General features: G+C 39.4%; 1 protein-coding gene across 6 annotated transcripts; it reads right to left on the reverse strand.

Annotated features, from left to right (window-relative positions):
• Nucleotides 1–22098: 22098 nt before the first annotated feature.
• Nucleotides 22099–60718, reverse strand: SS18 (SS18 subunit of BAF chromatin remodeling complex). Of its 6 annotated transcripts, XM_035563990.2 has the most exons (12): nt 60575–60700; nt 58702–58778; nt 57414–57498; nt 44502–44655; nt 39049–39270; nt 32469–32636; nt 31655–31759; nt 29415–29507; nt 28575–28697; nt 25914–26047; nt 24295–24388; nt 22099–23772 (listed from the first exon to the last, which is right to left on the reverse strand). In XM_035563990.2, exons 1-12 carry the CDS (start codon nt 60641–60643, stop codon nt 23711–23713), a joined length of 1386 nt encoding a protein of 461 aa, XP_035419883.1. In that variant the 5' UTR covers nt 60644–60700; the 3' UTR covers nt 22099–23710. The 6 variants fall into 6 exon arrangements, with proteins under 6 accessions (XP_035419883.1, XP_035419885.1, XP_035419884.1 ...); XM_035563992.1 differs by lacking the exon at nt 24295–24388 and having other exon boundaries at nt 60575–60718; XM_035563991.2 differs by lacking the exon at nt 29415–29507.
• Nucleotides 60719–60948: the final 230 nt, after the last annotated feature.

The following is a 60948-nucleotide window of genomic DNA, read 5'->3' on the forward strand; positions in this document are numbered from 1 at the left end:
TTACTGTATTAGTTTTTAATGGGCAACAGAAATGTGCTGATTTGGAGGCTTTCCAGGGGTTTGGCAGTATTCCACTGCGTCAGCACTGAGTAAAAAAGATGTTATTCCTCCTTCTTGTTACAATAAGAACCGGATAAAGGTAATGTCACTTCTCTGAGTCGCCCTGGCAAAACTCCATCTACAGAGAGGCAACCACGGTATAGATGTGGAAATGATACGTGATAGGACATGAACTCCCAGTAACCTGTTTGGGACAATGATACTGACACTGCTTATACAAATCGGATTCAGCAGCAGATAACCCAGCGGGGTCAGGAGTGTCATATCTAATGGAGAAAACGACTGTCTCCCAGACAACACCGAATGATTAGATCTTGGATAATCCACGGTCACAAGAGCCTGACATCAGAGGACCTGCTAGCCCGTATGGAGATTTACAAAGAAGAGGAAAGCTTTTCTGATTGTTTTCTTCAAGGCTGATTTTAAGATGCACAAGGTAGCCCTTCTTCATAAAGCTCTGTTTGGGCACTCCCTTCTGCTTGCTACCAGCAGTTCCACATCTCTGGTAGAGGAACATCATCTCAGTTATTCACTACCTGTATTCGACAGCCTCCATACAACTTCTCAGTTGGGTCTTTGACTTTGCAGCTGTGACCGTCCCCCAAAGAACCGCAGCATTTACCTTAAGCGCCAGAAAGTCTTTGTAGACCCCAGCATGTCAAAAGTCCTTTCCGGGTGATGTGCTTTTACTCAGCTGCATATAGGAGCACCAGCAAGATACTGATGTACGTTTTCAATTTAGTTCTTGGACTGATCTTTCTGCACTTAAATTGCCACTTCAACAAATTGCTCTTCTCACTGGTCTTGACATATGTCTCCCCTGATCTTGCACTGGACTACAGTTTGGCAGCTTCTGTAGATGCAGCTATCTATTCTTCTGGTTTCCAGGTCCACAGACACTCTTCTTTCCTCTCTAACTACCTGCCTTGACCGAACAGGATTTACATAAAGGGGAAGCTATCCATTTGTCAGTGTATACAAGTAAATAAATATGTCTAATTTTTAGTCACAATGCCTTTCTTCATGCTCACAAGGCCACTCATGAATAAGCCAAAAGAAGTTAACAATGTGCCACCTCCCTGCCACACCACTCTTGAAGTAAGATTTCAAGATTGGCCTTTCTAGAGTAATCTACCTCACTCTGCAGTGGTTGAACCCACAAACATTCAGAGTAACCAGTCACTCTATGCTTATTCTGCCCTGTTTTTCCTCAGTGGGAAGTGGCACTGTAATTTTGATGTGTTACACTGGCATATCAGCACACTCAGTCATACAATCATGTCACTTTTGTAGTTGGAAAAGTAAGGCAAAGCGTCAGAGGTGGAAGGTGAAGGCCTGAACCTATCTCCAACTGGTAGTCCTATGGGCTGTCCAGCCCTCTCTTCCTAGAAGGATCATTCATTTCTCCAGAAGAAAACACGTCTTTGTGGGTTATACATAGTGTACGGCGGGACACAAAATACTCTGTTATTTGGCAAAGTCAAATTAATCACACCAGTTATGGGGATGCCAGGCACTGCTCAAAGAGTTTTGAAAGGCGAGAATCTGCTTTGTCTCATACAAAGTCTCTGCATAATGGGGGAAAAAATCCTGTTTGTCAGCTGCTTCCTTGATTATGTTCAATAAGAGTACACAGGGCTGGTTTTATTTTCACTTGGCAATTTCAGTGTTGCTATGACTTCACTAATCTCCAGTCCATAAATCATTTGAGTAAACAATACACCAGCAAGCTCAAATCCAGAGGAAATTTCTCCAAGGCAAGTTTTTCATCTTTCTGTTTTTCAAGAGAGAACTCAGGAGACTCCTCCTACATGGGATGTCACCATGAGGAAAAACTCCTGACATTCCTGAGGTTTAGCTTTAAATCATATCATTAGGCATAGGTATTAAAGTGAATAGAGAATAGCACAGTATGGTCAGCTGAATTTTTTTTTCTCTCAGAGTTCTTCTCCCTCTTGACCCTTACATGAGGATCCTTCCGTTGACTAGAGGGTCTCTGTTTCTCTTCCCACTTCAAAACCCTTCCTCCTAGCAACAGAAAAATTATCGATGTGTGGAGGCTTTCAAGGCAGCCCATAGCTGTGCTCCCTTGAATGTCAAAAGGGGTTGGTCTCACAGCTACAAATCAAATGTCATTTTACTTAATAATGTATTTCGTAGCAGTCTATATCTCGTCCGAGTTGTTTAGTTGCACATCTATCCTTTGAGTTTTCTCTTCAGCTGCAATCCAGTGCAAATAACCCTGGGATAGGGGAAATGTGCATCAGCTTTATAACACAACCTAAAAAATAATCCCACTGGGAAAAACACTTTATAGGAATCAGAGGCAGAAAAAGCAACATGCAGAGATGCACGTACATGAACAGGTACTCAGTTGGTCTAAGTCTCTATTGCCTTGTATTCTGCCTGTAACACAGTGCAGAATGCATGCAAAACACACAGAAAACCATGAAAGATCCAGAAAGGAGCATTCACACCATTGCCCACTTTGTGCAAATGTCAGTAACTACACCATATGAAAAGCAGAAACAAACGGTGAAACCAATTATTTTGTTCATGAGGGGGCTACAAAACAAGGTAACTCTGGGATATAGTCAGAATTTTTAAAATCTCTTTTGCAGGCTGGGAATGCAGCTTTTATGTGCCAGCCTTTGGGAACTCCTCACCTGGATGCACCAATGGTGCAATGGGCTGATTAAAGAAGCCTGACGTGGGAGCCTTGCAATTGTCTTCTGCTGGATTGTGTATTTTTCTTTACAATCAAAGTACTTTCTTAATAGCTGACATGCAAATTGACAAGGGAAAGACCTGATGTGTAGGGATCCATGCTTAGGTATGACTTGGGTATATTGTGTGATGACAGCCAGAAACTTAATTCCCTTAGCATTTAGTTTACCCATCTGTAAAATGGTGCTCTTATTTGCCTCATAGTCAGTAGTGAAGAAGCCTAAGGAGCTCTTGACACATTTCCTTTCTGCTAACAGAGACTAAATAGCTTTTATTTCTAGAGTAAGCACTTTGTCCTTCACTTTTTTTACTCAGTCCTTTCAGCAGAAAAAATATCTTAGGGTTATCATCATGTCAGGATCAGTGTTTTCTTTCAGACTACTGGCTTTCCTAATTCTCTTCCATTAAAGGGTCTACCCTGATTTTTCCTGGCTGCGTGTTGCCTTGTCAGTGCAGCAGGAGACCGATGCTGAGGCAGTATATGAGAGGTTTTGTTTTCTCCTCATCTGCCTGCATGCATGGCTCGATTTCCTTCATTCTCGGCTCTTGGCTCTCTTCATCATTGCTCCAGGCTCACCACTCACAGGAGCCAGAGAGGCTTTCTGGCCTGTCAGTTTTTGCGAGAGTTTGCTCAGACGTATCCTTGGGAGAGTCTTCACTTCCTTCTAATAACAGTAAGAAATCCCCAGTACGGAGCAATTTAAAGGATGGTAAGAGGGTGGAGACCCGCAACACAGAAGTCCTCGTGCAGAAAAGGAAGCCCCAAGACACAAATCTCTGTTAGGCGTATTTCCCTTTTGCTTCTACTTTCCTTCTTTCACATGAGATGATCTGCCAGAAAATATTTCTTCAACTATCTTCAAATGTTCATCTTCTTTTTGACTACCCCAAGGGCAAAGTCAGTCCTTGTTTTATTATCACCTTTTTTTCCGCAGAGGCAATGTAGAGCAATCTCCAAATAAAAGCCCCATTGTTTCATCCCCAATTGTCAAAGAAGTGTTTTACAAAGGTGAATGGGCCACGAGGGTCCCATCGTGGAGCTAGGCTAAGTGACCTGCCTGAGGCCACACAACAGGCTGTAGCAGAGCTCACACTCACCCTGTGACTCCTCGTCTGCCATGCTGGGAAGTGCTATTCAGTCTGTACATTCAGCAAGCACAAACAAGCAGGAAGGTGGCACTCACCAGGCCACCTTCAGTAATTCCCCTACGAAAGTACCCAATGGGTCTTCAGGAAAAATTCCCTATAACCAATGTGAAACTGTCCAGAACGAGCTGCTTGTTCTGATTTTTAGAAAGAGATTATACTGATATTTTTGTCCCTTGATGCCATCATCTTGTTTCTCTGAAGACATCACCTGTTTTCCATATGGGGTGGTTTTTGTTGTGGAAACCTGATGCAGCTAGGCTTAAATGGGTGCTGTGCACAGCCTCTCTCAGGGAGTCAAGGGATGTTTGCAGGATGGTGATACTTGGACCTTATGAGCACCAGACAAGCTAAAGGAGAAATGAAGTTTTCAATAAAAATGTTGAATGTTATCATTTCCTTCTGGTATTATCTCCCCTTCTCTTTGAAATGTTTCCCTGCAGACTCCTAGTCTTCTTTTCACCTGCCTCCCTCAATCCTCTGGCTCCCTTCCTTCGAAACAAACCATCAAAAAACAGTTTAAAAGCAAATGAAAATTTATCGAGTACAAAAAAAAACAAAAAGTCAGACATATGAAAATATTTATTTCTATAATTAAAGTAGGATGTGATTCTTCTTCCCTAAAAGCCTTCTACTGGATGGAATTTTATTGCTTGAATATTTGGGGGGCATCACAAGAACCATTCATTCTTAAAACATACCCACCTGTTGGGGTGACATATTTTTAAGTTAAAATATGGAGGAGAGGGTGTCTTAACAAACAAACAAACAAAACCAACCAAACAAAAAAACACATTATTTTTAATAATTACTTTCTAATTGGAAACTATGGTAAACTGAAACTTGTTTAAAGATGATTTTAAAGCAAAAGTTTGCAAAATTTGAAACAAAATGAAACGAAACAAAACACTTGTAAAGATCTTCCTTAAAAATAAATCTTTCTGGTTAATCAGTATGACTGACAACAGTGTGTACAAGTGAAAGGGTTGTTACATGTTTGGTACAATTGAGTCTTAGACATATTGCTGCTCACCATTTATAATGCCACTTGTAGTTTGTGTTCCTCTTGTCTACAGCTGTTTGGAGCATGCAAGGATTTATTACACTCAAGATGTTCTCAAGAAGACACCTGGTCTGAGTAGCTCAAGAACTGAGACCCAGAACCTTCCACTACCAAAAAGCTACACCTACTAGCAGCTGTAGTCGCTCCTACAATGATGAGTACTTGCATGGAAATCAGCAAAGCTGCACAGAATAATCAGCTGTGGAGGGAGCGGTGGCCTCCTACAAGGGTGGTGGTGGTGGTCACCCCAGAGTGACCGACAGCCACCACCCCTGCTGTTTGCCAGGGCCAAGGATCCCATCCCATCCCATCCCATCCCGTACCAGTGAGCAGGTCCCAGGGCAGCAAGGGAAGAAAATAACAGAAACTAAGGAAGGAAATGTTGTATTGGACAATTAAGCACCAGTTTTTAAAGCAAAGCAAATGTCGTATAATCACCAGCTAATTTCGATATTTGTGCAGTTGATTGAAAATATGCAAAGAAAGCAGCATTATTTAAAATTATTTTTAAATGTTTGGAATTTATTAGTTGTCTATGGAAAAAAGATAATTAAGGATTCTAAATATAATTAATGTGCTGAGTTATAAAAAGCCCTGCTTAGGTTAGGGGTTTTCCAGCAGTTAGCAAGATGGTTGACACTGTAATGACAATTTTACATTTAAAGATGTTTGCAGATCACATAAATATGTATTGAAAAATAATTTCACAGTGGGTGCATAAGGAATATACCTCAGTCTTCATTTTAGAACTGTTGTACATGAACAAGTAAGTATAGGGAAGAAATGAGGCCATGGTAGAGAAGAAAGTACAGACTGTAACGTGACGTGGACTTCCCTTGTCTTTGGCACATGCAGAATACCTGCTGGAGCAAGCAAGGTGACACGTCTATTTCTGGATGTCTTAAATGTTGATTTTTCAACTAAAAGTTGGCATACAAACAGTGCAAAGGAAGGAGAGAAGGGTTTAAAACAAAGGGGGGGGGGAACGTTTGTTTTTTTTTTAATAAATAAATAAACACAATTTCAATTATTTTTTTTTTTAAGTATAATATAATGGCTACTGGGATAGTCTTTTCACTTTGATTCTCTGGAGAGAATCTAACTCAGGATTTTTGATCACTCAGGGTTTACAGCCCTAGAGGCAGGGAGGCATCTTCTAACAACAGGGTGTCCAATTTAGCAGCAGGTCCAAGCAAACTGGCAGAAGACTTCCTGCAAAAGGTGACTTCTGTTTGGTCCCACATATATCCTGTACTATCCATCACAATAAATGTGTGGTTTGCAGACTCTCTGCAAAGTTTACCTGTGTGTTCAAACCCAAGAGGAAACATGATGGGGAGGAGGTGGTGCTCTGTGAGGGTCCCAGCACCCAGGGAATCTGCCCGAGGAGCGGTCTGGGCACCCAGACACAGTCTGTTAAATGTTCAGAGGGGAAAGTCAGCCCAGACTCCATAATGGACAGCATCAAAACACCATACCATCCAGGCACCAGGCATCATGGACCTTCTGGAAGGCTCTGAAGTTCAACTGAAGGACCACTATGATCTAAAAGGCTTTAGGTAGGTCTTCTAAATCATCTGCTGGCAAAAAATAACACTTAGAAGACAATCTTTAAAAAGCCAAATGAATCAGAAGCCTGAAAACTGAATGGAAGGGTCAAACTTCTCTGGCTAGGAGCCTAAGATTAAGCGTAAAGGGACTTCAACACTCACTGATTTCCAGCAGGTTATAGCCACCTTAGTCTGTGCCACATTGTAAACTGACATTTAACATTTAAACTATCAAAACATAGAGTTTGCAATCAGGTACAGTGACACATAATACTTCACCCATCAGGAGGACTAGGCTTGCCAGATTTTCCCTGCGCTGTGTTGCTTGGCCTTTGTTTGAATAGGATGATCATTGGTCCTCAGGAAAAATAAATTCAGACTGTACAAGAGAAAGCAAAGTGCAGATAGCAAACTGAAGGCTGTAGAAGGAAATTCATTCTTCTCTAAAGGTATAAATGATAGTATTGTAAATAATGCTTCTCTATATCAGGTCAGGTAGATTAAAAAAAAATAAAAAATCTGGGTGGACCAGAACTGTTGCATTTTGTTTTAGTTTTTGTCATTTTTGTCTTAGGATCCTTACTGTATCCTTGCAGCTGCCTGGCTCGATGCTGTACCTGGAGAGACTCCCTTACACTTAAGATAACCACTTAGCCTCCTGGAGAACAAGAGCAGTCAGGGCGAGACTTGTGTAACCCCAACAAACTGAAATCAATCCCTCCAGTAATGGCTTTCCCAACTCTTTGCTTTTGATTTTCTCCAAGCCAAGGAGCTTGTCTGAAGCCAAAGAAACAGGATATGATCCACAGTTCCACTCCATGGGCATTTCATTGCTCTCTCTGAAACTAAAAATTTGTCTAGAATTCATAGTTGCTTTTTGAAAGTCAGTTTTCCTTTTTTTTTTTTTTTTTTTTTTTTTGTGCTTTAAAAATGAATTTGAGGCTGTGACTTTACTTAGGCTTTAAACAAACTTCAGACTCCTTGATGCTCTGTGTTCAGTTTGAATGAACACACTCTAAAGTAATGAGGACAGAAAGTTCTTTGATGTTTTCCACAGACCTCTGAGACAAACAATGCCACAGACTGTTTATAGCACAGACCTCCATTGATTATGGCAGCGTTCAGTGCCTACGATCTGCTGTCAAGTACTGTTACTCCACTCCCTGTTGTAGGGTATCTTGACCTTGCATGGGATAAGGACAGAAGAACATCTGACCTCCCAAAATGAGGTGAATGTTGTGGGCATTTATCACTCAGCCTATGCAAATGGCCTCACGATCCCAGAGGGAAAAACAGGCTGAGGTGTAAGCAAACACAGAGCTGATGCTGGAGAGCTCACTGCCACCTTCCTTCTCAAGGAGCCATTTTCCCCTCATTACAAGCAGGCTCTTTCATGAAGACCATGCTTACCTGCCTCTCTGAATATTAGGATAATCACAACATGACAGCACATCCCTGGAATATTACTACTTGTAGTGGAAGATCACTCTGTGGAAAGAAGGAAGATAAAACTCCCAGACATATGTTGCCTGGTTTTAGGGTATTAATGGGAAAGAAGAGACCTGCTGAGGGATTTGTGCTACTCAGCCTATCCTCCAGCTGCAGTCTCACTTTAACGTAGGGTCTCTGCATTCGGCAGAGAATATTATTTTTCCAGAGAGCTTCTCTCCCACTAGAATCTCCTAAGATTCTGGTTTGGGGAGATTCAAGGGATGGCCACGTATCTCAGGAGGCCAGCACTGCCATGCCCCTGAGGAAGGCCTCAGCTGCCCAGGGGAGCATCAGGCGGACAAACAGCCAGGGCACAGCAAGCAGCTGCTGGCTCTGACAAGGGTCTCCTCTCCCCTGGCATGTCCCCATCGCCTAGGAAGGCCCAAACGTTCCACGAGCAGAATATGGCTGTCCCGCCTTGCTCTTCAGGTGGGGATTACGTGGTGAGATGCCATCACCAGCAGAGCAAGCCCAGCCGCCCTGCTCAGGGGAGGGACAGGAGCTGTGAATGCATTCCTCAATCTGGATGTGCCTTCTTTCCCACAAGAGCCAGAGGACCGTGTGTGCCGAGGAGAGCGCAAATGGGCACAGACAGGACCCTGCCAGTCCCCCTTCCGCATATGTACACACTTGGCTGCTTTGCTTTTCCTGAGCTGGTGTTGCCACAAGCTTTCTTACTGCAAGGGAGATCTGAGCGTACTCAGTTTTTCCATACTCCTCTGGCTTGGCTCTCCCTCTTATCTCAGCTACAGCGCTGTTTCCTCTCCTAGGTCTGATCAGACTAAAAATAACTCATAGAAAAATCACAACTCCAATCAGAAACAAAACAAATTATTTTAACTTTTCAGAGCAGCTGTTCTGCTCTGCCTGTAAACCCAAACGATAGGAGAAACATGATGCACTGAGCTGAAACAAAAACCTTGGGAAGTAGGGAGGGAAACTCTGTACTGCCAAGGAAAGGATGGCAGACACACCTCCACCATGGCTAGGGGCTGGGACACCTGTGTTTTGACACCGTACTGTATTGGGTTTACGTGGCGAGGGTTTGGTAGCAGAGGGGCTGCGGGGGTGGCCTCTGTGAGCAGAGCCCAGCAGCTGCCCCATGTCAGATCAGAACCAGCTCCAGACAGCTCCAAAAGGGACCTGCTGCTGGTCAGGGCCAAGACAGTGAGTGAGGCTGGTTGGGCCTCTGGGAGAGCAGATTGAAAAAAAAAAAAAAAAGAAAAAAACTGCTGGACAACAGCAGCTGGGAGAGAGGAGCGAGAACCAGCTCTGCAGTGCAGCAGGAGGTGCTCCAGGCAGGCAGCAGCAGTTCCCCTGCAGCCTGTGGAGAGGCCCCTGGTGGAGCAGGCTGTCCCCCTGCAGCCCATGGGTCCCACACGGAGCAGATCTCCATGCTGCAGCCCGTGGAGGAGCCCCCGGCGGAGCAGGTGGATGTGGCCTTGAGGAGGCTGCGGCCCATGGAGAGCCCCCGCAGGAGCAGGCCCCGGGCCGGAGCTGCAGCCCATGGAGAGGAGCCCACGCAGGAGCATGGGGTCTGGGGGGAGCTGCCGCCCATGGGGGACCCGTGCTGGAGCAGTTTGCTCCTGGGGGATGGATGGACCCCGTGGTACGGAGCCATGTGGGAGCAGTTCCTGAAGAGCTGCTGCCTGTGGGCAGCCTCCTCAGGCTCAGTTCGGGAAGAACGGCATCCCGTGGGAGGGACCCCACGGGGAGCAGGGGCAGAGAGTGACTGTGAGGGAGCTGTGGAGACGAAGTGTCAGGGACTGACCACAGCCCCCAGTCCCTGTTTCCCTGTGCCGCTTGGGGGGAGGAGGTGGAAGAAGATGGATGGGGGAAGGTGTTTTTAGTTTGCTTGTAGTTTCTCACTGCTCTGGTGTGCTCATGACAGGCAATAAATTATATTAATCTCCCTATGCTGAGCCTGTTTTGCCCGTAACAATATCTCAACCCTTGAGCCCTTTCCATCGTATTTTCTCCCCCATTTCCTTTGGGGAGGGGGAGCGAGAGAGAGTTGTGGTGGAGTTCAGCTGCCCAGCTGGGTAAAACCACCACAGGTACATAACTCCTGGGCTTCGAGATCTGTCTAGATCCACCCCAGACAGGGGTCGGACGCCTCCGGATGGAGAGGGAAGCCATGAATAAGGCAGAGGCCAACTCCTGGAAGGAGCTTCCCTCTTCTGCGCTTGTTTCGTCAAAAGGGAATGATTAAGATGACTATAAATGATATTAATGTTGTCCTCAAGAAGTCACAAGGAACTCTGCTCCGAGCCAGACTGCTGTTCCCCTGGAATGCAGAAACGTGCCTGTTTGTTTCCCAAACAGTAATTTACCACAGACAAACACAGAGCAAAAGGAAACATACAAACACAGAGCAAAAGGAAACATGCGGTGCTGGATGGTGTTTGAGGGAGCACAAGAGCTGGGATGTGTGACCAAAGCAGCAGGCCCTCAGACAGCCTCACTTCCCAAGCTGCGTTTGCTAGGCGGCAGTGTGCAACCCGGGGCGTTTGTCATCATTACAGGGGTGGTGAGGTTCAGGAGAGTCACAACAAAATACTGAGTTTAGAAACGATTTTGTTCCCATATCAGATTAGCCGTATTTCCCTTCTGTCATTGCCGTTTACAAGGATATTGACATATAAACCAATGTTTGTTTGGTTGAGCTCATTTTCTCTTCCTACCTATTTCCCCTCTGAAATCACCAGGTGAACTATTTGCAGAAACAATATTATTTGATAAATATTCTCCTTTTTCCTTTTCACAAATTATCTGAGAACAGATAATTGATTTTTTATTACTTCGTTCATTATCTAAAGTATTTGTCAAATTGTTTACAATAATATTCCAAACCGTGCATTGCTACCAAGTGGCCTGTCACAGCTATCGTTAACAATTTTGACATAGTGATTTACTTTCTGGAGCTGAATCTTGAATAATTCTTCATGTCATTTCTAAATCCCTAAGACACTGTTAATTTACTTTGCAGAAGCATCTTCTGTTCCCTGCCATGCATCAGGATGTCACTGTGCTAGGTGCTGCACAAACACAGCTCAGAAAAAAACTTATTCCAATACACAGTCTAAGTCTAGGAACCAAGAGGTATCAGCAGAAATGCCTGAGCACAGAAAGAGGCATATGGGTATGACAGACACCAGTTTAGCAGGCAAGCAGTCAAAAAGTTGTCAAGTATTTTGTAGGCAGCACAGCAAAGAAGAGTTCTAAGCAGAGACCAGTAAAACAATGAGGTATTTTCCATAAAAAAATTAACTTTTGGTTTGTCCATTTATCTGATAATAAAGGTCCCCTATATTACTTAGTATTGCTTGTGTTCTTTCCAGACCTCTCAGGTTAGCTGCATGAACAACTTTGGTATTAAAACATCTAGAAGAACAGTACTGGGACAGGTATTTATGACCTCCACTACCACTTTTTCTAATTACATTTTCAGAGTAAAAGAGATCCCAAGAAGAATCACAGCAAATATGAGAAAATCTACTTTATCAACCTTTACTTTAAAAGAGAGTTTTTTAAGTTCGACAGGAAACATTCCCATTTTTAAGACTGTAATATCAAGGCACTTCCTGTCCAAAGAGGAAACAGTCTGAATAAAGGAACAGGGAAAGTCTCCACGTATGAAGAATTTTCCCCATAATTTTCCACGAGGAGCTCACGTCTCTTTAAAACCCGTAATCACTATTTCAATATATAAAATTGAGCTTCAACAGAACCAGGCCAGGGCATACCATATGTGACTGCTGGGATTATATAATGGGAAAATTCTCATTGATTTTTATAAAGCATCAGATCCCAGAGATTTTAAAATTAGGCACTGAGGTTGACCCAGTTTGGGTGGAAAAAGCTCGCCGAATCCCAGGGAAGAACACAGCCCAGGGAGAAGTCTCAGGAGGTACAGTTATTTTTAACCTTTCAGACCTGCACGACAAAGAATGAATTCTGAAAACTCTGAGTAGAAAAGAGGTATTTAGTCTCAAAATTTTAGAATTCTCTCCCCTCCTCCCCCAGATCTTGACCCCAGCAGAAAACTTGCATGACAAACTTTTTTTTTGGATTAAGAACAAATTTTGGAGTAGACTGAAGCTGCCATTTCACTCTTCCTTCCACAGGTGTGCAAGACGAAAATAAAATAAATTTTCAGGACATGATTCAACCAAAAATTAGAATTTTGAAGGCCAGAATACCAAGACCGAAAGTGTTTTCATTTTGGCTGGAATCAAGAAAGTTAAACTTGTAACCAACCTAAAGCATGGCATACATGAAGTGTTTAAACAAAGTGGTGCATTATGCTCACTGCTAGCATTTGAAAACTGGTCTAAGAAACGCTGCAGTTTTCCAGTGATTAAGTATGCCTCATTAGATGATTCAAACAAAATTTGATCTGGACAAGTATTCTGTTGAAATTGTAATTGAGTTTTCTTTCAACCTAGTGCAGGTTTCAACCCTTCTTATAAATGTGACAGGACCATTAGCTGAATACGTTTTATTGTATGTGCTGGACAGCATTTCAGATACAAATTTGTTTATTTCTAGCGGAGTAATATTAAACAGGCATTTGTTTCAAATCAGGTGGGGATGAGATGCTTGTATTGGTATCTGATCTTATCATGCAAGTGCGTATATTTTTAGCTGCTCTGAAATAGGAAGAGGGCCGAGCACACATTAGGTAGACAATCTAGTTACGTAGTTCTTGCCATTTATGGATTACAATCCTCACTGCTGCTCCAGCTTCATTACACCATGTAAAAGGGCTAGACTAGGGCTCCAGCACTCTCCCTCCTTTCCTTGATCGGTAAGAATGGAAAGATGGAAAAAGCAAGGAATAGGAGAGGCGGAACATCTTGAAGCTCGTTTCTGAAGACCCCTTTAAGACCCCAGGGACACACAGGATGGGTCCTTGCTTAAAAGAAAAATGAAATAAAATCCAAACCAAATTTTATTTTCCTGTTAAAGCCAGGTTAAATTCCTGATTGTGTTCAAGTCTTGGCACAAACAGGAAGGCAGCGTGCACTGTGGTACTGGCAGTAGGTGGTAATGCCTTAAGCTGGCATCGCCAGTGAGGACATGGGCAGTTTCTCAGATGGAAATCATCAGCCTCACAGCCATATTTTGTTAACAGAGTTGAACATTTCTCATTCATTGCAAGCTGGTTCTATTTGAGTTCTCCTTCTCTTTTGTAGTGGAAGAAAAATTATTCTTAAATCAGTGCCATAGATCTTTTTTTTTCATAATAACCTTCCCTAGCTCTTACAAATGTTTCCATTTTTACCTACAAATTTTAGTGATGTCACATTTGCCCAAAAGCGCGAGGTGCAAACCTGTCCTGTTGATCCTCAGTCATCTGCCATTAGAGAGAGGAAACAAAGCGCACGACCACAGAGAGGAGCTAGGGCAAACTTCATTCTAAGGCAAGAAAGAGTCAGGTTTCATTGATCTACAACTTGACATTCAGTTCCTGCAACCGAATAGAAAAAAGGCATTTATAACCTATTAAAAACCCAAGGATGATTTTAGTCTTTTTTTTTTTTCCCTCATGTTGGAGAAATCAGGCTTTCAGAATAGCCTGGGAGTTGTGAATAAAGAAGAACTTTGCTATGTTTATTTAGAGAACCTAAGCCCTCGGAGCCAGCATTTTCACTAATGCATTTTACATTAGCGGGCTGCATCAGGAAATCCTGACTTTTGGTGCCAGGGGGGTAATTAATATCAGATCATGTTTGCAAAATGGTTGTGTTTATGTGGGAATGAGGACTGAGCTCTAACTGTCAGGGTTTGAAGTACTCAACTTTCCTATGGAGCTTCAACTACTTGCTGGAGAGTGGGATGCTGAAATTAAAGTACGAGGTCTCGATGGCATAGTAGAGCTGCCGCTGCTGAAAGGAATCATGGGCTTTAGGTTTAGGAACAGAATCCTACAAGGAGTGGCTGAAATGGTCTTCTTAAAAACTTCAGGAGGGTGTAGATAATGTAGAAATGGTTCTTTGATCCTGGCTTTGGATGTTTGAGGGAGTTCCAAAATATGTGTAACATAGCCAAGCCAGGGACCATTTCCAAGTCCCTGCGCTCAGGCAAGATTCACCTGTGGTGCAAAGTTACTTTTTCAGCACACCTCGGAAGATGTGCTCGCTTTTGTGTATGCACCAGTTAGCAAGGCCAAGGCCAGGTAAGTAACTCTGAAAGCCAGCTCCTGCTCAGGTGCCATGGAGGGACTGCTGTGCCACCCCCAGCACAGGCACTGCCTGCAGCTCCAGCCGAGAGGGCTCCTGCTCAGCTGAAGGTGGTGGATGGATATCCTGAACATTCAGTCATCTTCATTGGGGTCTCAGTACCAAAAAGAGAAACAAGCCTTAGGAGATGGTGGTGCTTAAGAACAGCCCATTAAGTAGAGAATTTGGATTCTCATCTCCCCCAAAGCTACAGTTTCTCAACACCAATTGGGAACTTTACACTGGTGCTTCATGAGGTCAAAAAACACTCAGGAGTACGGGCCCCATGGAATCATAAAATCCTAAATTTGTGTAGGCAAAGTTTGAAAACAAAACAATGTTTTCTGAAGTTAAAAATAGATAATAGTAGAGCTGAATAGCAGCAGCTACTAATGTTCCAAATGAACTTCACCTACAGGTTTCCCAGGCTCTAAAAGCATCCATTTCAGTGGGCTGTGGCAGCTGGCAGATCCTCTGTAAGACCCTGTATTTACTCCCTTCCCATCAGACCCTTTGCTGGAAGTTCGTGGCTCCCTTGGCAGTAGTGGGGATTAAAAGTAAAGGTGTAATCTATGTTAGAGCTGATATATGTTTGGTACTGTAATGAGCCAATATACTATTATGGATCTTGTGGTCAGCTCACTGCATTTGATAAATATAATCGATGAAAGTTATTCCCCACTGACATCCACCCATCATCACCTCTTCCCCCTCACCCCTTGCCAGCAGTCTTTCGGGAATAATTATCCCCACCAAGAGCCTATTTCTAATGTGCCCACTGCCTTTCCTCCTGCCATGAATTGGTCTGGTACAGGCACTAAGATAACAAATCTGGACTGTACCGTTATTATCGCTGTTATTTTACTAGTTCTTTGATCCTAAAATAGGGTTACCAATCTAATCGTGTGCCGTAACTATAGGAAAATGTATGTACCTAATGCATTGTTCCTTGTCAGATATTTGCATAACTGATTATACCAAAGTCTGGGAGTAACGTCCTCAGCTTGAATATTCCTCAGCAACATTACTTACAGCTTTTGTTTTCTGTGAAGTAATGGACCACCTCTTCCTTTTCTTCTTCTACCATTATCTCTGGATACTTATATTTCTTTTTGTTGCTTACCTTGAGTTTATTTCAATGTTTTAGCATCCTTTTAAGCTTAATCCTTATAATTAAACCTTTCAGTTCACTTCCTCTTTTGTTTGGAGGCACTGATAAACATTTGAACCTCCACACTGATAATTTGTACTTCTACCTGTAGTAGAATTGCTTTAAGGACTTGCAAATTCTCCTGTACTCTCTCTTTCTGCAGACCTTTTTTTCCCCATGCCATGTCTCCTCTTCATCCTCTGAGACCACAGAATTTGTCTTTGTGGAAATTTGCTGTTTGTTAGGCTTCCTGAGGAAAAGTGAACTTCCATAAATTTCAACCTAATTTGACAAATTTGACATAAGTTTCAACCTAATTTGACAAATTTCACCAAATTCTGAGAGGGTCATTTCAAGACATTACATTTCTACACAGATCATGAAACAACCCTACTATGACAGATTTGATAAATACTTCAATCCAAGAAAGGATGAATTGAAACTGAATTCCATTTTGAAATGGAAAAAAAAGTTAGAGCTCAATACTTGTTAGGCATCAGAGAATCCAACGATAAATTTACTGACACTACTATGCAAAAAGTGAGCAACATTGGCTCTGCTGTTCAAAAAATTACTTGCTTCTCTCTTTCCTTTTTTAAGAGTGGACTCTTATCACCTCATGATCTCTTACTCAAGAGATGATTCCTCTTCACTTGTGAGAATGAACACAGAAGACCTTCTCCATTTGGCTGCTTTCCCCATACCTCCCATACCAAAACTCTCCTAAGAACCCACCTGTACATTGCTGCATTCACTTCCCAAGAGACGCTTGCATAGATACAATTCCTCATTACCATCAACACCTGCATTTCAGATTATTCAGCCTGGTTAGTCGCAGAGTGCCCCAGTGCACCTCAAGCAGATCTAATCTGAAGTCTAGAGCAAACTCTTGCCACAATGACAGCATTTGCTCTCTTCCCATTTATTACTGCCACAGATTCACAATTGGTCTATTTTCTGCATACCTCAGGGAAGATGTACTGGCTAATTCACTGACATGCTTGTCCTTCCTGAAGAAGTTCTGCATATATTAATATTCAAGCCTTATAAATAAATATAAGCATCTTTCTGTAAAAACAGTTGTAATTTTGATCATATGCTAAGCATCCTTCTGTATATCTCTCTATTTATTGCATGTACACACAGACATCTGGAATTTTAAGCAGAGCCTTCCCATACCAGTAGAGAAGGTGGTCCCAAACACATACCAAAGGAGGAACTACAGATGATCTTATCAACGGGGGCAGCTCGCTCCGCAAAGAACTGTTATCATCACAGGCATCTTCCAGCAACTCCACCAGCAATTATACCTTTGCATCCATGCCAAGTTTCAAGGTGAGTCTTGCCTGCTGCTCTTCAAGAAGATGAGCATGGCCAAAAATTGAGACATCATGGCTTACAAAAAAAAAAAAAAAAAAAAAACCAGGAAAGACAACCGATGTGGTTCCATGATGAGAGAGAGCAACAGCAACAAAGGAAAGTGCTTCTTATTGTTCACCTAAATATACAATTTGTATGCACGACTAATAACATAATATTGGGTAGTCTACGTTTACTGTTATTTGACCCACATGCTGCAAAGATGCCAATACATGGCCAGCTTGACACATACAGCAGCATTCAGCAACAACTCAGTGGAAACATAGGCAGCACAACAAAAGGTGCTTCACCCCACCAACTCACTTCAAAAACTGCTACAAAGTAGTAGTGCAGATGTACTGCCAATTGCTCATTCAATGGTGACCAGCTGCCAATGTCATTAAAATAATTATAATAGGGGAGATTATCAAGAAAACTTAGTTGCCAGGTCACTATCATCATGCTTGGCCCATGGACCTCAGGTCTACCATGTCTTAAACTGATGAAGCAGCTGAATTCATTCACCTCCGTGTTCCTTACTCGCTCCTCAGCAGAGTGGGTCTCTCATACGATGCCGGCTTTCTGCCTTCCTGCCCAGAGAGCAGGAAAACACAAAATAATGCAGAATAGAAGGGCAAAGAATACAAGCAGAACCAAGTTTCTGCAGTAATAAAATATCAGTGCTGCCTTTATAGCAACAGCATAGCAACAATCATAACAAGCACCAGTGAACACCAGGCTCCATTAGAGATGTTAGCCTGCACGCAAGGTATTTGTAGTGGTTACAGATTTCCTAGTACCCACCAGGCATCCATTCATTTGCAGTCCTAAAACCAAACACTTGCCATCAGCAAAAACTTTTGGGGATACAACAGAAACCCACACAGTTACAACAGTTTTGCTATGTTCTTCTCTTCGCTGTCTATATGAATACCAAAGCAAATGCTACATATGAAACCAGCATCAAGTCAGTGAAAAATTTGGCATATTCAGATGTGTGCTCTCATTGGGCTTAAGAAATTAAAAACTCTGGCATTTATTAGCAGAGCTGTTTCCCCAACAGTATGTTTTAAGTAAGATGTTTCATGGTAGAAGGCAAACATTGTATTGTATCCAAGCTGGAAACAGCCTTGGGAGCAACCGTATAGATGTAGTTATGTAGGTGCTCATATAAAAAAGCTAGCTCTTGAACGATCTCTACCATTGCTGGGGAAACAAAGATAAAAAAAGGATACACAGATCATTAACCTTTGAGACTGACACCAGATCAGCTTGACAAGAAGCTACCTTAACAAGTAAGGCCATTAACAAATATTTAGACAGAAACTCTAAGAAGGATGGCACTTGTTTATATTGTAGCCCTGTGGAGAACAAGTCTAAAGGCTCCAGGGTGAGAAGCGCTGTTACTGGAAACTAAAAATTCTTCACTTGACCTGAAGTTTGCTGAAAAAGTTAGGAAATAGAACTGATGTAACAATTTCATGAAAACAAAATGTGTATTACTACCAAACCTGCCCTAGCAAATGGCATTTTTCTAAAAATGCATCTGTAATGGAGCTGTGTCAAGATGCCAGCACACTTCTGGCAACACCAACTGCAGTAGGTGATTAGAATTTATGCTGTGTAAAATTAACTTTTAGACGCAATGAAAATTATGAACCAAAATGCAAAAGCATTTATATGGCAATTCACCTATGCCATTTGTTTAAAAAGTGTCAAGTGAATATAATGCTGTGTTCTGAACAATTCAGACTAAGAGAACTGATGTTCTAGCAGCTTTCTTTCCATCCCCAGCTTTCCCACCTGAAACCTGATGTGGGAACGTACAAAGCCACCTACACACTGAACTGCCTTCATTTCTTAAGACCAAGTGAAGAATGGTAAAGGAAAATTAGAAAATGTTATCTATAGAAAAATGAAGACATCTCTTGTAAAATAATCAGGTCTAGGCATGGAAAATCATACATTCTGCTAAATTAAGTCAAGAACTTGAAAAACTGTCGTAGAAAGCTTATGAGAATTGAGTGAAAGCATCCAGCAAGTTTGAAATGGAAGTATGTCAGTGTTCACGTAAGTTGTGCTATATTCCACCATACTGTAGTTTAACCTGGCCAGCAGCTAAGCACCACACAGCCTTTCACTCACTCCCCATCCCATTGGAAATGGAGAACAGAAAAAGGTAAAACGTGAGAGAACACAGCAGTTAATATAAGGACAGTTGAAAAAATTAAATGAAAAAAAAGGAAAACAAAAAAAACCACAAGTGATGCACAATGCAATTGCTCGCCAGCAGCTAACTGATGCCCCCAGCCAGTCCCCGAGCAGCAGCCGCCCCCCGACCATCTCCCCCCGTTTTATTGTTCACACAGCACCATATGGTATGGGATATCCCTTTGGCCAGTTGGGGTCAGCTCCCCTCCCAGCTCCTTGCACACCCCCAGCCTCCTCCTGGCAGGGCAGTGAGGAGCTGAAAAGTCCTTGACTTAGTGTAAGCACCACTCTGCAGCAACTAAAACATCGCTGTGTTATCAGCATTATTCTCACCCTCAATCCAAAACACAGAACCTTTCCAGCTACTAGGAAGAAAATTAACTGTATCCCAGCAGTTACATATTGGAACTGCAAAAAAAAAATAATCATTCTCTGAACAGAACAATGCACCTCCAGTTCAGATGCACAGTTCACTTTAGCTCTGCAACCTAATCCAACAGCCTGGTTCTTGGTGCTAATGATGCCCATTACCTGCTTTTGCAGAGTAAGATTCTGAAAATTCAGACTAAACAAAATCTCAGTATACACACAATACTGACTGTCAAGAAGGAACCAGCGGAAATTTCTTCCAAACTCTAGCGTGCTGCTTGTTGCATAAAGCTGCGAAGCACAAGTTTTTATATTATTTCAAAAGAAACCATTTAATCTGATCTAATGCAACTGTACATATTTGTATACATAATTTCCTTTTTATAAATCCTACATCCCTAACCTTAATAATACACTGTGGATTGAGTTTGCAGTTGTGCATGTTGTAAAAAGTGCTTCCTATTACGGATTTAAAGGTGTTGCCTTCCATTTTCATCATATGGTCTGCACCCTTGCAAAACCTACTGTTTATTACATACAATTGTTTTACACATACTGATTTCTGAAATAAAGAAACCCAACACCTACTGAACAGAAGTTTACTGAACTAGCCACAGAACTTCTCCTGACACTTAATTAACTCTGTATGATTGAGTTGGTATTATCCCACTCAGTACCTACTATGTTGTATTTGTACACATACCCATTTAGTAAGTTCTACTGTGGTCAGCTGCATTTCCTCAAAGTTTTCAGTGCTGAACAATCTAAGTAGTACTATTTCCACCTCACTGTAATACCTGAACATATATTCTTTTCTCCACTTCATTTAGTAAGTGTTAATCAGTGGTCCCAACAGAGCTCTGGCATAATTTATTATCAATCTTCCTCATTTTTGATATTTAACATTTATTCCTACTCTCCTCCCCTCTCGTTTCATCTGGTTTTCAGTGCTTCAGAGTCAACCTTGCTGGATATTCCATCTTGACGGAAGCTTCTCAGAGAATTTCAAGATTTGAGAATGTAAAAATCAAGCACAATTCCACTGGATTTTATTACAAATCTCTTAAAGTAATTCTAATCAATTAAGATAGTTTTGTTATACTGTTTTTATTTATCATCGCATATACTATTTAATATAGTACTATATATACTTTCATATAAGTACTATAATAGTTGACAGATGTTTAAATCTACACCTTTTTTTTTTAAAACTTACTACTTTATCCAGTTATCTTTTTTACTTTAGAAGGTGCATTTGGGTTCATTTCACAGGATTTCACAGTTATTTTATAGTACAGCAAATTTACCTATTTTATGGTACAGGAACTGTTGCCTGCATAGAAATATCAGGTACTTTTTAAATTTCTTCAGGGCTTCTGGCTGAATTCCACCTGGACTTGCTGATGTAACAATTTCTCTTCATTTTTATAAATTTAAGTATTGCCACCTTTTTGGAATCTAAGATACTTTTTATTTTTCAAAAAAACATGAAAGTATGTTCCAGCATTCTCTGTGGTAAGAACTGTAGAAGTACAATATTTTTGCCCTGAAGTCTCTGCCCATCTTTATCAGGAGTATTTTTTTTAAGATGCAATTACTTTAAGCATTTAAAACTAATTTTAGGAAAATAAAAGAGGGTCTATTTGCAGAAAGATACACTTATTCTGCTTTATAAAACAGCATTTTTGCTTACAGATATTAGAACATGGTGAAGTCAATTTAATTCCAAACAAACAGCTCACCATTTTTTGCCTATTCTGACTCCTTACTAGAGCAGAAAGGAAGACAAAACTATCTGGAAAGAAAGAGCAAAATATGATGGCAAAAGTCACAGCACTTCAATAATTAAAAATCATTTAATTCGTTAACTACTCCTCTTTACTCTTTGGACATTTGTACCATTTCTGTTCACATACTTTATATGCTTTCTCAATTTCTCACTTAGCTCTTATTTTTTACACTCTAAAATATAACACCTTTTTCACAAGTTTGCTATTGGTCGGTCTTTAGTTAATAAATAATAATTACTAAAATGAACCTTGTATCTTGCTGTTTCATCATCATGCTCCTGTTGTGCATACATGCTTCTTTTTGTTTAGGGAAAACCGGTTCTTTTTTAATACATAATTTTGGTAGGAATACTCAATTTTGAGTGGAGCTGTTTCCTCTTGAGTTGTTCTGCTGGCATAGTATCAGAGGAATAAGGTAATTTTTGTCACCACCAATTAAAAAGTTTTACGAAACAGGACCGTTATAAAACAATTAAACCTTGAAAATGCAGTAGTCTCTAGGAGGGAAACCCTGGAGGAAATTCTGCTTATTAAAATTGCAATTTTAGTTTCCATTAAAAAGGAGAATAAGACAACAGAAGATGGGCTGGCAAGACAAATTATTTCTTAATGTCAGTTGAGCTTATTTCAAATGAGATAACATATCTACACCAGGTTGGGTTCAACACATTGTTGCCTCCTCGACTCATTTATCTAATTCAGTCATCTTGATTATAGCCTCATGGACCTTCATTTTCAGAGGAAGAATTTCGTAACAAACAACCTACACAACATGCTGATTACTGAACAGTTAATTCTAATTAACTTGGCTATGGCAAGAGAATTTTGATAAAGTCCTAGAATGCAAATACAGTTTGGTTATCCTGGCCAAACTTCTCTAAAATAAAAACCCACAGCAGAGTCTCCAGATGAGACATCAGAGTGATAGGGATCTAATTTAAAGAAACAAATGAGAAAATTAAAATCACAAATAATTTATTCTTCCGTTAGAATTGATGGAGTACAGTTTTAAATAGCAATGAAGTACACAGTGGTGGAAAATTGGCACAGAACCTACAAGCATTTCATTCATAATAATGTTCCTCATGCCGTATCTGTTCAAATCTTGATGTGTATTTTCTATGAAACAACTTTAAGGAAAAAATTGCTTTCCCTTTAAAAATGAGTAAATTGAAAATCTTGTCTTCCATATATATTGCCATACATAATATGGACACCTTTTTTTTCCCCTAATATGATCACCAACTGAAAAAATAAGATTTTACTCCTGGGCTAGTCTTAAATTTTGTCCTTTATAAACATTGCCAGGAATTCTTGAATACACATTCCTGCACAAAAGAATATTCATTTATCCGATACACAGTTGCAGGACAGCCTCAAACCCAATTTTTTTTTGTGTACTATGCTACTGATCAAGGTGCTGCCTCTATCTCACATGCAACACTATAAGCATTAATGCAGTTCAAAACAAAATTTGGCATTTACCTCACCAACAGGTTTTATATTTGATGTTGTAAAACGTCCCTTGGTCTCATGTTAACCAATAAGAAAAATGGACACACACACAAAATGCCCCCTTTCTAAAGATATTAACTCCCACTCAGGAAAGTTTAGATAGGTTTTACAAAGTCTTCTAGGCTATTTTGATACATACAAATTATTCAACTAAAGGTTAAAATACTTATACAATACAGTCCTGTCCTCCATATTCTTTTTCAAATTCTTTGCATATTCAAGCCAAGTAAAGTTAACACTTCTCATTTTGTTTGTTATTGCAATTATTAAGAGGGATTACAGCTTGCTTATGTGAAGCTGTGACAAAACACTTGAGAAATACAACCCAAATGTTTATCTTGTTACCCAAAAAATGTCGCAGAAAATTGTCAAACTATGTTAGAAACCATTTTTACAAAAATGTTTCACTCAGAAAAATTGAAAAGCTTAAAAAATTAATCTTTGCACAAGACTATACTGTCCTTAATTATGTTCCCATTTAGATAACTGGGATTCTTATTCTTTGTACATGAACCTATCAGTGATGTGTGATGCTCTTCATCTTTTTTCACTATCTTTATTGTACACCATTTCGAGAGTTACACAATCAAGCACTTATCATGCCCCTACCCATTTTTAACTGTAGATTTCTTATCCTGCCCAACGAGTAGTGTACTGTCTTGCATATTCACCACATGAAAAACATAATATACAAAATATTGCTGCTGTAAAAAGTGTGCATTTCCCCTTTTCCCCTACAAAAAAAATCTGTGGAAAAAATATTAAATTCCCATAACCTTCATAAACATACAAAGCTGTTTGCACCTTTCAGTCTGTAACAGTCTATTTGATATACAGTTCTCAACTCACTGCAAATTATGTCACATATTTTCTGTCCAATATTGCCATCTAGAGTAGAGATGTGAAATCAGTTTCTGAGAATCTACAGTCTTTAACAATTAACCCATGAAGACTGTATACCATAAAACAGCCACAAGATTTTTCCAAAAACTAGATGGAATGGGAGGTTCTCATCTCAGGAAGGTGTCCACAGTGCTGAGAAGACAATATGGCTGCTAATAGATATTGCCTACCGGAATGTGAATACTTTTCACTGTTGGTAATTTCCGTACTGACCCTAAAAAGAAAATTCAAAACATATAATTAGACCACAAGGTATATTATCCTGTATTAAAAGCTCAAATCAGAAGGTCTTCCAAACAAACTATGATGTTAAGAGGTGAACACAAATGACAACAAATGGTAAACTGAGTTGACTAAGTATAGAGATTCACCTCAGTAAAAAATCCTTTGTTTTAATGCAAGATGAAATGAATTTAAAGCCAGGAATCTAATTTGATCAGAATGGTATGCCTTTAAACTCAATACATCGCTGTGAAATTTGCAGAACGCCACCAAAACTGAAAGACAGTAATTCTTTCCCACCTTAACTTCAACACTTATTTTAAAATAAGACAAGGTCACCTAAATTCAACAAATTTAGGAAACTAACCTGCTTCCAGAGATATGTAAAATATTCATCTATCAAGCATCACAGAATAGACCGATATGTAGCTCAAAAACCAAGGTACACAAAGAATTAGTAAGCTTATCCTACTAGGATCAATTATTCCATAATTCCATTTCACAGAATTATTACCATCATTGATAACATCACATACTGCAGAGGAGAGCAGAGGTGAAAGCATCAGTGCTACAAGTTTATCATGATCCTTCACCACAAGGTTCAAGGTCTGTAGAAACAAGTAGCATGCTATGAAGCAAACATTCTCCAAAGTGCAGCCTCAGCACTATTCCATGTTAAGTACCATCACAATACGGCAATACTTTAAATTTCATTTTTATGTTACAGTGTCAGTTTTTTCCATTGTATTATGCCAATCAGGAAGAAAAGATTCAGACCAGATGAGAATTTAAGCAGTGTAATTCCTCTGGGAATGGCTGGCACAGAAGTGTGGAGAGGTCTTTTATAATTGTGCTTCCCTGTAGAACTTAAATTGCACAAACTGAAGGACTAGAGCATACCTACAGAGGGTTATCAACTTCTATTGCACAGAAAGCTGGAAAAAACTCAGCAAACTGAAGTTGTTTCCTTAACTCTACATATGTGCCACAACCTGAGCACTTTCACATAGCTCATTCTTTATATGAGGAAGCTAGTAGTTCAGTGCATGAGCATCTCGTTTTCGTTTCAGTAATTAGAAATGCATCTCTGAATTACCACACTGAAAGAGTTTTGTCTGTTTCTTCTTCCTTGTCTTTTCTAATTTCTGTAGAAAGGGAGCCAGCTGCTCTCCTTTAGAAATGCAGGTAATTGTTGCTACTCTCACTTTTCAAGGAAAGTTCTTAAATTCAACTGATCTTCTACTGGCATATCAGGATTTTATTTTTATTTTTTTAAAAACACTAAAAACTCAACTGTATCTTAAAATGGAGATAGCTAAATATATGTTACTTATGTGAGGGAAAATAATACTGTGTGTTTCAATGACATTCCTGAATTTTTTATGCTGCAAGGATTAGATTTTTTTTTTTAGAGTTCAGTACATCCTGTAGGAATAACATCTGTATTTTATACTTTAGTAAGACGACAGACTGTGTTTCTTGTTTTTCTACCCACCCCAGGAGTCCTCCAGTAAAACTCCAGCCTATTGTTTTGGTGGGGTATTTTTATTTGTTTTAAACTTATCTTAGAAGCAATGGGAAAGAAACAGTTGATTTTCTGGTCACTTCTTTCCCATGTTCAGTGTCCCTTTAATACTGCTCAGAGGAAACCTGTGCAAAGAAGGCTTGCTATCTCCTCACACAGCTCGACAGTAAGAAGTTGTACACCTGAGGTGCTTCTGCAACTGGAAACAAGGATTACTGGATTTCTGTTTGTGGAAAAAATCAATTAAATCATTTTTATTGCAAAGCAGTAATGATGCAGCATGAGATTTAGGAACCTCAATTTTCATATTTATCATTCCACATTAGGCTATGAAACAGATCAACTTAATTTTTACAGCCTGCAAGTATCGTCTGGAGGGTCTCACTTTGCCAAATTGCATTAAACTTTGCAAACTCAGAGAAGAATGACTAAACACTCCTCTAGACAAATGCTTCTGGGTATCTCACCTGGAAACAACGCCCACGAGAACTATATATACACACCAGAGAAACCATGTCCTCAGATTCGTCAGTTTAAATGTCACAGGAAACTGAAGTTATCAAATGAATGTGTAAGAATCATAACTTTCTGACTGAATGGAAGAATACCTGGTCATATCCATAAGGCCTCTGCTGTGGTGGCTGTGGTGGCCCAGGCTGCGTGGGTCTGTATCCCCCATACTGCTGGCCTTGTCCTTGTGGGTAATTGGGATACTGAGGTCCGGGACCACTCTGGGAAGGACCTGGAGAATGGTAACATGGAAATGAAAGAAGAAAAAGATGGCTTAAGGAGTTAGGAAACAAACAGGAAAAGCATTGGATTTTTACAGCCGAGCAGGACTAAGTATCACAACCATGCAACTAGGTCTTCTATCTAAGAACACATTAGGGATCAGTGGTCCTTCTCTCACCCTTAAAAAAGCACCTTACCTGACATGGCCTGTGCTCTAACCGTTGCATTTTTTTAATTTTTTATTTTTAATTACCAGTGCACATAGTTCCACACGTAAGGTCACAGAATAGAGAAGAACAAGGCAAGAAGTGATAAACTATAAACCCCGGCACTCTCCATTTAGGGGGGCACACTCTCCTCCTGCTGCGTGCTACTCCAGTTCAGAACTTCCTAATGCCAGGAGCAGCCATATGATCAACTGCATTTAGTACTTGGACTCTCTGAAGAGATCAGCAGTGCTGCACTGCCAAAAAGTCAGTTCTCACACCACAGCAGGAAATCATAAATGGGATGTCAGGCAAGCAAGTTACATGCATAAAATGTGAGATGTGACAACCGGTAAATGCTATTGTAGGATGAAAGAAGGGCACTGTCTACTCCCTACTCTTCTAGTCATCTTAACTTTCCAGGAATAGGATAGAAAAGAACTTTGGGTCCAGCCTTTTTTGGCTGTAAAAGGAAGCAGCTCTTTTGTTAGGACAAACTCTGTCACTATTCACAGGGACTCGGCCTGTGTACCATGGGAAGCTGCACATTGCTACCATCAAGTAGTGCAGACACGTTCCAAATAAAATTAACCTCATCCCCTCCTGCCTTGGGAGATATGAAGTACTGAGTATTTCAGTGACACTAGCTGTTTCAACACCGTGCCTTAAAAACCGGCGTAGTAAGGAAGAATTGAGACTCCACAGAAGTACCTTCTTTAAAATCAAAACCACATCAGCTGGTAACTCTTTTAGTAATTCCGGATCCATGAGATGGTCAGAAAGATGACCTAGCAAAGAAAAGCTCCATAGCCTATTACCATTCTCCTCAGGCCTCAAATCTCCTTGAACTATGCAGTTTCAGCTTTGAACAGTGGGACAAAAATCTTAAAGATTTATAATGATGACTGGGATGCTGATTTATTTTTGCAAATTAGAAAGCAATTAAATATTAAATCGAGCAAGGGTACTATATCCTAAAAAGTGCTGTGTTCACCTGACAAATGAAACTTAGCTTTTATTTATTCATGGTAATTCTTTATGGTTGAATTCTAAATGTTCAGCGATAGATTTTATAAAATAAAAATGGAATCTATTAATTTGGGACTTCAATATCTATTTTTGCTTTTAAAAATAAATTGAAAAATTGTGTGTTTAAAAATGCTGTAAGTAGCTCCAATGGATATCTTCATCCCTTTCCTCTAGTATTTCTTAACCTAAATTTTCAGAATAAAATTTTTCTTTTCTGACAACATTCAGAATAGTAAGCTAGATAGATCTTCAGTCTGTTCTTATGTTAAACTTAGCAGAATTTAAGTATACAAACGTTTTAGAACTATTAATTTACCCATAACATCCAAAAGGAGGAATTTTTCTAAATCTCAGTGGATCCCCTTAAAACTTAACTCTGTCTCAACATAACTGGATTTAATGCAAACCTGGGATTTTATCTCCATGGCAAAGTCGTCAGCTACGGAATTCCATGTATACCCATAATGCTGGAAGTCTTAGCATATAAACCTACCACAAACCTAAAAGTCAGAATATGTGGAACTAGATTTCAGAGATTCCTTCTCACAGGCTGGATCTTTTAAGATAAATATGTACAGCTTTACAATATGCAATCAAGCAAAAGCTTAAGATCAGTATTTTCTGTATGATTTTCTCACTTACAGCTTTCAAAAAACAACGCACAAAAATTCCGTACTACTACTCTAAGTTTCCTGTTTGGGAGGTTCTCCTTGAATCCAAAGAATACATCATCTCACTTGTGGCAGAGGGTTTCTCATTCCTGACATAAATTGCAAGGTTTGCACTACCAGTGCAAACATTTCTAAGACAAATTCTTAGAAAGCATCACAGGTAATGCTCCTATTCATTTCTCTACTGATGTGTACAAGAAATTTAATAGAACAATTCTTAATAGAACGATTCATTTGTGTTTTATGAAATTTTAAATAGTTTTTTTTTTTAAATCTTGTTTTAAATGCCAAATCCAGAGGTGAAGGGGTATACATGGCTCTGTGCCATCCTTGTGCCCTCTGGATTCTGTACTCACCTACTGAGGACAGAAAAGAGCAAACCCTTTATAAGTTACAAACACTTGTGAAAATGTTATCTGAGCACTGTTCAGCTTCCTGTGCAACCACATCATCCAAGCTTGCCAACAAACCTGCTTCCCAACAGATACTGTCTTCTACACTTTGTTTTGGTCCATTGAAACAGGTTTCTTGGACAAGCTTAGCTTTTCAACCCAGTAAAACAAGGAGAGAACAACATATGAGGATCAGTTAGTCTTTCCTGCGATTACTGTCTGCACCCTCAGGCTCTTACCATAACCCTGCTGTTGTCCAGGATAGCCTTGCTGGCCTGGATATTGCTGCTGTTGTGGTGGATAACCCTGCTGTTGGGGTGGTCCTTGATATGCATCTTGCTGCTGACCATATTGTGAGTTTCCTGTAAGATGATTGCAAAAAAGAAAAGAACAACTGAAGATACTTACTTTCATTAAATATTTTTCCTTCTAAGATGCACAGCCAACAACACAAGAACAAAATGAAAATGCAATATTGATTTCAAAAACTGAACGAAACAAAGAAAACTCAAACCAAACAGAAGGAATTCGGCCAAACAAACTGCAGTTAAAGCCAATTTTGCAAAGTTGAACTGCAGCATTTTCAGCATCTCTGCCAAACGAGCATTACATTTACTGGAACATCACAGTCATAAGATCATGACTATGCTAAATAAAATAAAAAAAAGACAAAATTAAGGACAGCTACAAGAGCACAGACTAGCTACACAAGATCAGCAAGCTGTTTCCTAACGGCACTATAATTATACAAAATATATACACACACAAAAAGATATACAACTGAACCAACAAATTTATGTTTAAATAAAAATTTTCATTGAGATTAAAAAAATCTCTAACGTGTTTTAGTCATTTTACTGTTGTTAGAAATGGCAAATTGTGGTTATATATTTTAGGTGTTTGCAAGAAATTATTCTGAATGCTTCGAGTTCCCTGCAATTTTCAAGACAGCCAGCAACTAGTATTCTACAAGAGCTTTGCATGGGTATAAGTTGTGTTGTGCAGGAATTTTTGTTCCCGTTGCGGGTGGGGGAGGAAAGGGAATGTATGTGCGTATGTGTGTGAAGGTATATAGATACCTCCTTCGTAGTAATGTTGTGAGGAATCCTCATAAGGCCTATCGTAGCCTTGTTCAGGATACGACGGTTGCTGATAACCGTAATCATTATGACCTACATCAATTCGACAAGAGACAGGAAGAAACGTTAATGGCCTCTGAGTGAAAACCCTAAGAATATTTCATTTCTCAGAAAAAGGAAAAAAAGTTTTCAACTGGATATACATGAAAAATAATTTTCAATTGTATTAGCCAAAGATTTATTAATATGATTTCCTTTCATATTGAATTAACATGTGACAGGAAAAAAAAGGCTTAGATCACTAGTTTTAGCAACATCACAGCACGGGATGGTCTTAACCTTCTGATAATCCTTGTTGGGGGAAAAAAAAGTACTTTATCTTTCACTCAAAAAAATGAAAGCATTTAGGCCTTTCACATGTAAATAACCTGAATTAAATTAGAATGAACAAAGAAAGCAATTATCATACTTTGTCTAACACCTGTTCTGCTGATCTCCAATTCAAAAGCATATGCTAAAAGCAGTGTGAAATATAACAAATAAAGCTCAATGAAGTTATGAACCACAGTCTACATTAAATTTTGAAGTGACAGAAAAATAACATTCTCAAGGTCAACTTTTCCCTACGAACAGAATTCCTACAATGCTTAAAAGTAAACTTTTCCTCCTACATTCTAGTCCTGAACAGAATCATTACAAACAAGCCTTCCTTTTCAGATACTACAGGCATCTCTGATTACAAAACCAATACGGTCAGTAAGCACCCTACCTCTTTGTTGCTTTAAGAACAAACGTGTCTTACAGATGACAAAAATATATTGCATTGCTACCCTGGTCAAGAAAACGAGCCAAAATTGTGTTTAAATCTGGAATAAAATTATATCAAGAAGGTAGTCTAGGAGAAAACAGTTTTAAAACTAATTAGTAATTAGTTCTGGAACTCTACAATACCTCATTGACTGAATCTAATATAAATACATAACCATTAACACAAGTCGTAAAATATATGCTCTTTACATTCTATTGAAGAGGAATAATGAGGTAGTGATTAGAAATGAATCTTTAGAAGGAATAGGTCTTTGAATTCATCAGCGCTGCCACAGAACTGTCAATGGTAACATCCAATTGCCCTTACTACAGTAAATTGATCATAACCATTTCAAGTTCTTGTCTAACACAAAAGTTCCAAAAGAGAAGGTTAATAATTACAAGCTATGCAACTTGCAAAATAACTGCACATTTAGCTCCAAAAATAACACCCGTAAACATCTATACATATAGCTTGATGCATCTTAAAGTCAATTTAATAGAATTTAAAATTCAGACAACTAACTTGTATCCTTCTATTTGCAATGAGTAGTTGCTCTGGCAATTACATATCTTTGCTTCGTATGTTTCTTTTTCTTCCCTTAAACATCAACATCTACCACATTCCTTGAACTTTGTAAGATACCATTAGGTTGCACACAGTTCTCACAGTAGTCATGAGTCAACCAACATCTTTGTTCTCCCAGCCTCTGCTCAGCCTAAAAACAGGTTATTCACAACTTTTCTAACTTATAACACAACCCAATAGCTTTCAAAACTCCAAATTCCATGAGGTAGAAGGAGAGATTTATGCAATTCAAAGTTATGGTCTTGTCTTGAAAGCACTGGGGGGAGTTCTAAAGAGGATTCAGAATTACAAGATCCTCAGGGCAGGGACCATTTTATTCCTTTGTAAAAATTACGCTGAAGGCCCATACCAATAGCTGCAATAATACATTTGTGCAGCATTAGAACTAAGCACTAAGTTAAAAAATAGAACATTTACAGAAAAAACTTCTTTTAAGCAAGTTTTTCCATTTCAATAGACTCCTTAATAAAAGGATATCACCCCCTTTCTTATTTATAATAAAGTTACGATAACTGTTCTAATTAATCTTCATTATACTAGATATGCTAAAAGCATAGAGGGTTCCTTAGATACACCAAATACAGAACTTTCATTTTGAAATACTAAAACTGTTGTTACAGTTTCAAATAGGATTATTACAAGTTAATTTTACGACTTCCTCAGAGTATTTAACTAGTCACAGTAACTTAAACTACAGTAACAATTCTGAATTTGGAAGGTTTCGTAAATGTGAGGTATGATATTCAATTACTATTGCTGTCCCATTCCCTAACTTTGGGCATTTGTCTACGTTAATATTGGGCAGGTATAGAAAACGGGAAAGTTAACATTTATGAGAGATTACCATCAGGGTAATATTGCTGGTTCATGCCTTCTGGAGGACCTTGTCCACCATGACTGTATTGGTCCCCATAATAGTCTTCCTGGCCTGAGTACTGCTGTGGTGGGCCTGAAAAACCACAACCAGTCAATATGTAAATAACTTGTTTTCTCTATTATAAAGCCTGCTATTTTCTGATTTTACTATGAGAAATATTTCTCAAATGTACTCCCCACCCATATATTGTTGCATTTCAGACAACATGTAATCCAATTGACTTTTTTTCTTAAAAATACATCTATATATACACACACAGTTGTTTGGCTGCACGAGATTAAGCACGTATATACGTATCAAACGTCAGTTCTGAGCTCATTTTAGGAACATGCATATAACAGCACCAAGGTGTTAAAAATGAAGTTACTCCTTTTCTAAAAGGACTGGGAAAAATGAAAAAAGCAATATTGCACAACACTGTTCCTTTTTTTTGTAACTGAGCAAATTCAGAACCAAACAGGTACTCTTTCTTTTCTACACCTATCACTTTAATATCAAAACAGAATTCTGCATCAGCATACGAGATGCATATTTTTAGATATTTTTTGTTAGAAAGAACTCAAAAGAAACTCGCCTTCATGTTTCATGTTGATACCAGTAACCTATTGCTTCAAGAATCACCCTTACGAAGATAAAAAAAAAAAAAAGTATGTACAGGCTGTAACTTGGTCACCCAATGATTTGACTGAAATCTGGTGTATGCAAGAACGTGACTCAAAAAATATATATATTTTTAATGGTTATTTAAAAGCCATGTAAGAACACTGAAGTGAAGTCCTACCTTGCTGTGGTGGTCTGTATGGAGGAATCTGTCTCTGACCCATCATGTGATTTCCTTGGTTAACTTGGCCCATCATTCCCATAGGTGGCTGCTGTCCCTGGTAATGCTGGCCACCTGCTTGTGGCATGTTGTATTGCTGGGAAGGAGGCTGCTGGTGCATCATTGGACCTACAAGACAAAAACAACAAATGTTTTCTGTAACGCCTGATTTGCGATTAAATCTTTAAAAAATATCTATCAGGGAAAACTCAATTTAAAAACAGATCAAAAAATTTTCTGGGCTTCTAATGCTCTCAGGGTTGGTTGTTTCTGGACAGACAGGTATGCGGTGAATGTAAGCAATCAATTCAGTAACCAAGTTACAAAATAGAACTGAGCCTAAGCAAAACTGCTTTCAGCTAAAGTTCTGCTTTCAATCTTCTTCTATTTTTGTTTGTTTTAAAAATCACCTTCAAAGAAAGCATAGATGAATACCTGGTGGTGAAAACTTGTTAAATAATGTTTCTATAACTTGTCATTACGAATTCCTCAGGGCATAGTTTTAATACACATATAGTTGTTATAGTCCATAAACAAACCACCTACCTGTTATCACAAACAATTTTATCTAGCCTATAAAGACAAACCACTTGTACCAAGTCAGACAATCACACAAAATGCATTATGAAGAAAGACCCACAAGAACTGTTAGAAAAATCTTCCACACTAAGCTGCAGAAAGTTTCTACGAGCTACAGGAAGAGACCAGCAGAGATGAAGCACTGTCCATGTCTTACCAAGAAAATCTGGCTAAGACTTGGAGAAACGCAAACCAGTAATGAAAGCAGACAGTTAAAGAGTGCCCCGCTGACACCACGTAGCAATGAAAATGATGATTAAGCCATTTTATTATGTGATTGCAGGTTATGCTGAGACAACTTTTAAAAACTATAGCCTCCTCACTTCCTCTGAAGCACCACTTCACAAGAGTTATCTCAGTATTAAAAATATGAGAAGGGAAGAGTTGTAACAGTGAGCTATACTTTTTAAACAACATTTTAATAATATGCTAATTCAAACAAATTAATGCACATTACACATTTTATAATGGTGAAACCCTAAGCGCTTTTTAAAATACACCACAAAGAAGCAAATTAAGTAGTCTCACTAAAAAAACAGAACAAATCAAAATATTAAACTAGTTCAGCCACTCCTCGTCTCTCCGTATCAAAACGGAAAGGAAGACAGCAAAAAGTAAAACTAGGTAAGTTCTGCCACTGCATTTTTTATTTTTATTTTTTAATAACTAGGTGCTGGAGCACAAGCAGAAAGTCCTATATAGAAACTGCAGCACTAGCAAATTGGCTAGGTATAGTCAGTAGCAACAATGGATTTACATACGGAATAGAATACAGTCACTTAGGCCCTCTCTGTGTGGGGTTACAAGAGAAAGTTAAGCCAAATTAATTAATGGTATGAATTCAAAGTGCGTTAGTTAAATCCCATTAAACCCCTGTGTGGAATCTCTCAGTGAGAAGTGAAGTGGCCTTAGTTACGTTAAGCTTAATTTTCCTCTGAAGATAAATATTGGCCGCTCTTAAGATGATCTAGTTCTGCTTCTATTCTTCAGCATGACAGTTTCTGTGTGCCAATATTAAAGTTAAAAAAACAGTTTAAATTGAGACACTGTAATTATTTTTCACTTAAAATGTATTTCGTTTTTTGATCTTCTGAACAAGTAGGTAATTTAGATCATTCCATTTCACTGATTTCCTGTTTAGAGGTACTGAGAAAGATTAGGCAGCCTTGAAAAAAAAAAAAATAAGAACTTGTCGCCGTAATATTCCTAGATCTCAAGAAAGCTTGTTAATTAACAATATTAATATTAGTCACAATACAATGTGATAAAATGTGTTGGGTCCCCACGGTGCAATGTAGAGGTTTTCTGTTTGCTTTTTAAATTAGAACTTCATTAACGCTTTGTAGAGCCACAATGAGAATTCACTACCCTGTATCAGACTGTGCGTTGTGTTAATAACTGCACGCCTGGCCTCCTTCCAGTTTGGTTCAACAGCTCTCTCCTACTATGAAGATACCTAGCAAAAGAACGTGGTCTCCATCAGCTCATACAACAGAACCCCTTTATGCATGACTTTTGAGGGGTGAGGGAGCTTGGAATTTGCTTTTTCTTTTGAAAAAGCCTACAATAAAACTACCTATATTCAGTATTTAATGCTTGTATGACAGAACTGTAACCAAGAAAACCCCTTCACAAAGCTTAGGTCAAAGTCTTAAGATCATTAGTTCGTAATCTAAGAGTTACTAATATTTATAGCACACATTTTTACATCCCACTTAAATTATAGCTCTTGAAATTCCAATCAGGTCAAAACAAGCTATATTCAGCAGGAGTCATCTCCAAGTCTGGAAGAAATCATAAGACATCACACAGAGAAGTTCAAAAAAAAACATTCGCTGATCTCAAAAATTCCTTTCAGAAACCACTATTCTCCAGCAAATTTCTATAACTGTTTATTCCAGGGGGAATAAATAGCTGATTTGCATGGCATCCAGAATGAGTTTAAGAAAATATTGTGTAGGGCTGTCATGGTGAATATGCAGGCACAGAGACAGACTGTTGTCCTTCCAATGAACAGCTGTAACTTTGGTAGTACAAACCCAGATATGCCCTACAAATGATTCTGTACATTGAGGAGGCTGCCTTCGCATGTCAATATATTGGAATCATTCTTGGGATAGAAGTCTGAAGAAAAAGATACCATGAATTTATTCAGTATGGTCTGTGAAGAGTGCAAGTATTTTTGGCAGACATTTATCAGACATTTGAAAAACAATGTAAACCCAAATCATGCTTGCAAAGTAAGTGAACGTATAAAGAAAGTCAGGCAACAGGTGAAAAATGAACTATTCAATGTTAAGTTTAAATTTAAAGTCTGTATTATTAAGAATGCACAGTGTTCTCCTCAACTGCTCAATTCAAAAAGTCTTCTACACCTAGTAAATAAGAAAACCCTGTACTTGCTCCAGCCAAGTGTCATGTATACACGTGTATAGGGAAGAAAAGGTATGAGGATTTAAGTAACAATAGGCTGGGTACTGGATCTTCTTATCATTCCAGCAAATTTGGGAAGTTTTGACGAATTTGGGAAGTGCACTAAGGATAAACAAGCCTGTTCAGTATAAATAGGAGGGATTTCCATATAAGTTTCAGGTTCCAGAAAATTAGGCTTACACCTCCCATCTGAAAAGTCAAATATTGGCAAGAATTAAAATATTTCATGCAACTAAACCTAAGTAGCTTACCATACAAGAGAAGAAATGCACCCATAAAAAAAGAGCTTCTTCCACATTCAATCAGCTCCTGCTGCTTCCTATCTTTTCCAGGCTGCTACAGTAGCTTTTTCGCTGAGGGTCACCCACAAAATCTTCCACTTAAAACATTCTGCTTCTTAATTCCAAAATGACTGAAATTCTTCTTGTAAGTAAGCTGACTATATACAAACAATACTGTGAAAACTTTGCTTCTCATTTAAGACACTTCTCTGGCTAGAATTTTATAGACTAGTACAAATCAATAATGACTACGGAGTAGACCAAAAGTAAATTCAACAATGGGTTTTGTTACTATGCATTATAATCCTTAATTAGCGCTTTCTAAGTTTTTCCTACCAATAGCATCTACCTCAGGAAGTGTATATACAATAAGATGTTTTGCTAGAAGCTGAACATAAAGTGTTATGTTAAAAACACTCAGCAGTTAGATCAAACCTTTTTGCATGTTATGGTGTCTTCTGTTACATAATAACACTTTTTTTCTACAAGTCCTGGCCTCATTCAGTAGCAGTAGATATTATTCACTGAAAAGCTATTCAACTTTTTTTTCCCCCTAACTGTTCAATGTGAGATGCCATGCCTATTCGAACACTGCTATGAGGACAGAATTATTAATTTACTCACGGGCTTTCTTATGGCACTTATAAGTATAATGCCCAAATCCTCGCAATGAATATGCTTTCACAACACTCCTGTGAAGTCAGATGGCATTATAACCTCGCCATCCGACTCACTCCTTTACAGACAGGGAACCCACGCACGGAAAGATCAAGGTGAAAAACATCTAACAGCCAACTTGAGATGCTAAGACCTTATCTTTCAGAATATGTAACATTATATTAAGCTGGTGCTGTTATTAACTGACAGAAATAGTAAAATCTCTCATTCTCAATATGGATCACCTCTTCACAAGGCAAAGAAACAAAGCATGCTTAGGGGTTCACAAATGTTTCCTGACAGAAATACCGAAGTTCAGAAAACTGTTCCATTCTGAATGGCAGCACACACTACTGATTAAGAAATCTTGGCCACCTACTTGTATCTATCGTGGTCTCAACAGACTTACCACAGACTTAACTGCCATTCAGAGTCACAGGAGAGGAGAGAGATACACAAACATTTCCACTAATTTGCTAAGGAATCTCAAAACAAATGGAACGAGCAAGAGTAGAAAATGGCAGAACGGTATTCGGTAAACCTGTCTTGCAATGCTCCTAGGTCAAAAATCTTCACTACCAATACCTAACAACCATGGACATCTTTAGAAGGACATCCCCTACCCCAACAGACTGTTGAAAGTTGACTAATTTCGGACAATATTTTCATTGAAACAGCAAAAGCAAACAGCACCTTACTGGCATAATGGACCAGCTTCAAAGCCTTGCTCTAATGCAATGGGGCTGGATTAGCTGATCTTTAAAGGTCCCTTCCAACCCAAACCGTTCTATGATTTACATATCAAGTGCTCTATTTACTAATGTTTTTGTGCCACACTAAAATATCTTAAAGAATGTAATTTTTCAACCCGCTGTCAGAAATGATTCTCCATTTCTGTGAAGCTTCCACAAAATATTCGACCTTGAAGCAGACATTTGAGATGAAGAAAATATGAACCTAAAAGATCAAAATTTGGCAAAATTAGGACTTAATGTGAAAGCTTACTGTGACCTTATGTGCAGACAATGGTACTAGCTCTTGCTCTTACAAAAGATTTTACTCTTGTTCTTGAACCTATAAATTGGTTAGATACCACTTCATTCTTTATTCCCCAAGGCCACTTCAGAAACTATTACTTGTTCAGAACAGAAACCTTCTAAGCATCTTTCTGCCTAATTTCTAACGAACAATTTTCAAGTTTGACAGAGTACTGAAAACACAGCATGGGAATATTATGAGGAAGAGTAAAGAACACCATTTCGAGATGGAATAATCACGAGTCCTAAACTGTAAGCCAGTCATACAAAGTAAGTTGTTTTCAGTGGAGCAACTTCATTGATGGCTCCCTCACACATACTGCTACATATTTATTGCTCTCTGCAACCAAGAAGTTTCAACTGAACATGCACAGGGCTTTTCTAAAGCATCCTACAATGCCTACAAAGTTACTCTGTTGTGGATTGCCTGGAATACATAGATAACTTGTGAGTTCAGAGAGTCAAAAGTATTTATATTTGTAATGGTTTCCTCTGCTACGTACCTATCTTTTGTTTCCTTTACTGTTACATTTTAAGAAAAATGCCATTATCTATGTGGACAACAGAAGACTTATCAAGACTATGCCACTAGAGGTTCCCCCCCATGACCAGAAAGATAGCCTGGAAAAAAGAGAAACACTATGTTCTACAGCATCAGAAAAAAAAGACTAAAACCTTGACTCAAGACATACTCTTCAGCTAATAAGTATGCATAAGTTCATACAGATTGAAAAACAAAACCAAAACTTTGCCATAAGCAGAAGCCTTGCATAAAAATTCTACACTGTGTGTTCTAGTGAGTGGTGTGTCCAGATTCAACATAGAAACAGATTTAACAGTTAAGCAGAAAATACTGCTTGCTGACTTGTAAAGGACACTTATAAGAATAGACAGTATAGATGCAATTTAATAATTTGGTCTGTTGTGACTCTAATACAATATTTTAATTCTGTGATGTCCTTGCACTTCAATAAGGACCAGACTGCCGACAGGATACATCATCTGTTTGTGCTAAGTAAATACCCTAGATACAAAATTAGTTTTGAATTTTACTATATACACAAGGACATCTACTGAAAACAGTAGGGAGTAGCAGATTTGGTCCTGGAACTGAATTTTATTTCTTAAGATTAACAGACATTCCAAGCTAAAACAGCATGCAGCAAAGAACAAAGATTAATTAGGTACAAAAATCTGAGGGCTACCTGACTTTAATTTCTCAATTCACCCAAGAGACTGAGGAGTACGGAGATGTATTTTATCAACTCGAGCAATAATTACACGTAGAAGCGTAAAGTCTGAGGAAGATAAACAGTAGTTCAAATTTACAACTCCTGAAAGCAGATGCAATTGCAGATTCTCACGCAACACCTGAAAACAGTTAAATGTCTGCAAACAAATAAAAAGTCACTGGCACAGCGGAGAACAGAAATGTAGAGTCCAACAAACACGGGGCAAGTGCATTTAGAGAAGGAAATCTACAAGAAAAAGACCAATTAATAAAATTCTGAGTGAGACACTTTTTTTGTGGAAGCAAACAAGCACCTCATTTACCTTGGTTTGGTTGCATGTTCATGTTTGGTCTGGGACCGTAGTTGCCCATCGGCTGCCCCTGGCTCATAGTCATCTGATTCTGCACGGGCACACTCTGCGAGGATGGCACCGAGTGATTATAGCCGCCCATCGACCCATGGCTACTCGAAGGCATGTTCATGGAACTGTTCGTCATATTGAGTTGGTTAGGTCCAGGTCCTTGCATAGGCATGTGGTTAGGTCCTTCAGAAAGAAAAGTGGGGAGAGGGGGAAAGTTTCTACATTAAGCACTATACAACAAGCAAATATTGTCACACAATCACAAAACTAAATAAAAGTTATTAAAGACAATTACTTTAAAATAGAGCTAAGAAGTGTTTGCTCACAACGTCCCCAGCTTTTTAACTTTTAAAAAATAATTAACAACAAAGCGCAGTTCTACCATGCAATATGCTTTCTTTTGCAGAGCAGCTGAAGCTACTAAAACAAAGGTATAAATTATCATACAGCTCATCTTACATTCATATCATATGCAAAACTAGTCCTTTTAGTACTCACACAAGACACCCAGAATTTCAATCTGAACAGCACAAGATCAGTTTAACAGCCAGCTCAGTAGCTCTATTGCAGCTTAGTTGTTACAACTACTGTAACATTTCTGTTTAAATGAAGTGTACTAGACACTTCTGAAAGTTAACATTTTTTCTAAAGTCAGTGTTAACATTGATATGGTACAAATACATGTAGAACAAAAAGGGTCAGTCACATTTAACACTGAACATAAAAACTACAGTCAATATTCTGCAATTGTATGTACAGATTATTAGGGTTGAAGATGATGACTGGAAGCACAGCCAACAAATTATCAGCTCACTTCTCGTGCTCACAAAGAAGAGCAACCTGTTTGTATACCCACAAGGCCAACTACATGCTTTTACCGTTTATTCCCCCTCTTCCTGAAACCCAGGTTGGAACTGGACTGTTTTCTGAATTAAATCTACTCTTAATGGATATTTCAAAAAGTACAAACATTACATTGTGCTACAATACCATCTGAGCCGCTTTCTCATTACCTCACCTGGGAGAAGTGAACAGCTATTGGGAGTAAAATTAGTAAGAGGTATGACTAGATATAAATACAAGAAGTGAGAGAAGTAAATGAAAGGCAAGGATTATGCGTATGACAAGCATCACATAAAGAGTTTATGAAGACACATACAACTAGAGTATGTGACAGAGGAGGTCAACTGTAAACAAGGCAAGTGTTGACACATACAGAGTTCACCAAGAAGACACCATTGTTGCCAAACATGCCACAGGCTTTTCTCATTAATAAAGAGTTAAGGAATACAGGAAATTTAAAAGAACATAAAATAAACTATTCCACTAGAGCTGCAGGAGGATAGTGATCTGGTTATGCAACTCCACACGCAAAAAAAGCATCTGCCTTCACATGTAAACAGCTTCTGTGTTCTGCCCTGGCTAACGAAATAACTGGGCTAATCTACGACAGAATGAAGGCAAAAATAAGGACTTAGACTAAAAGTCGTACACAAGGTCACAGAGGCAATACCAACTGTCCCGTAAACAAAACAAAAAAATACACAGAATAAAAAGGTAACGATGACAGAAGGTAACAAATTAAGGAGCACAGCTACTAAAAGCCAACATGAAGAAAGAAAATACATTTACGAATATGTTTAGCCACTTGACCTTTTCAAGACACTTCACTGAAATGAATAGATAAGCTTATTATATTGAGGAAAGTGAAAAGGATAATAAAAGGTATCATACGTGCAGTTCACTGTTCCTGCAAAACAAGGTAAGCAGAGATTGCTGAATTGTACAGAGGCGGATCCTTCACAAATACAGGAAAAAAAAAGACAGTGAATAGGACTATGACCATGACAGAGAAGTATAGTTGCCAGTACTGTCCCTGCTTCAATTTAACACTGTCTAACCCTGTAATAGAGAGAACAGGGAGACAGTTCAATTAGAAAAAAAGAGCTCATCTCTAAAGATGTGATCATTAATGTGCTGAAGCAAAGGTAAGGTGAAGAAATCTCCAGACTGTGGTGCCAAGCAACTATATTACCAGGACTGTGAGAAGACTACTCGCTCAGTTTCTTTCCTAAGAAAAGGAAAGAAGACACAGGATTTAGTACCAGAAAGTTGGGGTCTGGAAGTGGGATTTTTTGGTTGTTTTTTAAAGTTGTCTATAACAGGTATTAAGAGAGCTCACCAATCATGCAGTGGAATAAGTTTTTGAAAACCAGCAATATGTGAAGCAAAATGGGGAAGATACAAAGCACCACAAGAAAGAAGTTGCTGAACACACAAACTAGTTTCCTTAATGGGCTGGTTTAGGCTTCATGGCTAGGGCAGCACCAAAACAGGAGAAAGCACTCATAACAACAAGCGGGCAGAGGTAATATCAGACTTGGGCGTGTTCTGGCATCTAAAGCAGGAAGTCTGTTAGTGGTTAGCTAGAGACAAGGACAGAGGTAAAGCTAATACCATAGTATGGAAAAAAAACACTTGCAAATGAAAAATAGTATGTACATATCTGACAACTTTTGAATACAGTTTGCCAACACATTTCAGGAGGTTCTTCTGCATAAGGACACAATAATTACTCTTTTTATATAAATGAAGAATGGAATATGAATGACACATGAAGTGCAGAATTGTCATTAAAGTAACTGCTTTAAATGCTGTATTAATTAGATTCTGTGTTATCCTCAAGTTAGTGGAATAAGAATCTTACCTAACTGTAACAGGAAGTCCTTTTTCCTCTCAACCACTAATGGCCAGTATATTAGCCCTGAGACTAAGTTGCAAGTCAGCCTATGTGCACTTGAAACAACCTTTGTATCTGTGACATTGTGACAACATTTGCATTTGTGACATTATTCATCATCTCCTTCCAAATCCAGACCGCCCTTACACTTGATATCACACAGATTCAGTGAATGCAACTCTTCAAACAAGATTTGTTTGTTTTTTAAAGGTAAAACCCATCATCTGTCACAGGTACAGATAACACTGAATTCCACTACAGCTTGAAAAACGCTCTTCATGACTGTCTTCCCCAGCAAGAGGATACAGACACTCACCTGTCATGGGGTGCAATTAAGGGCCTCAACAGTAGTTCAGGCACTCTATTAACCACAGCACAAACTTGAGAAAAATCACTCTTTGCCCTTCATGTGAAGGGAGAGGTCCATGGCAGAACTTTCTAGCAACTCATGCACTGAGTGTTACTGGACAGCTCTTCTGATCAGCTGAAGAGAAGCTGTCTAGTTACAGCCCTTCTGTAGCCCTTCCACCAATACTCAGGCCTGTGGAAGCCCCTGCTTGGATAAGGCCTTCCAGAAATCCCTAGCTAGCATTTTTAAGAGCACACATTTTACTTCTTCCAGGCTAGTCTACTTGCGGTTGTTGACCCTGGATTCTCTTCACTCACACACTAGAGAGCTAACTCCTTTTGGACAGATCATCTTTTCAGATATTTAAAGTTTTGTATCTGGCTTCTGTGACAAAGCATCTATGCAATTTTACACTAAGTGCCCTATAAAGAAAAAGCAAAGGCACAGATTGAATAAATAATTGCAAATGTGTGTCCATGAAATAAAGAAAGCCTCACACAGAAGCAAGCTAACAAACACTTAAGAAAAATTATTCAGCTATCCACTTAACAAGATGATCCTCTTTCCCCTTCTCCAGAGTGTAACTATAAAATGATTTTAGCATGCCTTCCCGATATTAGAGATGCCCTCATCCTAAGCTGTTTATCTTCACATCCTCAGAGACAACCTTAAACAGAGAAGGGAAGAAACAGACATTCGAAAAAGGTATATGTTGGAAGAAAGGCTAAATTAAAGCTTAGTTGGAAACCCTATTTAAGTATCTGTCTAGGTGAATACCCAAACAAACCTATTTACCTTTCACATATCTTCATAAGCACTCTCTTCTTATTCTATCTAATTACAAAATATGTATGTTTAAGGAGTGACTTTTTCTCCCCTGTGGCTCTGCAGTGAAGTCATTATGCTCACATTGTGACTTAGTAATCCTTCTCCTTGGAAAAGATCATTATAATAACAATAATATGATTACACTAGAGGGTCAAAGAGACTGATCTGTGAGAAGCAATGCTATTCTCCATGGGAGCTGATGGATCTTTGATGGATAGAGGACTCCTCAACCAGAGCATCTCTGCCCTACTTAGGGAGTTGTATATATTGCTCTTTCTTACAAATGCAGACCATGACCAACATGTATGATGAAACTAACATCTTCTCTAGATCTTTTTCTATGCTTCTTACACAAGACCTCTGGACTGTATTAAGCTACTCTTCTTAGAAAAGCTGTCATTATCAGGTTCATTTTATCAAGATTTGAACACAAATTAGAGACTACAGCAATCAGTACAATTTTAGCTTAAGTTTTGCATAGTTGTTTACTGTGTTTATTATTGTGGGGCTTATCCTTGTGACCACTGTGAGGTGAATTTTCGAAGATCCTTTGTCCACAGATTCCTTCCCTGGAAGGACCAATACCCTGAAGAGCTTTTGTATGAAAAGTTCCTCCATACAGAAAAATGAAGGAGTCCTGAACAAAAGGAATCCTGTGAATGCAATTTTAAGTTGGAAGCCAATTCATACGAAATAGGCAGTTTGACTTTATGAGTGGAAATTCTGGAAAACAGCCTCTCTATAAAGAGGCGTGCTTTTCCAGGGCTCCCTTCTTTCTGATCTGATTGCTGGAGGGAGTAGTTACTCCAAAGCCAGTACCAGTAGGCACGATGTGGAATTTTACCATCTTGTTTCACTGCTTTGTTTTTGACTTCTCAAGCACTTTTCTTTTTATTGCAAAATAGGACGGTATAAAAACCGACAAAATTTATACCTAGAACAATAATCTGGAGGCCATTTCTCTACAAATCCCTTACCATTCAAGGCATCTTCAATAATAAAGAACACAGAGGATTAGCGGCAACTGTATGACTTGCTGCAAAGAAGTGATCTAATCTTTTTCACTTTTTATTTTTAAATATTTACCCACGTCCAAAATTCACGCTTTAAGATGTATTTTATTATCTAATTATTTAGCCGTGACGATTTCACATCACCTTTTTATGGAAGGATTTGCATTCGCTCAGCCACAGGCCAATACCTTTCCCCAATAAGCCTTCTAAAGCCAGCTGTACTGCACGGTTTCAAACAGACTAAATTTAGCCAGTTCTGTTCATCAGAGGAATGCTGTGTGTCAGCTACATCAAAGCCCAAGGGCAGCCTGATAAACACTGAATACAGGTCACGTAGCTCTGTAGCTAACAAACTCTAAGAGAGCTCGTACTCGGGGGCATTCAAAGCAGTTTTGTCATCAACAATCTAGTATCCCCTGAGCCCCCATGTCGTTCCCGTTGCTAAGCGACGCTGGTGTTAATGTCTTGGAGGAGAAAAACTTACCAGGCATCTGGCCGTTCATCTGGTTCTGCATGTGTGGTGCAGGAGGGCCCCCACCTACCAGCCCGTCTGAAGACATGTTGTGAGAGCGCGGCGGCGGGGGAGGGCCGCTCTGACTCATCCCTCCTGGACCCATAGGCATATTCTGTGTGGGTGGCTGAAAGGAGACAGTTTAGTCAAACACGGGAAGCAGTTAGTCTGACAAATATATTATACGTACATACGGCACGGCGCTTGGTTGCCTATATTGTTAGGCAGCGGACGAAAAGGAGGCATGGGAAAGCGGTTCTGGCTTTTTTCCGACACGCTTAACTCGGTATTAATTTTCGCCAAACATTTAATATTTCTATCAATTTTACATGAGGTATTACAGGCAGACAGCGCTACAGCACCTTCGAGCATTGCTTCAGAATTAAAAAAACACAGATCAATGCCTCATTAAAAAATTATACCTGAACAGTTCAAGATCGCCAGAATTACTCCCTCCCACACAAAAGCTTTCCTTCAAGGCAACGTTTGTTCAACAGAAAAATAACTCCTCTGTCACAATCCTCTCCTATCACTGATTTGTTGCTGTTAACAGACCTTGCACCAGGACAAAACAGGTACAACAAGAGATGAAAGCCTCTAAACACTCGTAGACCAGCAGAAATTTGCACCTGGGTGTGGTAAAATGTTTGAGATCTCTCCTCTCTCCCCTGAAGCACCGAAGGCCTAGTTCATAATTTTGTGCCAAACACCCCCTACAGACTGGAAGCACATTAGTGCTGGCCTCCAAAGGTCCAGAGACAGCTGCCTAGAAAGGATGTTTTTGGCAAATTTCCTAATGAAATTGTGAGGAAAATAACTGAATAACCTTGAGAGTTCAAAGAGGGAGAGCAAGAAAAACAACAAATACAAGGGGGAATTTGCTATTAGGTTCTACGCTCGGCAATGGAAGGAGGCAAAGGAACGGCCAGTAGCCAGCTTCATTTTCCTATTAAAAACTCCTGCGAGAGCACGGTAGTCTCCTCACGAATCTTAGCCAAACGCTTTCAGGGGAATAAAAATAATCTCTGTAAAAGAGAAAGCATGGGTTTCTGGCTTTTGAGGACCCTGCCTACAAAGCCGTAACTATTCATGCAAAAGCCCTTCCTATGAGACAGGGGTGGGTGTATTTTTCAGAAATTCTCTTAATAGAAAGAACAGAGGGGGTGAACTACATTCTTGTCTAGAGGAGCTCCCCTTACCACTACCCCTCCTCATTACAAGGCTTTTAACAGCAACGTGTAACACAGGTGCAGCAGGAGTACTAAGCAGGAGGGGCAGGCGCTGAGCTCTGCTCTCTGGGAACAGCGACAGGACCCAAGGGAACGGCATGGAGCTGGGACAGGGGAGGGTCAGGCTGGGTGTTAGGGAAAGGTTTTACACCCAGAGGGTGGTCGGGCACTGGGACAGGCTCCCCAGGGAAGCAGTCATGGCACTGAGCCTGCTGGAGCTCAAGAAGTGTTTGGACAATGCTCAGACACATGGTCTAATTTTTGGGTGGTCCTGTGTGGAGCCAGGAGTTGGACTTGATGGTCCTTGGGGTCCCTCCCAACTCAGGATATTTGATGGTTCTAAAACACATGTGCAATAGAGACATGTATTCACTTCTTGGGGAGAGGGGAGGAGGGAGCAGTACTGGTTTATTCTCTCTCAACATTCCTTCAGACACCTCAAGCAGGTATTATTTTCCCAGCACTAGTCTTAAAAATACCTCAAGAAATTAGTAAAAGGCTTTTTCTCAGAAGGAGGAAGGAAGGAGATGAAGAAAAATGGAAGTAGATGACTTCTCTTATTAAATTCCTTCCACTCCTCCACAATGAGGAGAACGACCTTTCATAAGCAAGCTTCTTCCTCAACCTATAATAGAAGCAGCAGAAAGTGAAGAAGGTAGAAGTGAAAGGCAGCTGTGAACAGTGTAAGTGAAATGCAGCTCCATTTTGCTTCATCTTCCTCCACTAGTGAGCAGCAGAAGGGATGAGTAAGGCCACATCAGCTAAGTTTTCCTTTCCTTCACCTTTAGAAGTCCACTATCATCCTACCTTTGCATCTAACAAATATGTAAAACCAACATACAGAGAAACAAATGAGAACAAAAACTTCTTAGATTTTATTTACAAAGTATTGTTTGGCATACCAATAAAACCAATACTTGGTGTTTCTGCATGAGGAGCTGGAGCTCAGGGAGTAACAACAGCCCAGTACTAGCAAACAGATCAAAGCCAAAAAAGCATCCAAGCTGAATGCTAGCATGTCCCGTTAGCACTTGTCAAAAATAAGATGAACTTCTTAAGATTCCAATTATAAATCGTAACTAAATCTAACGTTCATAAAACATGTTGATAATGAAAAATAAAGTACTGAAAAAAATTAGCTCATAGCTAGGTTGTAGTTATTCTGCAAGTGCTACTGCATAGACACATGCATGCCCTTACGCATAGAAAGATGGACTAAAAACCTCCAAAGGTTATTTGAGACAAAACAATATAATCCAACTCTGAAATCTATTCTAACTTGAGGTCAACTATTGTTAAAATACTAAGATGGATGCTGCAGGGATCAAAAAGTGTTCAAAGAACAAATGCTCAAGGACAAGGGGAAAAAACAAGCGACAACCATTAAGGATTTTTAAAATCCCAGTAGGTGCAAAAACCTGTAAAAGACTTCAAACCAACAGGGAACTGAGAGTAGCGAGACTAATAAAAGCACCCAAAAAGATACTACCAGATAATTTAGCAAAAGGAGTTTCTGGATATGGAAAGGGCCAAAAGACCTGTGCGAATCCATTTGAGAGCCTTGAGAATAATGTTAAGAAAAAGGTCCAAGCTGCTAATAAATGTAATCTTTCATTAATATAAACTATCCCATAAGAAAACTAGAAGGTAGCAAACACTGTACCCTTTTTTTAAGCAGCAGGATTGATTCCGGGAATCACAAGGCTCTCAGACTGTGAACCCTGTTCTCCAAGCTACAAGTCTGCAGCGCTTGATATAACAGTGAGGCACACAACACAAGAAATAAAATGCCGTGGTATATGTTTGGTTTGGGGAAAGCAATCACAAAAAGATACTATAAAAGCAGAAGGACTCCAAAGACAGGCAACCAGTGATTAAAGACTCTGAATGCCTTTTACGCAAAACAAGTCAAAAAGGACAATTTTTTTTAAACATAGAAAGGAAATGAACGTAAAAGGATATGACAGAAATACAATTTAATGTATGATCCACAGAAAAAGTAGATCATCCAATTTATGCTTTAACAACAAAGAAAACCCCAGGAGAACAGTCAATAAATTGAGGAATAACATTAAACATATAAGACACCATATAAATCACATAAACCTGAGGAATTCATCAACACAAGACATGAGAGCAAGGTTTAAATAGGATTTGGAAATAATTACACATACATATATGCAATAGAAACAGAGTTACATTATATAGAATATTTTTAAGCATGTTATAAGCCTTTATGTCAGGGTCATAAACCAATCATTACCCAATAGTAATTAAAAAGAAGTGTCTGCTGCAGATATAATTATTCCCCAGTGAAATTCCGCCAGAGCATTTTTCTACTGGCTACACCCAGAAGAAAACAAGGGAAAATATTTTAAAATGGCAATTTTCCTGTTTCTCTCATAGTTATTCCATGCTTCTAGAGGTAATAAACGTCTTTGAAATCACCTTTAATTAAAAAAGTATAAACTTGGGTCATTTAGCCTTTTTTTTGTTCTTTACAAAAGTTAAGGAAATTGATTGTCCAGGTAATATGCACTAGGCACAATGAAGACCTTTTAAAGTACAAAATGACCACATAATATTCAAAAGCCAAATATTTTTTTAAAAAGTTAAAAAGGAAGAAAGAAGACCCACACAGTTTGTGAAAGCAAGGTGACCCAACATGAATCCTATACACTCAGCCATCCGGATGAGATTACATCCACATGTAGGCGGGTTTACAGAACCAAAGGAAAGGCTACTTCCCTTTTTTTGCTGGCTAAGTGACAGAAAGGAATCGAAGTTAAAATCTCCACTAATTTTATTCCAGTTATTAAGTAGAAAATTTGAAATATTTTACTATTATAAAAAGCACATTAAAGAATTAGAAGTAAGGTAGCGTTAGACATGGCTTCACTTGCTAAACACTACTTTTTGGCTCACTTCCCCAAACACACAGATTACAATTTATTGCTGCTACAAGCATTTAAAATTTATCAGAGCTTGAAAAAAAATAAACTATTTTGCCTAATTCTGGTAAGCCAAACTAGATAAAGAATGAAATTTGCCTGCAATTATAAATTAATAAAAAAACTGAGACAAGAAAAATAAACATTAGATTTTAACTGACAATTTTCAGCAAAATCCTACAAATCCCAAAAGTTATTTGAAATCATAAACTTGTAAGAATAAGCTATAAAGTAGATCAAATGCAAGACAGCAAACAATAAAAATCTGTTATTGGGGAACTGTACATCTGGAACTTTTATCTATCATCTCTTCCCTGCCCTCTGTCAAATTATCAGATTTTTCTTACCATCGATAGCAGGTTGAAAGATTTGTTTATGGAAAATTTATGGTTATAGAAACTGAGGCGGAATACCAACTCAGTACTCAACATTCTTAAAGCAGTAAAAATGTAAAATACAAGAAATATTGTTCAGCACACTAAAACAAAGTACCGCTAATCAATACATATAACAAAAGATACTTAAAGTAGACTACCACAAATACAATTTTCTTGAAATTGTCTTAGCATAACAATTAAAAACTACATGCAGTACAAGCATAAAAGTCTTCTAATCTTTCTAAGAGAAGCCCTATCTCAGAATTTATTCGGTCATTTTTATTTTCAGTTCTCAAATACCTTGTTCTACAAAGCAAAATATCCCATCCCAGGAGGTATCTTGCCCTGCGAATATCACATTGCTAATATCACAGCACCTGTCCCAGTCTCAGAGAACAGTACCCTGTTGATAGATGGTGATGGCACCTGCAGAGCACTTACTGAGGTGTCAGAGTGGGAAATAAGATCATAAAGGGATACATTTCTGAGATTTGAAAGCACCAAGATATACGTAATTGGGTTGTGACTCTTCTTTACCAGGTGCGGGGTACCTTGTACTGAGAGCATCTTAAATGAAAAAAAATGAACCACCTATATAAATTCTCAGTAATACTCAGGGAGAAGGGATTTCTGTGTGAAAAACATTTTCAATGGTGTCTACCAATTAATGTACCTATGTTAATTACAAATGTAATTTATGCTATCATTATCGAAGTATCAGTTGTGACACCGGCTGTAAAGAATTCTGATTTTACAGTGACAACCAGTTCCTAGGTCTTGATTTACATCACTACCTTCAATAATCAGAAAAAAATCTTGACTTGATATCTGAACAAAATGTTACAGTATTTTGTGACACAGTAATTAAGCATTTTACTCAAAGAGGAAATTGGAATCTTTAGTTGTTTCAAGCTGTACAAATGACTTCACAAAAGTATCTCACTATACAAATATTCCTTAACACCATTTTAAGAAACAGAAAAATTTAACCCTAAATTACTTAATGTCTCCATAGCAATAGCTCTTCTCTTACTTAAAGTAATCACACAGAACTCTTAACTCTCAATACAACTAGGAATTATTTAAATCAAGTTAAATGATCTGGTACACATTCAGATTTCGTTGTGAGAGACTAGGAATAAGTTAACTGTGGGCATTAGGTCAGGGAACCCTCAGCTATAGGAACTAGACAAATTAAAGATCCTCTATAGCTCCATAAAACACAGTTTATATCAGCCTTCAAAAAAAAGCAGGAGCTTTCTATTCCACAGCCATTTATATCCTGCCTCTTTGGCTTTTAAGATGCTTTCATATCTGGTCCAATATTTACAGGTTTTGCTTGCATTCAATAACCTCGTAGAAGAATTCCACCTCTATTCCAGCCAGAAGGCCTTAAGCAAACTCAATTAAGGCACAAAGAATCCTGCAGAAGCTGAGGTACATTTCATTGGGGAAACAGCAAAATGGTACAGTCAAAAGGACTGGTATCTGTACAAATGGCATTGATGCCACCACAGCGCCTGGTACTGCTCTCGGCAAACTGTCTAAGGCTGAAACAGACACGTACTGTACAGACACTGTACTGGAGAGAGGCAAATCACATCTTCAAGTACAGAAGAATTACATTTTGGAGCATAATCCTTAATCAAATTGGCTGTTTGCTTTTAGTGATTTCTAAAACAGCTTCAGAAGTTAGCAGGCAACGTAAATAGTTCCTTGCGTACAGTGCACTAGCTCCCCATGTGGACACACTTGCTTAGCAACAGAGGCAAAGTAGCTTAACAGAAGTTGGAGTTATCCTCCTGTTTCACGTGCAGTACACTAGCGGTCTATGAATTCACCCCTTACATGGTAACATCTCAAAATCCCACATTCTGGTAAGAATTTCTTTTAGTCGAAGTGCTGGCTTAGGCAGCTCCCTGCAGCTGCTCACCGTTTCCCTTTCAGTCTTACCAACAGAGCCATTTAAACAGCCCTGCAGTTAATCTGAACTAACCCAGAATGAGAATATCCACCTTTGCCCCTAATTAACCTGGACTGATTCTCCAGATTGGTTCGTCGTACAGCAATAGTAAAACATCAAACAGCAGAACTGCAGCTGATGAGAGAACAGCACTGGTTATGTCAGCTTAACCAGGGGAAGGCAATGGGAAAATCTGTCAAACAGCCAAACTTCTTTCCGACATTTAAAAGCCTCTCTGGAGCAAAACAATCAACCTGGAAAAGCAATTTTTATTACAAGATTACAACACACATGGGTAACCTGAGGGTCCGCAATCTGAAAATTCTTTTTAAAATGCATCATATCTAATTCACTTTCGCTAAAGCAGGATGACTCTACTAGCCCCAAAAGATACAAAGCAATGTAAGTACTGGTGTTGTGACAAAGACTCAGCGAAAAACTAGGTAAGTAGCAACTCACGAACCCTATATTAAAAGGAAATTAGTTGTTTTGCCCTTAAGTTTTCTAAAAAACTTGTATTATTGACAGTTTTACAAGATCTCCTTCTAGTAAAGGGAAGTTTCTCCATTTCATGGTGACAGATGCCTTTTTCCATGCTCTGCTTAAAATAAGTAAATAAACAAACAAAATCTGACTAGTTATTTGTAAAACTAGTTCATTTGGTTAATATGCCATAACCACGTTTTTACATAAGATGAATGTGTAGGCAATCAGTGTTCATCCAGAGGTCAATTCAAATAGCACCCGAAGCCTCAAGCAAAGGAAACAGATACAGCAGATCACGTGCTGCCCATAGAGCAAAGAATTAATTGATACAGACACACTATACCTCTCTGTAAGGACTTACACAGCTCCACCATGATGCACTGCTTTTAGGACTGGTCACTAGTCATACCTAAGAACTGACAGAAATAATTACATCTCATCTCTAACAGAACCGTACAACTTCAGGAAAAATCTTCTTTACCATTTCATTAGAAGTGTTTAGACTCTGAGATCACTCAAACACAGTGTTAATGTTAAATTATTAGAACTGTGGTACTACAAAATGAACATAATGTCCCATGTTTCTCAGGCTCTTTGTTGCTAAGGAAGAGCTGTGTACTAGAGACAGTGTTACTGATGGAGCCTTACCCCTTATGACTCTGATGCACAAAACATAGCAAACAAAAAAAGAGTGAAAAAAGAATTGAAGGAAGATCTAACGTAAGAAATAATATTCTTTGGAGAGACTGCAGACAAATAGGTTACCTTTTATCAATTAAGGATTTGCATTAGCTTCATAAGTTCGAGTAACAGTACAGGAACACAAAGCGTAATTTCTTTTACCTATCCCAGAGCTGCTCCACTTGCCCCTCATTCAAAGAACAGCTGGAAAATTGCTCTTCTGTTGAAGTTACTCTAACATGAAGCTCCACATTAAAATGAAGTATCCAAATTTCTTGTTTTAAAGAGCACAATTGCTGACAGTGACAGAAATCCTCCTTGGAGTACACCTGCATAACATGGTGGATATGAATGCCAACACCATTCCTCCTTTTCTCAGGAACATTACCTTGTTTTGTGCTCCTGTCATCACCTCCTATTGAGTGTTTGCCTTTCAAAAAGTGTTCTAGAAATTATTAGTTTTTGAAAACTGTTTATCAAACCTTTAATCAGAGCAATTATTCTTCAAAATTCACATTCCACTCCTGACTAAGAGCTCGCTTGCCTTATGGCAGGAAACATTCAAACTTTCTTTTACGCCATTCTTTATCAGTTCAGTTTACGCTTGAACTTGAGTTTGGCATGGACTTGTGTCCTGAAAGGCTAATCCAGAACAGTATACCATACTGCTTTCTCCATCTGTTTTACAAATAACGTTATTAACACTTACCCTACTCTTCACTACATAAAGAATTAAGCCAGAGGTTCAAAGACTGATGCCAACTGTGATCATAAGGAAAGAAGATACCACTAACGGATTTTCCACTGTAGTATCACAGAGACCAGACTTTATCAAGCATTTAGTATGTAGTAGTATGCAATCAGACATGAACTTCATTAATTTAGGATTCCTCATTCTGGGTAAGAATAAGGTATTTGCAAATTTTATTTTACGTTATTGAAACTGAGTCATAGTTGGATTTGCTGGGTGTTGTCGTTTTTTTCCCAATTAGCATATTTTAAACAAATTTATATTCAGAATGAAGGACTAAAAAAAAGCAAAGCACATTCTTCAGTTCCTAAGACACAAAATTGTTTCTATAAGCTAATCATGTCACAAGTACATTAGAAGCACAGACTGAACAGTGCCCATTTGAAAAGTACTAAAGTACTTTTAAGATGATGTAATGATTTTTACCTCTTGATTCAGGTTCTTTGGAAGTAACCAATATTTCATTTTTTGTAGACATTTGGTTTTTATAAACACCCATCACCACTGTATATTATAAGTGTTTTGTAACTATAATGACATGGACTCTGTGACAAGATGCTAGACTGTGAGGAATATAGATGAAGGGATGACGCAAGTCCTGTAAAAAGTTGTACTTAAAGAAAATTCTCAAGAAAAGCCACTTCAATAACTTCTGTTTCATAATATTGGAAAGGGTATTAAAAAGAAAAATAATTTAATTAATGCATACATCTTTCTGAAACTCAATGAGTTTTCTTTCAAGTCACTTCACATACAGAATTTAGCTTGCTGGTGGAATAAATTGGCACTTTTTATAAGATCGTTAGTATGTTATAGAAGTGAATAATAATCATAACCCTTTATCTTCATCATTCTTGAAATACACACTGAAATCAAGTGCTCCACATACTGGCAGAAGGCAAGCAGCATTGCATGAGAAAGTCTGAAGAATAAGTTTTTCTGTGTTTAAGAAGAAAAAACCTTCCCTATCATGTAATTCCTGCAAGCTTCCATATTTGCCCATTATAAAAATGCCAAAAAGAACACATTCAAGTGCAGTACAAAAACTTCCCTCTGTTTCTTCCAGTAACCTGACGGCCATGAGTTGTTTTCTTATAAATACTTGGTAAAAAGAAGCTGCATGGGGAAGATAGAAGGCCTGAGGAAATCAGGTTGTTTTCATTCAATAGTTGGCAATAAGTTTTTACCATCAGTAAAGCTTTCTCTCAGGAAAGCTTAAGAATTAAAAGTTGGGGAAGACAAGATGCCTACTTTGCAGTTTGAGATCCCACATAGTTAGGAACACACACATGTTATGTGTGCATACTGCTTCTACGCACACTACTTTTTTGGGGGTTGGTCTTGGAAGTCCCAGTAACCACCTTTAACTGCATCTTCGTTCTCTACAGTTGAAGGAGACTGGTATTTTGCTGTTGCCTCCCTTAAAACCAGACAAATGCAAATCAAACACGTGTGTTGAGTTCCTCAATTATACAAACCCTTTTCGGGAAGCTGACCCTATATGGTGACAGTAAATAGACTTTCCACTGCTGTCCAAGAAAACGTCATAACTCATTAAGAGGCACCGAAAGTTGCATCAACTGCAGGCTTAGCCACTGCTCCCGTCCTGTTCGGAAGACGGGCCAAAATAGCCCCACCCTTAGCAACGGTGCTGTTCACACTGCTGAGACTGGTCAGGAGATGAACTTCACATTGCCTTTGTCTTCTGATGTCAAGGCCTCTTACCACGAGCCTAAATATAATATTCAACATTTACAGTGCATAAAAAGACAACAAGAACTTTGTTGTGACATTGGAGCTGCGAGTCTTTCTAGATCTGTTCACCCACAGCCTGCAACACCTACTTCAGTTTCACCTCTTCCTCACCTCCAAGCCCTTCATCAAAGCATTTCTCTGCACAACACAGTTGGTTCACTACACTTTTGATTAGTTTAAGACTTGTCTTGTTTCCCACAGGCAATATCAAACTCACTTTGGAAAGGATGTGCAGTCGCCTGATTACAATAGTGCATTCTGACACACGTGGACCAGGGGCACAGAAGCTGCCTTTTTAAAATTTTTAAGATCCAACTTGAGTCCAACACAAAAGACAGGAAGGAAGCAACATCTACCTTGAATAACAGACAAAGTGTGAAAAAGAGTATAGTACAAACATTTTCCCCCAAAAATATGAACTGTTAAGTCTAAGGACTACTGTGAGAGGATAAAATTAAGTTATAAGCCAAAATGACTCGGACCCACTTATTAAAAATCTCCATGAACCTGACCATTTATGTATTTTGCTCAGTGAAAATGCTATCTTAACGGCAGCATCCTGTTTTCAATTTAGTTTTGTCACAGAAGATATTTTACAGAAAGCAATATTTAAGTTCTGAAAATTCCTGAGAGTGTTATTTATTTGATTAAAATGAAAACAAGATAAAATTTAAACAAGAAGTATATTTTACTGGAGAACAATCTTCCAGGTATGAATAGACTGGATACTGTCAACTTTAGAAGTTATCCAGACTCCAGCCCTCTCGTTACTACCATTGCAGTAGCTTCCCACATAAAGTTTATGTATTCTACTATTAAAAAAAATAGGTGTTTCCACACCCAGTATCTTGCTCCACATTTCACTGTTGCCAGCCACAACCCTTGAATTTAGTACAACTGTTCAACTGCTGGCACAGCAGCATGTGACAAGTGACTTCAAAGTCAGCTTAATCTTCCTCAGGTCTGAAGTGGATAACGAATGAAGCAAGTCTGAAGCAGTTTCCTATATTGAGAAAAGCAGTAGCTTGCGTGATCCCAAATTTCTCTGGCTAAAATTCATTGGGAAGATAGCAACTGTAAAGAATGATTTTCCAAATACCTCAGCTAGAAGTCACACTCATCTGATTAAGTTACCACATCTCAGGCAGATTTTCAAAGATTTGACTTGGTAGGTCAGTGCATTTACACTTCAGTGAGACTGAACATCTAAATTTCATTTTGCATTTTATCTTAGAAGGAAAACTAGGGAGCTGCATTTGTATCCCCCACCCAGTAATCCGAAGAAGAAAAAAACTATTTTGTCACTAGTATAGAATATACCTCACATTCAAGATCAGAAACGTATTTCAGTCCTGATCTGCAAGAGTCTTTCCCAGCCCTATCTTCATTTTTTTCTTAAGAGAATGTCACCACATTCAACTGTAAGAACAGGGCTCTGCACCAGGGACTACAATAAGGTCAAATTCATTTCCAGTTGTCATCAGAACCAGGATATGAATTAAGCCTCCGAAAAACATATTAGCTGAGTAATGCACAACCCTCTTAAAGGTTTCTTTCCCTTCCTCCACAGCTACAAGCTTGGATTTATAAAAAGAGAAGCCTCTGCAGGCACAACAGGTTGGACGTAATGAAGCACTGGTTTCTATAGTCCTCTAGGTACCAACTTGAAAAGATGCTTCGCTAGTAGCAATGATTGGAGAACACTCCTCCAGAGACCAAAGAAAAAGTAATTCAATTTCAGTTGGTGAGAACTAGTATCTAGGAATGGCTGTTTTATAGACGTTCTTTTTAGCTTCATATTACAGAAATGAATCAAGACTATATTAATTCAAGAAAAGTCTTATTACCAAAAAAACAAAGAACTTCCTCGTGTTACTCACAATGAACTCCCCAAGCTTTCTGATTAACACACACACAAAAAAGATAGCAAGCTATTTTCATGTTTGTTATCTTTCCTTACCATTCCATAAACAATGGAAAGGAGGGGAAAATTGGTGGTATGTTATGAAACACAAGTTCAGAAATACAGATTCAGAGAAACTGTAGATGAAACAAAAGGCAAATCCAGCAAACGTTTCGTTTGTAAAGCTATGCAGGTTCTCAAGGTAAGTCTGCGTGACCTTATTTCTTACATATTACCGCTATCTACCATAAAAAGGTCACTATCAGATAAAGGAGAGAAACAAAGAATTTAAGAAAAAGAATTTAAGAGACTTCCCTAGAATTCTGCAAACAGACGTTTACCCAACCACCTTGCTCCATGGAAGCTGAAGAATGCATGATATTTCAGCAAAAAACAAGAGTGAAAAATCCCCCAAACTCCCAACCTTTCCCTAAAGTAGCAGGGGGGAAAAACAGTACTGTTATGCGAGGTGACAAAGAGACACACGAGGAAAACTCCCAGGTGAGAAAGTGCAGTACACACAGGTTCTCTGGCTTGCCTTATTAGCTAGTCTTTACACGTTTAATCCCAGAACATCAGTCTTCAGCTAAACCAGTCAGATCGTGAGCTCGACCAAAGCAGTGAGAACATCAGACTCCAAACATGGCACGAAGAGACACTGCAGCTTATATTCACTGTACAGTAAACTGCAGGCTAAATGTTTGATCAGTACCTCAAATTCCTTTTCTTACCCACCCCAGTATCCCGAGTAAAACCTCTTCCCTCATTTTTACACCATTTTGTACTTACTGCTGGTAGTAGAGACTGCATGTTCTGGTTGGAGTCAGCTATAGTGGCTAGGTAAACCAAGTTCGTATGCAGCATCTGCTGGTACCTACCAAAAAAAAAAAAAAACAAAGCAAAAAAGGCATTAAGTCAGGAAGACAATGTTACTTCATTTACTTCAACTCTATGCATGTCGAGAAAGCTACTTATGAAAAGCAAAATTAAAGAGACTTACAAGGGTACCAGTATCAGGAATCTACACCCTTGCCCTGCACTTCCCTGTTGCCCCACCTTTCCCAGATTTTCTGCCAAATCTGTGCCTGTTCTCTACAGCTCCTGTCTTGCTAGTGCAAGTCTAAAACATGGCGATACTGTTCTCAACTGTTTCACTTCCTGCCTCAAACTAAGTCACCAGGAGACAGCTAGAGTATAAGCGTGGCTGTTTGGTGTAATCTCAATCAGAAACACTAGGGAAAGGGACCTTCTTTTTCTCTGTCCCCAGATGCAAGGTATCACGTTAATATGAATCACGACCAAGAACAGCACAAACATTTCATCAGGACCCTGAGCTTTGGAAGTTTGCTGTGGAATTTTTTTTTTTTTTTTTTTTTTGCTACCAAACCACATTCCGGAGTATCAGCATCTAGCCCACAGTCACAAGAATAGCTTTGAAAGCACGAACAGAGTACAAATACGCAGCTACACACTTGCATGCAGCTTAATATAGTAACTGTGCTACATCCTACTCGTATCAACAAAAGCATTCCCTTAAAGCCAAAATACCTACCACGCACAACCCCATCTTCCCCCCAGACTACCAGTTCTCTTAAGAAGGGCCTCAAGAGCCATACTGTGATACTCCGCCTGTCATCACATGATGGAATATTTATCCAAGTAATGGGAAAATAATTCCCTCCTTCCGCAGCTGTCTCCCTGATCACTCTACAGAAACCCCACTAGACGACAGATCTGCAGGGGATATTTCAGCAAGCCAGACTTTTAAGATAAGTCTTGTTTGTTCTTAGGCAAGAGTACCTCCTTCCCAAAGCTTAATTATGATACAGGAGATTATCTCAGTTATACAGCCCCTGTTTTCATAAGCATCATCATACTATCAACTTGCAGTAATCAGTTTGCAACATTTAATTGACAGAAGCGATAGCCATACAGCAAAAAAATAAAGTGCAGTATCTGCAGCAATACTCTTCTATTCCTCCCAGCACACTTTTCCTTCATCGTGAGCTAAACAAATCAACAACAGTGATCTAGATGCAAATTTATCCTGTCCACAGGATTTGGATTAATATCTTACTGAGAGCATTCAGATGTCTTTCCTTTGTTCTGATAGTCCATTATGCACTGAATAAGGTGGTTATTTTCATCCAACATCTGAAACGATAAAGAAGTGTGAATTAAGTTTAACATTCTTCATGGGAAACTGAAGATAAATTTGAACCTTGCTACTCTTCTCAGAGCTTTTTTTTTCATTAAGAAAAAAAGTTAGCATTCCAGAAAGCTCCACTTTAACCAATTACTTACACAACACACTGTTAACCTTCCCCCTTAGTTTTAGGGCTTACAGTTTAAGGGTTTTAAGTCACTGTTACATTTGTCAAGTTCCCCATTCAACTACCTGTACTTGATCTACAAGAAGTTCACAGGAAGTTTTCAGTTTCTTCATTTAACCTCTACCAAGGAATTTTCTTAAAAGTGTATGCCCCAAGTTGGGTTCCCCCCCCCCCCCAAAGCCCACAGCTGTCCACAAATTTAGTTATAAATGGCATTGAAATGGTTATTGATAGGAACTGAGCTTGCCACAGAACTTGTTTCATGGAAATGCACTGGAACATTAAGAATCTCTTGTACGGAATTCTTATAAAACACAGCTTAACTGGCACAATAGACACGTAAGACTACAGACGTATCCAGGAATATAAACATATGTGAATTACTTCTCTGGCCAAAAAAAAAAAAAGGTCCTAAAACCATGGAAATTGCAGATCTCCTGGTTTCCTACAAAAAGACAAGAGGCAGTAGAACCACGGCTAACCTGAGCTACCAGACAAGTTACCCATGCCTACTCAGCTAAAGGGGAAAAATTACTACAAAATGGAAAATTTTACATTGATTTTTTTTTCCTTTGCTTCATCTCAGTGGAAAGATCGTTCAGATCTCTTTCCCCTACCCAGCTAGTGAGTTTCACAAAACTAACAGGGTCTAATCATCTTCAAGATATTAGCCAGAAGGCTCATGACTCCATCACCTCCATTTCCCTTGGAATCCAACCTACACAAGTCCTATGAAAAAAAGAAGTAAGGCCTGACACTTTTTTTCCTTTCAACTAATCCATCCTTACTACGAAGGTCAGAAACCTTATGCAGTCCACTCAGGACTTACACCCAGGTAAGAATAAGCCAACCAGCCAAGACTTCATAAATTCAAACCAGAAATTCACCACACCAGACTGGAATAATCAGTGAGCAACTGTTCTTGCCTGAAATTGCTGGACCTGGAAACACCGGCTTTTAGCAGGAAAGGCAGACAGAACTGCAATATCCCGAGTTTCTGAACTCCAGAAGTTAGGCAGAAGTATACTTGTACACTCTTAAGAGGATCATGAACACAGTCCTACACCAACAGGCTTCACGTATCCCTTCACACGCGCCGGCACCGAGTTGTATAAGAAAAACAGTGACCATTTTCACTAGAAAAAAATGGCGGTAAAGGGCGTAACATCTCTTATACCACAGCCTGATACAGAGCGCGCTTGTGAGGAAGAGCTTGAACCGAGGCTCTGCTCAGAAGGCCTCCCGCCTCCCAGAGGAAGGAGGCAGGTGCAGGCAGACCTTCCAGCTGCCAGCTTGGGGGCGGCACTCCGCGCTGCTGCCAAGTAAGCCGGACCTCTGCGCGGGAGGGAAAAACAGAAAGAAGAGGGCCGGGAGGAAAGCGAAGACGGAGGGATACAGCTGTACCCCACAGGGGACTGCGAGGAGCGCTCCATCCAACTGCGACCGAGCCGTTCCCTCTGCACCGAGCCCTGCCAGGCGGAGGCCTCCCCCAGCAGGCGCTGCTCCCCACACCCCCCTTGCTGACACCCTCACGCCCCGCCAGCAGCCGTTACAGCCCCCTCACGAGGAGCCCGCCACTATAAACGAGGAGCTTCCCCCCCCCCCCCCCCCGCTCACCTTCTGGATGGCCGCCGGCGTGATCTCGCCCTTGCCCCGCTGCCGGGGGGCCGCGAAGGCCACCGACATGGCGGCGGCGCCGCTGGCAGGAGGGCCCCAGCCCGCCCCCGCCCCTCAGGGCGCCCCGCGCCTGCGGGACGGGCCATCCCCGGCCCGACGGGGGGGGGGGGGTGGAAGGAGAGGGGGCTGCCCGCACTTTGAGGCAGGGAGGAGGGGACGTGGAGCGGCCGCGGTCAGCTCAGAGAGCTTTAATAAAGCAGCGGGAGGTTTAGCCGGCGGTGTGCTGGTTGAACGCTACCGCTCCGAGTCACGCCGCCTGCCCGGATCCCCCTCCCCCGCCGCGCCGATGGTACGTTCCGTCCCAAGTCTCCCTA

This window comes from Cygnus atratus, chromosome 2 (assembly GCF_013377495.2).
Source record: "Cygnus atratus isolate AKBS03 ecotype Queensland, Australia chromosome 2, CAtr_DNAZoo_HiC_assembly, whole genome shotgun sequence".
Lineage (NCBI taxonomy): Eukaryota > Metazoa > Chordata > Aves > Anseriformes > Anatidae > Cygnus > Cygnus atratus.

Coding starts and splice junctions, on each gene's coding strand:
- SS18 (XM_035563990.2), bottom strand. CDS start 60,643: ATGTCGGTGGCCTTCGCGGCCCCCCGGCAGCGGGGCAAGGGCGAGATC. Junction 32,637..39,048: donor GAACATGCAACCAAACCAAG/GTAAATGAGGTG, acceptor TTTGTCTTGTAG/GTCCAATGATGCACCAGCAG. Junction 26,048..28,574: donor TGGACAACAGCAGGGTTATG/GTAAGAGCCTGA, acceptor ACCATTCTCCAG/GTCCTTCCCAGAGTGGTCCC.